The 63564-nt window shown below is 38.1% G+C and overlaps 1 protein-coding gene across 3 annotated transcripts; it reads left to right on the top strand.

Annotated features, from left to right (window-relative positions):
- Positions 1 to 6906: 6906 nt before the first annotated feature.
- On the top strand, positions 6907 to 37383 carry SERPINB7 (serpin family B member 7). Of its 3 annotated transcripts, none has more exons than XM_032151676.2 (8): positions 6907 to 7194; positions 13854 to 14039; positions 23879 to 23929; positions 25162 to 25278; positions 28249 to 28366; positions 30602 to 30744; positions 32882 to 33028; positions 36249 to 37383. In XM_032151676.2, exons 2-8 carry the CDS (start codon positions 13872 to 13874, stop codon positions 36645 to 36647), a joined length of 1143 nt encoding a protein of 380 aa, XP_032007567.1. In that variant the 5' UTR covers positions 6907 to 7194; positions 13854 to 13871; the 3' UTR covers positions 36648 to 37383. The 3 variants fall into 3 exon arrangements, with proteins under 3 accessions (XP_032007567.1, XP_032007569.1, XP_032007568.1); XM_032151677.2 differs by lacking the exon at positions 6907 to 7194 and adding an exon at positions 9261 to 9305; XM_032151678.2 differs by lacking the exon at positions 23879 to 23929.
- Positions 37384 to 63564: the final 26181 nt, after the last annotated feature.

The following is a 63564-nucleotide window of genomic DNA, read 5'->3' as shown; positions in this document are numbered from 1 at the left end:
AGTTGCTGATGTGAGTGAAAGTTTGGGGATGGGAAGAAATATTTTAAAAGAATGTAGGAAGGACTTTTGATGCTGGCATGCTTTGTGAAATCCTCAGGGAGGTCTCTTTAAGGAAGCCTAAGTGGATGAAATGGGATTTGTGTTTTCTTTGAATATGGTTTCCTGCGTAGACTGGTTCCTGGTGGTTCCCAGTTTTTATTCTCAGTTTTTACTTTTATTTTATATCTTATTTATAATGAAATTGATAGAATTTTAAATGAAATGACCACAATAAGATAAACTCTTAATAGTTTCCTAATCTTACTAGACTTCCCATTAGTTTATACTTATTTCATGTGTTCTTATGTGTTTCGCATACAAAGAACATATTGTTTTTTTCTTAAAGACAGAATTGATACATGCTATTGCAACCTCTGCCCATAAATTAAAGGCATCCTTCTAAGGGTTCGCATGGGTTGGAAATTTATTACTCCAAAAATAGGAAACTACTCTGAGTTGAAAGCGTTTACTTTTGTTTTTGATAAGGTTATATATGGGATTCTCTGTTTCTCATAGACCCTTATGAGAACAGATGGACTGTGATTTTTTTAAGCAGGTTTTGTGGGGGTATTTATGAATAAGTCAAGATAGTAGCCATATTGTCTTCTGACTTCTAAGGATAAGTTTAAAAGGATGTAGTGGGAGACAAGCCCAGAAATGATCAGGAAGGCTCCATGGTTCAAAAAGAAAAAAAAATCATAGGCACCCTAGGATCTATTTCAACTGCTTCTTTTTTTTTTTAACTTTTATTTTAAGTTCAGGAGTACATGTGCAGGTTTGTTATATAGGTAAACTGCATGTCGGCAGGGACGTTGTATAGAGATTATTTCCTCTCTCAGGTAATAAGCATATACTTGAGGGTGGAGGGTAGGAGAAGGGAGAGGATTAACTGCTTCTTATTTAAGAAAGACACAACACAAACTTTCTGAGCCCTACTTTTCTCATGTTGTAAAATGGGAGACTTCAACTTAAATAATGTCTAAAGTTTCCTTTAGCTTAGTATCTATCTATTAATAAAAGAAAAATTGGATATATATTTACTTTCAAGGCCACTGAATTTGCATATTTAATTAAAATTAAAGTGAGGATTTAAGCATCACTCTGCACATGGAAGAATATAGGTAGAGGTTTTAAAGCTCCCATTTACAAACACAACAATAATTTTAAAGGATAAGAAAATAGAGGCTTGTAGGAAAATTAAATGCATCATTTATATTTAACTTTGCCACTAAAACTGGTCAAGGTAAAGCTTAATAAATTTAAAGATTTAGAATATTTACTTTTTCATGACAAATAATGACATTCAAAATGTGATGATAAAATAATTTAGGAGATGAAATGGGACCAATTATTGCATTTCTTTGGGAAGCTGAAATCCTGAGGTAGAAAGTGAACTTTAATTTGCCTCTAAAACTAGATTTGGATTTTGTTTTGGAAACTCTCTGTGTTTGTTCATGAATCTCATAGAATTAAAAAGTTCAAATAGAAAAGGTAGCACTGATAACAATAGTGATTCTTCAAGACTTGATTCTTCAAGAATTTATCATTTATTATTCTGTTGGTTGGGGCTATGATAACGTGATGAAATGATTTAGCACAAATAAGTGGAAACCAACAAGGTCTCCAGCAGTTGGAATTCTGATCAGAGAGATTATAGGAAGTTCCACTGATTGCATTCATTTAAATGCATAAGGAGAATATTATATCATGTTATTTATTGCCAAGTGAAAGCTGAGATTATTCATTTCAAAAGTAAAAGAGAATCAGAAGAAGGAGGAGGAATTATAGCAAGAAGAGAAGAGAGGGTAAATATTTACATGTAAACAAGAGACATAGAGTAACTGAATTCCTTTATGTCCTGCCCACAGTAAAATGACAAAGAATACATCAAGAAGTAAAAATAGATCTAACATGCAATCACTTAGAATGAATTCATATGATAGAATCTGCAATTAAGCCATGGAACTTGCTACTACAAGATTTTATTCAAATAAATAGATAGATTACAAAGGTTAGATTTGGAAAACAGAGTTTATATAAAAATTTCAATGTCTGGAATTTGGACCAACAAAGAACATATCAAGCAAACAAATAAAGCACAAATGACATCAGCTTCCAGGGAATAGGTTTATATATTTTAGGATGTGCAAAGAATATCCCTAATTTGGAACATTAAGTATACCCAAGTCATTTCCATTTTCTGGGCACTACACTAAATCTAGCACCCCTTACCATGCCCTCGCCATTAGTGTTCGGTCACCAAAGAATTCTTGAATCTTCAGCCTAACTACAGAGCTCTATGTAACCGGAGTTCACAGCCTTCACTACTGACACCTTGTGTAATCCTGAATTAATCCCTAGTAGTTTCCTTAAACCCCTCTCATGTGGAAGCTCTTCATTTCCCATGTGCCCCTTAATTTAGGCCAGGAAGAGAAAATGACTTTTCTTCTGGCTCTTTGCCATCATTTTTAAGGCATTTTTCTATTGTTTTCTTTTACTATTTTTCCTCCTTTGAAGCCCTACACATCTACATCTGCTCCTTCTTTCCAAGCTTGGTCATGACTACCTGCCAAGCTCCAAGCTCTTCCTTCAGAACCCTCCAGGATTTCGACATCTGTACCTCAGTTTTTTCTACCAGCTTGTCCCTGGCCTGAATGCTCACACTGGATACCATCTACTGTCTAGCCATTTAACTGGTTCTGCATTCCATTTTGTTGGGCACCCCTGGACATTGTTACCTTTTGAAAATGGTCCACTTTTGAAATTCTGAGCACTTTACCTGCAATCACAGCCCTTGTGTACTCCACCCTCCCATTAAACATGTTTAATAACACTTTGTCTTCCAGTGTAATGATGTCTATAATCTTAAAGTCCATCAAGCCTTCTTAGTTTCTTTTATATTCAGCCTATAAAGGCTCACCATGTTCACCAGTTACAAGAGTTTGGGGGTAGGAACCTGATGTATTGATGTCCATGGTCCTGAAACAATCTCTGGAAGATTGTGAGGAGGGTCCTGCCCACCTCTTTATTATGCACTGTCCAAGCTGGTCTTCATGGTCTACTATTTCAACTGCACTCTCGTTAACACTAAATTCTAGCCCACCACATCTGCATTCATAATTTACAAGCTAACCATTGATTTTCTCTACCTTGCTCTTGGACTTCCAATTACGACCATAGAAAAATCACATCACCTCTACAAATATTGAATTTCTCGCCGCAGCTGGTTGTCTGGCCTTTCCAAGTCTCTATAGAAGTCTGGATTATTGTTATGCCTATCCTTTAAGTGTGGGAATTTCCCAAGGGATCTTCCCAATGTTTTTCCTTCTTTTTGCTTTGGACTCTGTCTGGAAGTCACATCAAAGGTTTTAGCTGCTATCTAGATGTCAGAGACCCCAAATAAGCATCTTTATCACCAGCCACTTCTTTTATATACAGACTTAAGTATTCAACTACTTTTTCCAAATGGATGCTCTATGAGTATTTCAATTTCACTGTATTCAAAACCAGACTTGTTATTTCCTCTTTCCCCATCATTCAGCCTCCTCCTGCTGAATTCTCTGTCTCTTAATGACATCATTATCAGACAGCTGAGCCTAAAGTGTCCCCACCACTCCACGCCAGATTATTAGGTATTTGCTAACTGTTCTCAGAACACATCATGTACACTAATTCCATGGGCGTTTGCTCATGCTGCTCTCTCTCCCCGGGATGCTTCTCATCTTCATTTTCCCTGATCCAGATCAAATGCTAGCTTATTTGCGAGGCCTAATTAAGACTCCCACTTCCAATTATTTCTTCCTGAACACTTCCATTTGCTTGCCTTTCTGTCCTATCACTTGTTTCATTTTACCTTAGCACATTTCATTAATTCAATAACATTTATCAAGCCCCAAGTATCTTAACAGACCCTATAATATACAATGGGAAAGAAATAGGAATAAGTCCTGGTTTTTGGCCTGAAGGAGTTTGTATCTCCTAGTATCTAGAATATAGCCTTACAATTGTGGGCACACATGTATTGAATTTGAGTTAATTTAAGAAAAAAATCTTGAAAAAATGGTAAAAATTGTTTAGGTAGCTGGAGAACTACCATGAATAAAACCTTTTTGAGATTGGAAGTTGTGACGTCAAATCTATGTGGAAAAAACACCACTTTTCTTTTAGATTTAGCATGAGAATGACTTGTGAAAAGGCAGTGCTTTCCCCTAATTATAATAATTATTTATTATTTTTAGAAAGATGGGGTCTGGCTGTGTTGCTCAGGTTGGTCATCCCCTAATTACTTAAAAATTACTCCCTAGTTTTATAGGACACCCAAATTTTGGAGAAGAGAATAACTTTGGCTCCAGATAAGACCACTTTGTTTTATTTTCAAGGCTTTTGATGGGAAAGGTGGACATTAAATTTATTTTATATTATGCCTTTAGAGAGAAGGAATGGCTAGTGGTTCATTTGGAAAAAATGAGGGGAGAAATACTTCGGATAAAGCCTTCAAATAAAAATTTACAGATAGAATATTTAGTGGTGATAGTAGAAAGGATTGAAATGAATTTGGGTGATATGATGGTTTGGTAGCCTCACAAAGTGTCTCCTTACACTTGTTCATTTTAATTGAGTCAAGGAACCTACGAAAAGAATGCATGAGTAATGATGGATATGGTGAGTGAATGAGGAAACATAAGAGTCTCTGTTATTCAACTGGTCCCAAGGATAAGCATCTGCCACTAGAACTGATTAGATGCCAAGCAATAGAAGATGCACGGACAATTAGCATCCCTGCTAAGTGCCTGGTAGCAAAGTATCATAAGAGTGAGGAAGGGCTCTTCTTCTCATTTCTTCATGGGACCAAGTGATGATGCCGACCCTGTGGCTTGGTGTCTATGAGGGCACAGGGAAATAATATTCTTGGCAGAGACACTGGTGCTCTCTGAAGACTGAGAACATTGATGAGGGCCCAGAGCAGGAGAAGAGAAGCACAGAAGACCCGTGTGGTGGCTGCAGCTGAGGAGCAAATCTGTTTCCTTGGGAACCCTTAAACTTCTTAGCAATTTTCAGCCCTGGATAAGTGAGGACAAGAGATAGTAAATGTAGGTTATTACAGTTCATGTTTCCTCATCTATATGCATGAACTGGCAAGGCCAATGGAAATTTGGATTATCATTGTATGGCAAGGGAGAATAATTAATGTAACACGCCAGTCCACATGACTGCTTTCTTCTCAGACTTATGTCACTTTGGGATTGGTTAATTGTAAACCAACTGTTGCAAGCACAGTAGTGGGAGGGATGTCTGAGTTAATGTGAAGAAGAAAACAATGGTGAGTAGAGCCTTAATTATGGATGACTCTTGGTAATTCCAAGAAGATTATCCAGTATGTGTGTCACTTGAGTCCCTTGCCTTTTACCTATTGACCATTTCACCACTTGAAAGTACTTTATATCCTCAGTAGGTAAGAAATAGAAAGGATGTGGGATTCAAAATATTCAGCCTATGAACACCGCAATTAGAATATGGAGAACAGGGAATCCATTTGTAGGCTTATTTTTTTTTTTCATATTAACAACCTTCTCCTTCAGAAAGTTCGCCACAACTGCTAAATCAAAATTAAATTTCAGGGATTATCTGCAACTTTACTTTTCTCTATGATTATACTACTCATAAACAATCATGGAGGTGAGCAATAACTACTCTATTTGATTTTGGATAAGTTAACAGGACCCCCTTCTTCCTGGAAAAGAGGCAAAATTGCAGAAAATTGAGAGGCAAGCAACTGTAAGATGATGGTACCTTCTAATTCCAATAGCTTTTTACAATAGAGAACCCAGTTACTTGGATAAATGTTGGCTGTATTTTTGAAAACACTCAGGCAGAAGGACCAGGCTTGCAGTCACTTCCGTGCATAGTAGGTGATGGTAGGTGCAACATACAGCTCAACCTCATGATGCTAGGGCCAGAAACTGAAATGTGTTGTTGCCCCAGTGTGGCATGTTCTGATGGCAAAGGTGTAGGCAACCAACTGGGCCCAACCTGCCTTTCCCTACACCTCGCCACTTTTCAAAGTGCAAACCCACTTTAACAAAGTCTAGCCTGTATTATAGGAGGAAGGATCTGGGTGGTGCAGACGTGGCTTTCCATTGCCAGATCAGAAGGGTGGAGGAGAGGCTGGCAGGATGACAAGAATGAATGAACACACCAAGTTTCAGCTCCTATCTAAAGCTGCTCAATTCAGGTAAGCATTTAGAGAAGCCAGGTGCAATAACTGACAGGGCAAATGTTTCTCTGGAAAATTCCAAGCCAGAGAAAACTGGGAAAAAGAGGGAAGGATGGAAAGCAGTACAAAGAGAAGCCAGCTAAAAAGGTTAGAGGTCCAGATGAAAATCTAAGATTGGAGAATGATAAAAAACATTGTGTGAGATTCTATTTTAGGTCATTATGCCAGGGAAATTTACACAGGATAGGGTTGAAAGAAATTAGGCTATGAGTGGCAAGTTGCAATAAAATGGCACCCTAAACTCACAAAGTCACTGTTGTCACTGCTATCTTGCCTTAGTTGATATGATGTCTAGTTAGTCTATTTGCACATTTCTCACAGAAGAGTATGTTTTGACCCAGGCTGACAAATACTGTTGATTCTGAAACTTGTTTTTATGGTTACATTGAAACCATTGTCATTATAAGAAACAGAGATGGGAATATTGCCTCCTCAAATCTGATTCACATACAAACTGAATGAACTACATAACAACCACCTTAGTCAGATACTATTTTGAAACCTGGTTCAAAACCTAAATGCTTATAAGATTCTTGAGAGACAGTGCTGCCCTCTGAGTCATAGGGAAGCCATCCCAGAAGCCAGGTCTATTCATCAATAAGCTGCTGCCTGTGCAGGGTGCAGGCTGCACCTTTGGACAGCCTTTAAAACTGAATTCTCAGAATTTTAGAACAAATTTTTGTCTAGAAATGTCATTAGGTAGTGGTAAAACAGGCTCCCTTCGAAGCTCTCCTTCATCACCTTCCTAAGTGCATGGGGGAAAATACCTAGGGCTCAACAGCCTTGAGAAGTGTGGAAACATTTTCTTTGTGAGTGAGAACCGATCACCTAGAGAAAGGAGATCAGATTCCCATCACTGCTTCTGGGTATCAGATGCTAGCGTGAGTACAATGTTGATTTGCATATCCAATTACTGATTTACATTATTGCTCTTATCTTCTGTTGTAGGCAAGAGGTAAGTTCACTAACGAATCTCAAGGAAGACGTAAATGGCCAGTGATCATGCTCAGAGGCCTGAAATCTCTCCAGGTCGCTTCCTTGGAGGGATGCTTTTCTGGTGGGGCAGCTTGTATCACCATACACAAATGTGCTTGGGTTTGGATTCTGCTGGAGAGAACACTGTGACCCGTGGTCTCTTCCTTGGGCTATGTCAGTCAGTCTTGGACTTATTTTGCATCCTATTCTTTACCTCACTGATGCCTGTGTATCCTCGGCTTGGTGTCTCAGCCCATTGTCCATCAAAACCTGCTATCAGGAATAGATCAATTATCAGTTATACACAATATGCCATGGCCCTATCTCGGAGGCATTTGGTCATTTGGCTTCATGTTTTTTTTTGTTGTTGTTGTTGTTGTTGAGTTTTAAAATAATGAAATACAATGTGGCTACATAAAGATGAATTCAATAGATGCATACAATTTAATAATAGAACATCGCCAGAACCTCTAAAACCTCCCTCCCCATTCTTTTACCAACAGAACCTCCCCTCCCACTAGGGTTAACTAAAGCAGTTATACCCTTGGCTTAGTCTATCCACCCATGGAAGCATCCACAAAAAAACAGTTTTGTCTGGTTTGATCTTTTCATGAAGGGCATCTTACTGTGTGTATTCTTTCGTGCCTGATTTATTTGCCTTCTAAACCTTACTTCTATCAGTGGCGTGGGAGCTAATGGCTACTGCCGTGGTGATTTCAGACAGCCTTGAGAAGATGAGGGTAGAGTTTTGTGGTCAGAAACCTTCTTGTGTGCCTTAAGATAGTGCGAATTGAAAGACCATGTCCTGGTGTGAAGCATAGTTTTTGGGTGTACTAGATAAACCAAGGTCTGTGAGAAGCTCTGGTAGACAAAGGGAAGAAGTGGGTCCCAATGGACGTCTAACGAGGACTGGAGGGTTTAAATCATTATGACTATGATAATTTTATTCACAGTTGATCTATAAAGTGTACTATGATATACTTTTCACAATGTAGGCTTTCTCTGGAGTTAATAATTATCAAATTTGCTCACTTTTTGGATATTTGTTTGGTTTCTAAGTTCGTATCACTAATGTATTTCTTTTCTGATGGGGGTAGATATCCCTCTCCATGTGTTCAATGTGTTCTAATGCATCTCTCTCTCTGATAGCATATTCACCTTAGAGAGCTACAAACAGTCAGCATACTCAATTTTAGCATTAATCATACAATGAAAATAAAGGCAGTATGGGCAAACACTTGTGGGAAATAATGTGTAAGATAAAGTCAGAAATACTGTGTAAAGTACAACCGTACTTCTCCTGAGAGGGACAGCTCACCTACCTCCCTTAAATACAGTGTTCCCCAAATACAGCATAAATGCCATGCTGGTGATTATACACATACATAGCAACACACACATATATATGTGTGCATGTACTAATGAAAATGTAATTGGTGTGAATTTTTATTTTATGGATGAGAAAAGGCCCACTCTACTCTACAGCACTTTGCTTTCTTCACCTCTCTGGGACTGCAGAGCCACTCCTCTATGACAGTTGAATTTATAGATGTCAGAATATGAATTATTTCAGGTGGGGCTCAGTCTTGTTCATCAAATACCAAACTTGGAGCAGGGAGGAATCAAATAAACAACAACAAAAATCAGTAATTGAATTTCCACATGTAAGAAGTGCCAGTTGTGCCTTAATGTAGGGATATCTAAATTTACTACATAAAAATACTAGTGATATTAAATATCAAATGAAATAACATTTCACGCTAAAATTTGATTCATTAAAAATATCTATTTGACTACTTTGAATTAGAGCTGTAGCTAATATTCTACAGACTTCTTTTAAATTGCCCTATAAAGCACCTGAACATATTCATTTTAACGACATTATTTAAAACCATCATGGCCGTCATAAAAAAAAGTAGGGAGTGTCTGAGTCAGAGGCTTTATATTTCAGAGTAATGCAAGGAACTCTTCCAGACTCACCCAACCAGCGGCCAACTTCCTCTATGAAGATAGTAAGGTAAATATTTCTGAAGTCCATAATTTAAAGTCTGGCCAGATCCTTTGAAAAAAGACACACACACACACACACACACACACACACACACACACAGAGAGAGAGAAAGAGAGAGAGAGAAAGAAAGAGAGAGAGAGAGAGAAATAAATCTTGGTTACTTTGTGTCTGAGACATTAAACTCATCAAACAATATCCAGATCGGATATTGGTCCTCTTGTCTGCTTCTCCACCTTACAGCTTGGCTATGACTGATTTAAGTGGTGTCATGGGAGAATGGCATGGGAATCGGATGCCAGCTGAAAAATTTATATTCCATCTTTGAAGAGATAAGTGGGGATTATGTGCAAATCTAGCTTCTATATTTCCTGTTTCTTATTTAAGGCATTATAGGTTGGAATATACTAAATTTTGAGATTAGAATTGAACTCTTTTAAGTGCATAATATACTAATTTGATTAGAGGTTTATCAAAATTTGAAACTACGTTTTTAAAAGAAATACAAAGATTTTAAAATATTTCTCCCAGTACTATCTGTATAGCATTGTGTTTGACTTACTGATAAGAATAAAAATTAATCACATTCAAGGGATTATTCATTTCTTTCCTATATGTATATCCTAATTCAGTAAATACAAAAGCTTTTGTTAAAAATAATGTATCATGAACTATAATTAATTTTCCATGTACAGGCAAAAGTATCCTAAGACTAGATAATACTTTTATCAAGCATTTAAGGCACATAATTCATCAGTTAGGTGTAATAAGTTTAGGTCCATAAAATAGTATCATAACTTTATGTTTTATTGAATGTGTTTTGTGCCTGAATTTTCTTATGCTTTATTTAAAAACTACTTTTTGCTTTTTATTAAACTTTAAAAAGAAGCTATAGTGAGAAAATATCTATTTTTATTGTTGTTTTGATACAAATAATATATTGGCTAAAGGATGAAAGGGATAAAATAGTTCTCAGATTAAAATAGACCATAAGGAATCAAATAGGCTTCAGGCTGCCATGGTCTTTTAGACCCTCAAGTCTGAAGTTTGGGATGTAAAAACATCCATGAGCACTTGCTAATTTTTGTTAACTTAAAATTATAAATTAATTGCATGCTTGTTTGTTAAGCTAAAATATTTATGCAAGAAACATAAGAATATAATATATTTTTAGCAAAATGAAAAATCAGAATATAAAGCCACGTTCTTTTATGATTTGAAAAGAACTTTCCTGCATTGCCATGTCCAGACAATGAAATACTGGGTGGTGTCACACTGACATCTTCTTTAGGTAGCTTTAATGTGGTTGTTTTCCTTCAATTTCCTTAGTTATTTAACTGGCACTCAAGTCAATTGGTAGCTGTTGGTGGCTTGCCTGAACTTAGTTTATTTTTGTTAATGTTTTATCTATTTAAGTTGCTTTGAAAGTATTTATAGGTGAAAGGAAAAATCACGTTTTGGTCTCATGCTAATTTTTATTTATGTGTCACCTGATGAAAACTTGGGGGGTGTAAAACAATCAGTTCAGCCTTAAATATAATTGTTTATTTGCCAATGAGAATCAGACTTTATATCAGAAAAGGAGAAACAAATCTTACTTTTATTCCTGGAACTTAAACAGTGCACCTGCATAGAGAAAGATAATAAAAATAATTATGTGAAATGGAACATACTTTTTGGTATTTATTTTAAACATACATGAACATGTCTGTACAAGAATGTTAAAGTAAATACTATTTAGTATCACCTATCATTTTAAGAGTTATGACTTGAGAATTTATAATTATCTAGGAATGTCTTGGCTCATGTTTCTCTGTCGTGATTTTTTTTTTCTAGTATGGTTTCTCTGCCATAAAACTTACCTAAGCTAAACATTTATGTACTCTGTATCCTGAATGAATACATTCTTGTGTAGCTTCTCTTTTCTCCAATAAGATTATAGTTTCATCAATAATTTACCATGGAAATAGGATGCATGAAAGTTTAGAAAATGAAAATTCGTGATTAGTGCTTAGAAAGTAATTAAAGAATACTATTCAAAAATATAAAAATGTTTTTTTTTGCCCCAAAGGATAAAATATTTAGGCATAATTTGTAAAACAACAAGAAGAATTGGAACTTGAACAAAGAGAAATATACCTTAAAGTATATTTTTGCACTTTGGGAAATGATAGCTTCCAGACCCCCATTGGCCCGTGCAAGCAGGTTTCTAAACAGGGTCATTTAAAAATCTTTCAGGTCTTATTTTAAAAGCTCTAGCTCACATTTTATGAAAACATTAAAATACACCCAATCTTCTATTAAATATAATTTTCACCGTAAATCCTTTGAAAGGATTAATATGACTTTGCTTTCAAAGTGACTTTCCTGAGAGAAATTCATTTCATTTCCTACTGTCTGATTTTCAGCAACCAGCATGAAGCCTTGGAAATTCTTTAGGATGGAGAGAATCTAGCACACAATTTCCTTCTAAAATTAATGAAATTCTTATGACTACTAAATTAAATGGAAAAATCAACATAGATTTCATTTTCATATATTTAATTGTAAACTTGTTAATTTTGATCTTATTTTTTCATATTTTAGAAGGAATACTTATTTTTAGGTCTAAAATATAATTTGAATCCCTTAAACATTTGAGGGCCTTTGGCACTGCTAATATCACTCACTGTATAAAGCTGCCCTTTTCCTGCCAACTTGCATCCTGTATACCCAGCCCTAACTTTCATTGTTTCTCGTCTCCTTTGTTGCAAAGAGTTTTTCCTGTAGCTTTAATCACAATTGCCACAACTTTTTACCCGGGATTACTTGGATTAGATATAAAATCAACATACATTTTTTTCTGGGTAACTTTTGAAAGAACACAGGTGTTCTTTCTTAGAGTAAACATATGTGTGGTGTGAATTATTTTCTCACCTTATGTGCCTAGGATGTAACTGAGGAGTATGACTTATAATGAATTCTATATAGCTGAATTTGACCCTGAAAAACAGCATCATGTAGGGTGTCATGCCTCAGTGGTGTTCTCTGTGCTTGGAATTCCAAAGTGCAGAGTGTGGGTCCCTCAGGGACATTCTTTCTGGAAATGTTTGCTGTCTTTTAGGACAGAACAGGCTATTACCACTTCACAGAGAATAGTAAATGCAGCAGCTTCAATTCATTGAATGTCTACTCTGGATCATGCATTATACTAGAAAAGTTTTTTTTTTTTAATTTTTTAACTCAAACTCCCATTTGACATAATAAAATTAAAAAAACTTATTTTAATTTCATTTGCAATTTTAAAAGGCCTTAAGTATTTGCAACTGAGACAAAGCCAACACAATGGCAATTTTAGAATGTTCTTCTTTCAGACTGCATGGCTCTCCCTCCTTGTGACCCCCTTCCTCACCCACAACATGCCAGTCCCCAGATGCCTATGTGTGCTCTTCTTATGGGGCAAAAGGTACAAGGAAGCATGATTTTCTGTTGAGAATTGCTATGCTAGATCCTGTACATAGATCATTTCACTGAACAAGATGAAACTTAGAAGTTGAGAGAAATTAAAGACTTGACCCAGTTCACACAACTATTAGCAATAAGGTTGAGACTTGGATGAAGTCTCCTAAGGGTTTTTGACTCCTGGCGTCTGCAACACCTGGCACCTGCCACACTATCAGATGTAATATCATTGGACATTCATGAGGAATAATTTGGAGAATTCATGTAAGTTCATTTAGTCTGAGACAACCCCAACCTTGATTTTGAGATCAATTTGAGTTGTGGAGAAATTCTGCAAAAAAAAAAATTACCCAAGTGGATCTCTGAAGAATTCCATGGTGGTGGCAGCCCTCTGTATTTCAGAAACAACATCATGAATTTGAAGATAATCTCCAATTTGTTACTGCACCCTGGGTTCTCTAGGAAGAAACAGGCCTGTGTATTGAAAAGTCTTGTACATGTTCTTGATACATACTCTGATAACCACATTTTGCATTCCAAAAAAATCAGAAAATGGTTTTAAACAAATTAATACACTTATGGGACCAATGATGCATAATACTTAAAATTAAGACAGTTTTGAAAAAAATAGAATGTATGATTGTTCTAAGAATTTACAGAGGCCTTAATGGAAAGAATGGGTTAAAAATGATGTGTTAAACCTCAAAAATTTAACATTGTATTGAATTACAGATGGTTTAGAAAGCAAAGGCTGTAGTGCCTCAAATAGGCTGTCTAATACTGTAATATTTACTTTCGCTCTATTTCAGTTCAGAAATCTGGGGTGATTTGAGAAATAGCGAGCCCCATGAATGTGTCTGCTTGGGGGTTGGAAACAGGCCACTCACAGGCCACTGAGGACAGAAATGTCCACCAATGAGAAGAAATAGTTTTAGGGTATTAGTGACAAGGATACCGGGCCAAGGGAACTTTTCCCTTTTTGTTAGAGTTATTTGATGATTACCTCCAAGGCTGAAAAAAATGAAGCTTTAAATTATAAAAAATAAATAAATCTAAAAATATAATATTCCTAGAAAATGTACCAGGAACTAATTTCATTTCCTCATTGTCCTCTAGGCTGCACTCCATTTCGCAATGGCCTCCCTTGCTGCAGCAAATGCAGAGTTTTGCTTCAACCTGTTCAGAGAGATGGATGACAATCAAGGAAATGGAAATGTGTTCTTTTCCTCTCTGAGCCTCTTTGCTGCCCTGGCCCTGGTCCGCTTGGGCGCTCAAGGTGACTCTCTCTCTCAGATTGATAAGGTCAGTCTCAGCTTTTGCAGTTAATCATCGGGACAAATTGTTTTTCCCACGAGAACATTTCGTTGCAATGGTCCCCATGTTAATGGAGGTCATCATGAGGCGCGAGGTGTCACATCTTCACACATCTCCACGGGGCCTTGGGTGTAAAGAAAGCACACAGCTTGCAGTACTTGTTTTTGAGCCAAGAGGCAGCAGAAATATTCCAAGCACTGCAGCTTTGATGTTTTCCCTTAGTGCAGTGGTTCTCAAAGTGTGTTTCCCAGACCAGGATCATCAGCACCGCCTGGAGAACTTGTTAGAAATGCAAATGCTGGGCCGGGCGCGGTGGCTCATGCTTGTAATCCCAGCACTTTGGGAGGCCGAGGCGGGTGGATCACGAGGTCAGGAGATCGAGACCACGCTGAAACCCCGTCTCTACTAAAGGGCTGAGGCAGGAGAAGCAACCGGAGAGGAGATTGACTGAGATTGCCCACCTCACCAGGCGACAACTGGAGGCTCTCTGCTGGCCAGGTGCAGTGGCTCACGCCTGTAATCCCAGCACTTTGGGAGGCTGAGGCGGGAGGATCACGAGGTCAGGAGATTGAGACCATCCTGGCTAACACGGTGAAACCCCGTCTCTACTAAAAATACAAAAAAACTAGCTGGGCGTGGTGGCGGGCGCCTATAGTCCCAGCTACTCGGGAGGCTGAGGCAGGAGAATGGCGTGAACCTGGGAGGTGGAGCTTGCAGTGAGCCGAGATAGCACCACTGCACTCCAGCCTGGGCGACAGAGTGAGACTCCATCTCAGAAAACAAACGAACAAACAAAACAAAACAAAACAAAAAAAAGAAAGAAATGCAAATGCTTGTGCTCTACCCCAGAAGTACTGAATCAGGAACTATGGGTGTGGGGCCCAGCACCCTGGGTTTTAATGAGCTCTCCAGGTGCACATGAAAGGTTGAGAACCACTACCTGAGTAGATACAGTTGAGATAGGAGAGTTAGAAGGAGATTCCAATGACATCCCAGTTTAAGCACTGGTTACCTGGGCACAAAAACATCATAGTACATTCCAGATAATAGCAGCCTACCTGAATAATCCTCACATTGTCATCATCACCACCTTCACGGCCACCTTCAAGGAGTGCTTATTAACACACCCTTGCACACAGCTCTGGGCGCACTTTATAGGGAAGTGGAATGGTCAAGGTTTCCCTCCCTTCTCAGAAAATTGCCACTGAAACTCAGTAGCTCAACAGCAAGTGAGATGCCAGGTCCAGGCTGCATGCAGAGGCCTTGATGTCGTCCCTTTCTGCCCCCACCTCCCTGTGCCCACCTCTTGCCCCACTATTCCTCCCATTATTTTAGTTCAGAAGGGCTTGCCAGAGGAATCTGGTGCCTGTTGTAACCTGTCATACCTCAGTTCATATGGAAAACCATTTGCGGAGATAATTTAAGCTAGAATAATTCCTTCCTTTATCTGAATAGCTCAGTAAATATTAATTGCTAGAGAACAACTACAGAGTCTTAGACTGCCGTTTTTTTCAAGCACTAGAGCGGTTTACAACCTAGTACATAGGATACCACACTTTAATGAGATGATAGTAGCAACTATCTGCTGAGAACTTTATCAGTGTTCAGGATCTGGGATAAGCCCTAAGAATATGAGCTTATTTGATATTCACGTTGACACACTGAAGTGGGAATATTATCCTGATTTTATGGAGCGGTGACCTTACCATGTGCTGGTAGATGGCAGACCTGAGATTCAAACTCAGGACGATCTTCTACAACTAGTCTTCTCAACTTTGGCACGACTGACATTTTAGCTGGATAAATCTTTGTTGGGAGGGGCTGTCCTATGCATCATTTAGCAGCATCCCTGGCCTCTCATCAACAACTACTAGCAGCACACCCCTCTCCCATCATGACAACAAAAAACATTTCCAAGTATTTCCAAAGAATACCCTCAAAAGCAAAACCAGTCTCCAGTTGAGAAATGCTCTGAAGCCACCAAACTGAAATATAGCTCAAAGTACATCATTATGAACTTCAGTATTTTAAAGTCAGTATTTTGATAAATAAATATAAAGCCCTTGAAAAACATTCAACAGATAAAAATGTATTCATTCATAAAAATGCATAATGTTTCAGAACCAAGTGAGATGACTTGGTATCAGGGAAACACAGCCTTGGTTCGGGAGTTAGAAGATTGGGTCCAAGTTCTGACCTTGGGAAAATCATTTCATCTCTGTGGGCACTAGTGTCCTCACTTGTGCATGGAGGATGTTGATTTGATGATAAAATGAATAAAGAAAAAAACCTTACACTGTCATTGTGTTAGACAATGATATGCAGGCGCCATGCCTATGACTTGTCACTGTTCATTGTGTTAGACAGTGATATGCAGGCGCCATGCCTATGACTAGAGCTTGATTTTAATGCAACAGAAGACACAGCTCTTACCTACTGTGTGCTTCTATGTCAGGAGCAATCTTTCAGCTCCTGTCTGGTACACCTTCTGAGGTCTCCTTGCCCCGCACCTCATGCCTGGTGGGCCAGGGTCAACAGCTCATGAGTCATGGTGAACTGAGAGAGCTGCTGTTCTGCTGGAGTTTGCTCTGTACTCTTTACTGCCTCATCAGTTACTCTCATGTGTGACTTTTTATAACTCTTACTATTATGATCTTGCATGAAAAAATATGTAAGAGGAGAAAAGGCAACTACAGACACAAAAACATTCATCTAATTTATCTGCACACGTTTTAATCCTCTGTAAATGTCTTCTAGGAAATTAATTCTCAGCTTCTCCCCTGCTTCAGTTGGTTTCTCATTACAACACTCGACCCTCGACACCATGAATCACACATTTCTATTTTAAATGAATCCAGGCTCAATTTATGGCTTCCATTTGTGTGTCTCTTTTAAGCATTCCCATGGATCTGTGTTTCTTTTTCTTTTTGATGCTCAAAGTGTCATAGCTTGGCCAGTAGATATCTCTTTAACCCAATCTTTTTAAACAATTCTTCCCAATAACTTTAAAATATTTTTGCTTTCTGACAAGACGTTCTGGGCTTGTCTTGAGTTACCTTAGCTTGAGTTATATGGGCTTGTCTTGAGTTGTCTTAGCTCCAGAAGGAGCTCAGCTATTCCTCATGAAACTGTGGCTCATTTACTCTATTAAATATATATTATAGAGTAAATATATATGTTTCCTTGATTAAGTCAAGAATCAGTGTGCTTGAGGTTCAATGCAGTTGAAGTGCCATGAAGGCTGCTCACCATTTGAGTGAAAGAGCTGGAAAAGCATATTTACTGAGAAAGTCATGGGTTCAGACTCATGGTTTTTTTTGTTGTTGTTTTTTGTTTTTTTTGTTGTTGTTTTTTGTGTGTTCTTTTTTTCATTTAGATCTAATAATGCTGTTCTTTCTTACAGTGTTTGAATATAAAAGTATTAAAAAGTGATTTTCCTATTTTGTAAGCTACTTACTCATCTCTTCTCTGACAAGACATTTCCATTGAAATGCATTATACACACACACACACACACACACACACACACACACATCCACACGTTTCCTTTGAAATGCATTATTTTATATATTATATATAGTTTGGATTACGCATGTTTGGATTACATATGTATGACAGCCATGTGTTTGGACTTTTTTCTCTCTTGCAAGATGTTTCCATTGAAATACATTATGAAATATATACATATACACACACATATATATATATTTTTCTAAAGTCGTGTTTGGATTACAATATTATTTAAAAGTTGTACAAATTTGAATTTTCTAAAATGCAACTGAGTTTTACAAAAAGCATTTAAAAATAATCATTATAATATATTACATATTCTACCACTCTCTAAGAAGAAATAATAGTTTTATAATTTGGCATGAATATATGGGTAGAAGCCCAAGGATGATTCATAGTATCCTTTTTTTTAAAAAAAAAATCCTTAATCCAAATGTCCTGAAATTGCTTAGACTGTATAGACCCATGATTTTCCTCATTGCCATCATCTGAATTCATTAACCAGTTATCAGAAAAAAAAATTCTGATTTCCCTACATAAGCACATGAGGGAACATGAAAGTATAGCACACTTTGTATTTCAGATAGAAACACCAAAGAATTTGATAAGAAAAGTAAGAAGAGGAAGAATTGTGATAAACAAGCCCTTTGAAGTTTCATCTAATATTTATCACACATAAATATTTACTGCAGGTTGAATATTCCTTACCTAAAATGCCTAGGACCAAGTGTTTTGATTTTTGATTTTTTTCCCATTTGGGATTTTTTTTAGATTTCAGCATATTTGTTTATACATGAGATGGGATAGTACCCAGGTATAAACATGAAATTTATTTGTGTTTCATATACAACCTATACATATGGCATGAAGGTAATTTTATACAACATTTAAAATTTTTTTTTTAATGAAATGAAGTTTTGACCGTGACACATCACATGAGGTCACGTGTGGAATTTTCCACGTGTGTCATGTTGATTCTCAAAAATTTCAGAATTTGGAGCATTTTGGATTTTGGTTTAGGATGCTCCTCCTGTAGCATCATTATGCATCTTTAGTCATGGTAGTTTTACTGTTGAATCTACAATTTCTTGGATTTTTGTAAAGATAAAAACAGATACGTATCATTTCAATATTTGACCCAGTTTATTAAGATTCAATTAGGAATATCAGAAAATCAACCAAATTCATATCAAAAGAGAGTAGTATCAGTAATGATCAAAGAATGATGTTATTTAAACTTATTAAAACTTTATTCAAAAAGTTAAGGAGCATGATTTCTGGATAGTCATATAATTTTAAAATTATTGCCTGGGTGCCACAAGCATTATCTCAGAGAAGATATTAGTATGTTTGAATCACTTTAACATGGTATTTTATATTTTTCTTCCATGCATGTATTCCTAAATAATTCTTTCCAGTGGTAGCTTTAGGACTATTAAAAAAAAAAAAAAAAAGAACTTCAGGGAGTTGTTAAAAAGTTACAGTCTGTCTTAAGAGAAATTTTGGCCAATGGGAAGGGGAGATTTTTTTCTCTGCAAGGCTTCACATGAATTACTAGGTTCTTTTTACAAGGTACAGTCACAGGCCATATAATGACATTTTGGTCTATGATGGACCACATATATGAGGGCATTACCATCAAATTATAATGAAACTGAGATATTACTATTGTCTAGTGATGTTGCAGCCATCATAATATCATCGCGAAATGCGTTACTCACGTGTCTGTAGTGATGCTGGCATAAGCCAACCTACTGGATTGCCAGTTGTGTAAAAGCCCAACACATACAATGATGTACAGTACCTAATGCTTGATAATGGTGACTATTACTGATTTATGCATTTACAATACTATACTTTTAGTAGTTATTTTAAAGTGTACTCCTTCTACTTATGAAAAATAAAAGTTAGCTGTGAAACAGCCTCAGACAGACCCTTCAGGAGTGATTCCAGAAGGAGGCATTGTTATCATAGGAGATGATGGTGCCATGCATGTTAATGCTCCGAAGACCTTTCAGTGGGACAAGATGTGAAGGAAAAAGACAGTGATATTGACAATCCTGACTCTGTGTAGGCCTAGGCTAAAGTGTTTATGTCTTACTTATTCACAGAAAAGTTTAAAAAGTTAAAAAATTAAATAAATACAGCTCACAGGATAAGAATATAAAGAAAAAATATAACTGTACAGTTGTATGATGTCTTTGTGTTTTAAGCCTAGTGTTGTTACAAAAGAATCAAAATGTTTTTTTAAAATAAGAAGTTTATAAAGTAAAAAAGTTAAAGTAAGCTGAAGTTAACATTATTGAAGACAAAAATATTCTTTATAAATGTAGTGTAGCCTAAGTGTACAGTGCTTGTGAAGTCTACAGCGGTATACGGTAACATCCTAGGCCTTCACATTCACTCATTACTCACTTGCTAACTCATCCAGTGCCACTTCCTGTCTTGCAAGTGCCATTCATGGGAAGTGCCTAGACTGTTTTACCAGTTTTCATCTTTTATACAGTTTTTTACTATACCTTTTCTATTCTTAGATGTATTTAATACACAGATATTTACCATTGTGTTACAACTACCTACAGTATTCAGTACAGTAACATGCTATACAGGTTTGTATTTGGGAGCAATAGGCTATACCATGTAGCCAAGTTGTATGGTAGGCCATACCATCTAGGTTTGTGTAAGTACACACTGTAACATTCACACAATGACAAAATCACCTAACGATACATTTCTCAGAAAGAATCTGCATAAAGTGATGTATGATTGTAATAAGTAGAAGGTTTAAAACTTTGACTAGCAGACATCAGTCAAATTATATTTTATAACATATTTATATAAATGTACATAGCCATTTGTATTTTGCTCAAGACATTATATCATAATCAAATATGACTTCCAATATGTTCTCAGCCTTTACTGGTTAAACTTTCCTCCTTGAACTGTTTCAAAGATTAGAGAGCTGGTCCCATCAACTCCTGACCCCTCATTTTAGGAAAGAAGGATACAAAGGGACAACCTAAGTGAAAGCTGGCCACTGCTCATCTCTCTCTCCATCTTATACTGAGATGATGGACAGTAATGACTTCCATTTGAAACTTTTCATTTTGGGAGCCCTGAGAGACAAACTTCATCTATTTTCTGACATAGGATGAAACAATTATAATGATATAGTCCAAAGTATAAAGACACATGCTTTTATTTCCTTTCTTATAGTAGTCCAAATAAATAATTCCATGGAGTGGAAGGTCCCTGTTGAACCTTCCTTTCCTAGTGACAAGTGACCAACCCCACTGTTCACCACTCACTGTTCACCAATGTAGTCACAGCTGCAATAAAATTGACTAAAAAACGGAGGCAGGATTGTTTAAGGATACAGAGTACCCAGCATATTCTCTCTCTGAATTCTTTCTCTCAATTGAGAAGAGATAACTGCCAATTTTTTTTTTTTTTTTTTTTTTTGAGATGGAATCTTGCACTGTCCCCCAGGCTGGAGTGCAGTGGCTTGATCTCGGCTCACTGCAAGCTCCACCTCCTGGGTTCATGCCATTCTCCTGCCTCAGCCTCCGAGTAGCTGGGACAACAGGCGCCCGCCACCATGCCCAACTGCCATATTTTTTAAGGCATTGAAAATCCACGTTGGCCAAGAGCAGAGATGTTGCAAAGATGCAAGATTCTCAAAATATAGTGAAAGGTTGAAGATTAAAAGACTTCTTATGTTTTCATCATCTTTTCTTCATCATAACTGCATAAATGTTCTTGTAGACTTATATGACAGGTCTTTCAGTACCATATGCTCACAGTGACAGTTTATCTAAAGACTAAGAAAGCTCTTCTATAAATCAAATGCTGATGTTCCCATGGGCTGTTGAACCAGAATTGTTCAAGGGTCTCTGTCACACAGTCACTGCAGGTTCTAGTTAAAAATTTTGGATTTTGAATTTTTCCATAGGTGAAAACATGCCATGCATATTCACTATTGAAATAAAAATCACTTGTAAATAATTAGGTGATCAAAACTACAACTTAATAACAGCAATGACTTCTTGAACTTTGTTGTAAGTATGGACATTTCTAAACTGAAAAATATTAAGCTCTCCAGTTTTATTATATTATGAATTTAACAAATTTTTCCTTAAACTAAGCCCACTTAATATAAAAATCTCCAAATTCAACACATTTTAAATTTTATAAACCTCTGTAAAATAATTTTGAATTAAAGGAGCAGAGGTGGCAAGTGCTGAAAAGTTCTCTTCCTTTGTCAGAAACCACCACGGTGAGGTTGATGACAGCAATGATGGTGGGATTAGTTAAAAACAGTCAGCTTTGGGGAGGAAGGATTTAATAACTGTTATTCTGTATATACACTGCTATGAGAAAAACCCTCTATCAGACTAATATGGTCAAAATTATGCCTGATACACAAAATATAGTTTTTAAATTTGGTTGGTACAAATGACTACCTTAACTAAATTTGTATAGTGCCTCCTTTGTGTGAGACAATGTGTAGTTATAAACAATAAGACAGAAATATAAGGGATAATATTGAATATTAGAGATAATACAAATTCTAATTATGAGTTTGTATTCTTAATAAGCTGAAAGTTAGGGGAAGCACTCCATGTTGAAAACTCTGTAAAACATGGGTTAGGGAGGGAAGGGGAGAAAGAAAGAGTTTTAAGTGTTCGTATGGATTTGACCCAGCCATCCCATTACTGGGTATATACCCAAAGCATTATAAATCATTCTACTATAAAGACACATGCACACGTATGCTTATTGCAGTGCCATTCACAATAGCAAAGACTTGGAATGAACCCAAATGCCCAGCAATGATAGACTGGATAAAGAAAATGTGGCACATATACACCATGGAATACTATGCAGCCATAAAAAAGGATGAGTTCATGTCCTTTGCAGGGACATGGATGAAGCTGGAAACCATCATTCTCAGCAAACTAACACAGGAACAGAAAACCAAACACTGCATATTCTCACTCGTAAGTGGGAGTTGAACAATGAGAACATATGGACCCAGGGAGGGGTACATCATACACTGGGGCCTGTCGGTGGGTTGGGGGGGCTAGGGAAGGGATAGCATTAGGAGAAATACCTAATGTAGATGATGGGTTGATGGGTGCAGCAAACCACCACAGCACGTGTATACCTATCTAAAAAACCTGCACGTTCTGCACATGTATCCCAGAACTTAAAGAATAATAAAAATAAATAAATATTTTTTTAAATGGTGATGACATAGAGTTTTAGAGCCTATTTAAGTAAAACAGTGCTTTTTTACATAAAATGACATTTCAAGAAATTTAGGAATAATCATTGGTTGGAAATGTTGATAGGTTCCATGATTCCAAAATTACAAAAAATAAGAGGAGAATCTGGTAAGTAAAACTTAATAAATACTAAATTAACACATGAATTGATGACCTAATTTGTATTTGCCCAAATGTTAAAATTATAGCTGCCCGGTCACTTCAGAAAGTGGCTTATTCATTCCATAAATCACAAAATAGTCCACAGGTATTTTTATTTTTATTTTTTTTGAGACAGAGTCTTGCTCTGCTGCCCAGGCTGGAGTGCAGTGGTACTATCTCAGCTCACTGCAAGCTCTGCCTCCCGGGTTCAAGCCATTCTCCTGTCTCAGCCTCCCGACTAGCTGGTACTACAGGTGACTGCCACCACACCCAGCTAATTTTTTGTATTTTTAGTAGAGACGGGGTTTCACCATGTTAGCCAGGATGGTCTCAATCTCCTGACCTTGTGATCTGCCCGCCTTGGCCTCCCAAAGTGCTGAGATTACAGGCGTGAGCCACCCAGCCAGTCCACAGGTATTCTGAGTTACACCATTGTATAGTGAAGACGGTGGTCACATTTCACTGACTATATTGAAAACTGTAGAGTTCTGCTGCTGAAATATGATTTTCATTCAGTGTCAGACTGGGAGAGCTGTGCACTGCGGCATTAATATCCCTGTGTGGACTGACTACCAGACAAGCATGATTTAATTGGAAGTGATATCACGATAGCATTTATGTAAATTGACACAAATTCCAAAATCCTAGGAAACCTAAGGGAAAATCAAGTTGTGGTAAAGAAAGAAAATGCAATAAAAATTAAAACCAAGGATGCCTGTTGATGTACATTCAGAGTCACGGGGAGAATCTGCTGTAAGACACTAATGAACTTGGAATGGCAATTAGACACATTTATTGGGAAAGAATATTTTTATTTTTAAAACCTCTTGCAAACTGTTCTCGTAACCTCTGATTCTAATGATTGCTTTCCTTGTGCCCTGTTTACAGTTGCTTCATGTTAACACTGCCTCAGGATATGGAAACTCTTCTAACAGTCAGGTAAAGACAATATGTTCTTATATACCCAAAGGACTATAAATCATGCTGCTATAAAGACACATGCACACATATGTTTATTGCGGCACTATTCACAATAGCAAAGAGTTGGAACCAACCCAAATATCCAACAACGATAGACTGGATTAAGAAAATGTGGCACATATACACCATGGAATACTATGCAGCCATAGAAAATGATGAGTTCATGTTCTTTGTAGGGACATGGATGAAGCTCGAAACCATCATTCTCAGTAAACTATCGCAAGGACAAAAAAAAAAAACAAAACACCGCATGTTCTCACTCATAGGTGGGAACTGAACAATGAGAACTCATGGACACAGGAAGGGGAACATCACACTCTGGGGACTGTTGTGGGGTGGGGGGAGGAGGGAGGGACAGCGTTAGGAGATATACCTAATGCTAAATGACGAGTTAATGGGTGCAGCAAAACAACATGGCACATGGATACATATGTAACAAACCTGCACATTGTGCACATGTACCCTAAAACCTAAAGTATAATAATAAAAAAAAAAAGAAAAAGAGAAGGTGAGCCAGGTGTGGGGGCTCACGCCTGTAATACCAGAACTTTGGAAGGCTGAGGCCGGTGGATCACTGGAGCCCAGGAATTCGAGACCAGCCTGGGCAACATGGAAAGCCCCATCTCTGCAAAATATACGAAAATTAGCTTATAGTCCTAGCTACTTGGGGGGCTATGGTGGGAGGTTAGCTTGAGCCAAAGAGTTGGAGGTTGGAGAATGTGGAACTATCTTTTCAAAGCAAAGAAACATGCTTTATTCAGATTTCCAGATTGTAAATTTTTCAAGTAAAATTTTTGATAATTTACTTGTTATTTATTACTTTAGTAATATTTTATTTGCATATTGGCCATATTTGGGCAAGAAAGGATGAAGTTAAATGTTTTGCCTTTTTCTTTGTATATTCATAGAAAACTTACATTGGTAAAATTAATTAATATATATGTTATGCAAAATCATTATCTTCTGTTAACAATTTTAAGTCCAAGTATTTAGTAAATTATTTCATTTGATCACAGACACTATTTTGAGAAAGGGTAAGACATAGATGCATGTGGCCTTGTTTGCTGTTTTTATAGTATTTAAAAAAATTCTTTTATGGTATAATTTGCCTGTTTTATTTTATGTGTAAGTGAGATTATGCATATCTTTTCAGTCCAAAAATAAATTTTTATACATCTTTTTAATAACAGCCAGGGCTCCAGTCTCAACTGAAAAGAGTTCTTTCTGATATAAATGCATCCCACAAGGACTATGATTTCAGCATTGTGAATGGTCTTTTTGCTGAAAAAGTGTATGGCTTTCATAAGGTAAGTGAAACTGCCTTTGTTAGAAGGACCTGAATCTTGTTAAATCCATTATCTGAACAAGGGCTTGTGTCTTTCTACTGAGCAATACAAAGATGGTTTTGTTTCTCATTGCTACTTATTATGTTCTCAGATGTCTTGAAGATATCATCACCATTTCCAAAGTTCAACTTTTTACCCAATTAATCCACATATTCAGGTTCATTAGACTGATAGGCTTCAAAACAGGAGAGAACGTGTCTATTGGTAGGGATGCTGAGCTATAAATGGAATGGAGGAGCAGTCAGCCCATTTAGGGGTGTCCATGGCAGGCAACACATTCTGGGCTCAAGCAATAATCCCACCTCAGCTTCCTGAGTAGCTGTGACCACAGATGCATGCCACTATGCCCAGCTAATTTTTTTGTTGTTGAGAAAGGGTCTCTCCATGTTGCCCAGGTTGGTCTTGAACCCCTGGGCTCAAGTGATCCTCTTGCTTCAGCCTCCCGAATTGCTGGAACTACAGGCATGAGCCATCTTGCCTGGCCAAATTTTATTTTTTATGTCACTTAAGTTTTACATATTTTTTTTAAGGACATAGACAAGTCTTAGAAGGAGATCAACATGACATACTAGTTGGACTTTTTAAAAAAGTATAAATGCTTAGTGGCTTCTAGCTCTTCTATAGCTTCTCTCTCTCTCTCTCTTACTTTTAGACAGAGTCTAGCTCTGTTGCCCAGGATGGAGTGCATTGGTGCAATCTTGGCTCACTGCAACCTCTGTGTCTCGGGTTCAAGTGATTCTCCTGCCTCGGCTTCCCAAGTAGCTGGGATTACAGGCATGTGCCACCACGTCCTGTGAATTTTTTTTTTTTTTTTTTTTTTTTGTATTTTTAGTAGAGACGGGGATTTGCTATGTTGGCCAGGCTGGTCTCAAACTATTGACCTCAGGTGATATGCCCACATCAGCCGCCCAAAGTGCTGGGATTACGGGCATGAGCCACTACATCTGGCCTGAGTTTCTTGGAAGTGGTAGAGAATAGCAACATCTATGTAACTATCCTGCCCCTCCCCACTGCTATCTTTATTCCTTGCTGACATCTTGCATGTATCAACCTCTTGCATGTATCAACCTTTCTAGGCCATGGACTACTTAAAATTACTCTTTGTACGGTGGCTCACGCCTGTAATCCCAGCACTTTGGGAGGCCAAGGCGGGCAGATCACGAGGTCAGGAGATTGAGACCATCCTGGCTAACACGGTGAAACCCCGTCTCTACTAAAAATACAAAAAATTAGCCGGGTGCGGTGGCAGGCGCCTGTAGTCCCAGCTACTCGGGAGGCTGAGGCAGGAGAATGGCGTGAACCCAGGAGGTGGAGCTTGCAGTGAGCCAAGATAGCTCCACTGCACTCTGGCCTGAGCGAAAGAGCGAGACTCCATCTCAAAACAAAACAAACAAAAAAAAAACTGCTCTTTGTGTCAAAGTGGATGGATGAATGGATGTGTGGATGGAAGAATGAATTAATCAGTAGATGAAAAGAGCTGTATCCAAGGAAATCACACACAAAGCTTGCGTTAGAGAGCTAGTCTTATCCTGCAGATAGACAAAGGACAACTAGTGAATCTTCATTATTAGGATGAAAATCCCGTAAACTTTAACAGAAAATCCACTAACAATACATGGTTTGTAATACATCTTTCTCTTCTAATTCTGAACATCTTTCCACGAAAATATATATGTGTATATTCATCGAATTACTAATGTGTTGATAAATTAGATCATTATGACTTTTTTTTATTAGGAACAGCAAGTATTTCTTAGGCAACTATTATGTCCAAGGCAATGTGCTAGGTACTGGGAATAAAATAATCAGCAAGGCATATATAGTCTTGACTTCACAGAATTTGCTGTTTTGTGAAGGACTCAGACAATCTCAAAGGTAAAAATGATGCATTATGATAACAGCTGTTAAGAAAAGAAATCAAGATAAACAGACTGTTAGAAAATGTAGGTGGGACCGGGCGTGGTGGCTCATGCCTGTAATCCCAGCACTTTGGGAGGCTGAGGCGGAAGGATCACCTGAGGTAAGGAGTTCAAAACCAGCCTGACCAACATGGTGAAACCCCATCTCTACTAAAAATACAAAAATTAGCCTGGCGTGGTGGAAGTCACCTGTAATCCCAGCTACTCGGGAAGCTGAGGGAGGAGAATCACTTGAACCCAGGAGGCGGAGGTTGCAGTGAGCCGAGATCGTGGCATTGCACTCCAGCCTGCAAGGGGACAAGAGTGAGACATTGTCTCAAAAAAAGAATTAAAAAAAAAAAAAAGAAAAGAAAATGTAGGTGGAACCTAGAGAAGATATCTGTCAAGGAGAGACAGCCATACTTGGAACTAGAAAATGGGTAAGACATAATCATGAGCTATATGGGCCATTTCAGGCAGAAGGAATGTTGTTCAAACACCTCTAGTGAGAGAGGACACATGGCATTTTTGAGCAACTCTCAGGAATGTGGTATGGTGGGAGAGCAGAGTAAGGAGAAAGTGGCTATGACGTAAGCAGGGTGGGGATCAGCAGAGCCTTGTCGGCAAGGTTCAAGGGCTTGGGCTTTGTCTTGAGTGCAATAATGTAGCCTTGAAAAATTTGCAGCAGGAAGGGATGACACAGGCAAGGGAGAGTGGTTAGGAGGCTATTGAGTTATTTAATATGAAAACGCAGTGGTAAAAGGGTGGGCTTTATCCATTCTCTATTAGTCTCCTCAAATCCATTTCAGATAAACTTAAGTTTAAACAGAGTATTTGCCGTACAAATTCAACTTCAAATACACCAGATCCCCTTCCAGTTCCATTTGCATATATCCCTATATTTACATACTCATCTTTGAGACAGAGTTGAACCGTTGAATAAAGCAGTGGAAATAAAAAGTTCAAAAATACATTTCTTATATACTTAGTTGGTGATGATTTGTAAATACAAGAACTATATTCTTCTTTGTAGGACTACATTGAGTGTGCCAGAAAATTATACGATGCCAAAGTGGAGCGAGTTGACTTTACAAATCATTTAGAAGACACTAGACATAAAATTAATAAGTGGGTTGAAAATGAAACACATGGTGAGTATTGAAATACCTTATTTTTCTACAAGATTTGTCAGTTCTATATGTGAATACTGAGAACAAAAGCTAGGAGTCTTTTGTACATACAAGGAACAGCTCCTCCTAGTTCAAAGTAATGATTGCTGCTACTTAAAATTGCTTTAGTATTTGTCTGCAATGTGGTTTTGAATAATCTTAATAATTTGAATGCTTTGTACTTTTCAGAAGTTCAGTCTTTTACATTATCCCATTTCATTGGCAAAACCCTGCAGGACAAACATATTATTGTGACCACTTCATAAAAGAATAACAAGCTGAGTTAATTTGATAAATTAACCTCAATATCTCACCCTAGTTAGTGAACAAAAACTAAGAGTTATTATTTTCTTGTTTCTTGTTATTACTTTCAATGACCACATTATTATTTTCAATGACCACAGCATAACATTTCATTTAATAATCGATCTGTTTTTTAAAGATAGGGCTGATTTTCATACTTTATAATTGCTTTATGGACTGAATCTTATTAAAGTTATAACATTCTACTGTCAAAGAAATATATTTTCATGATATTGCTTTTCCCAAGGATGTATAGTATATCTCTCATTTTAAAATGTTCTTTATTTACCAAAATAATTTATGTAACAAAGGTAGTACCTTCCAGAAAAAGTACAGCTCTTTATTGGTAAGTCTCTGTCACAACTAAAAACTGAATTCCAGCTAATGTTCTGGTTTAGTGAAAAGCAAATAAAGAAATTTATTAATCCTTGCTTTGTTCATCAACCAATTCCAAAGCTAGTAATTGTTTCATTACCTAAGGGTTGGCCTTGATTTGTACTCTAAACATTGTACCTGTATTTACTGAGCCTAGCTGTGGCTCAGAAATATAGATAAATATATCTTGCACTTTTAAATGCAAACTTTCAGCAGCATACACTTAGTCCTGGGACTAAGAATGCGGTGTATAAATTTTCTTTTTATTCATTCATTCCTCATTATATTCATAGTGGGTTACTTTGATGTTTAGCCATCACATTTTTCATATATAGCACTTATAAATCAAGAGAAACTATGTAATTATTACTTTTCTAAAATCTAGGTGAGATTCTATTTAATATTTAATATAAGGGTATCAAATTGCTAACAACTTTTTCTATTTAGACTAGTTATTTATTTCTCTGCCTTCCTTTCTCATGCAAATCTATGCATAATTACTCTAATTTTTCATAGGCATATGTACTCAATATTTATTTGAGGAAACACTTAAAAATGTTGCTAATATTCTAAACAACCCTACCCAGGTCTTGAAGCCCACATCCTCTACACAATACCAGAGCCATCCTTTTGAAAGGCGAATCAGATCCATCATGACCATGACCTTTCTTGTCTTTCAATGAATCCTGAGCAATTATTTTCCATCACCTTCAAAATAATCCAACATTCTTACCAGACATTCAAGCCTCTTCATTATCAGGCCCTTGCTTCCAATCTTGCCAACCTTATTCTCCCCGACAAATACACCTTGCTCTTCCAGGCTCTGTGCCTTTGAATAAATAGTCTCTGCTTTATGGAAGCTCTTCCTGCTCCCCACTGTTCTTCAGCTAAAGCAGACAGCCACAGAAAAAGTTGGGTGACTTTAATCTGCACTCCCACAGTGCACTGAGATCAGACCTCTATGTTACTGGTGGGTTAAAACTGCTCTTTGGATGTTGACTTTTCTGTGCTGGACTGGGAGCTCAATGATGGCACAGGCTATGTCTTTCACATTTGTAATTCAAATATGCAGAATAGTGCATAGCATCCAGCAAAAATTTTATTAATGTGGAATGAAGGAGGGCATTACCCTTTCAATGGATTGAAGTACTGTAGTCACAAAAGGTGGCCTAGTCAATGCAGTAAAGGCACTTTGATACCTATGAGCAGGGACCCTGGGGTTGTCTTCCTGGGTTGGAATCCTATTGCTATCATTTTCTGGTTGTGTGTCTTGATCTCTTTGTGCCTTAGCTTCCTCAACAGGAAATGGGAACAATAATAGTGCCTACCTCACAGGGATTATGTGAGGATTAAACCAAAGATTGCATCTAAAAGGCTTAGAAAGTGCTGGACACATTAATTGCTCATAGGTTATTCTTAATATTCTTATTGGTGTTATTCTGTGTTAAGAAAAAAACTTCATACCAATTAATGGTCTTTTAAATCATTTTTAAAATTATATTAAAATAAACCTTTTTCCCTCAATTTTTTTTTCAAAAGGCAAAATCAAGAACGTGATTGGTGAAGGTGGCATAAGCTCATCTGCTGTAATGGTGCTGGTGAATGCTGTGTACTTCAAAGGCAAGTGGCAATCAGCCTTCACCAAGAGCGAAACCATAAATTGCCATTTCAAATCTCCCAAGGTATGTTGTCAATCTCCTATTTAATTTGGAACTTTTCCCCAGTAGTATTCCTTTGCAGGACTGTGATAGTTACATAGTAAACTCTAGGTTCACTGTTTTTAACCCATTTCTTCTTTTGCATTACCAATACTATATGGTCAGTTGCTTTATAAAGCAAACTTGCTATTTTCCCTGTCATGCAGGCTATGAAACACCACCAAAGGTGTCTTGTAAATTGGCATTCTTTAAAATGCATTCAAAATTGAAAGAAGTGGTATGAATGTATCTTAAGATATTATAATTGGAGGCCTATAAGAACAAATATGACCAAAGTGTATTTTTCATTTTTCATTATTTTTACCATGAGGTCTATATTTAAAATCATTTACCATCAATGATTTTCCTGAGTCACAGCAGGGAATGTGTTTTCTTTTGCAAGGAGAAAAGTTATATTTAGTAAAGTTAAGCATTTCCAAGTACAAGCCATATGTATTTCTTCACTTAGTTCTGTTTTTGATCTAAAACATCTTGTTACCAACCTTTATAAAACATATATTCTTGGGTTTTAAAATCAATTTGTACACAGTAATCTTAGTACAGCAGAAACAACAAAGCTCTTGCAGTCAGGAATGTTGTATTGGGGCCCCTGCCTTGCTTCACAGAAGCTGCATTCCTGTTTCCTGTGTTATTCTTTTTCTCCTAATTTCTTTTTATTTTAAAAAGCATTACTGTATCATAATATTGTTTTAAACACTCTTCCTGCTAGTCCACACACCCTATGTAATGTAGCTATAACAGACAGCTTGTAATGTAATATGCTATGGAATCTAGATCTCTGATATCAATGTTAGTTCTATCATATTAAAAATTGGTAACATAATCTCTCCAGCAGAACCCAGATGTGTGATTCTTTCCCTGCCCCAGTGAGACATCCTGTCTATCACATCCCAGTCCCCATGTGTGTCAGGCTCAATTCTGCGGACCTGTCTCACTGAGCGGGTAGATTTCATGTGTGTTCTTTCTGAGGATTGGACTCTAAGCCAAAAAAGGCAACCTTTCCAGAGAAAGAAGGACCTTTGGTTCAAGGACAGAGAATTATCTGTCATCTGTCCTCCTCATGTAGGATGTTTTTTCCTAAAAGGGGATATTACAGAAATGCTGACAAGTTTGCAGATCATAATATCACTAGGAGAAACTTTATTGTACCTCAATGGTGTCTCTAAATCTATAAATGATAGTCTCAAGATAAGAGCTACTTATTTTTTTGCCCTAGTGAATTTGAGGGACATTATCAAATACCTTGCAGGAATTTTTATTTTTCCAAGACCTCATGCTTAAATAGTGTATTTTTTTTTTTTTTGAGACAGGGTCTCACTCTGTTGCCCAGGCTGGAGTGCAGTGGTGAAATCACTGCCCACTCTAGCCTTGACCTCTTGGGCTCAGGTGGTCCTCCCACCTCAGCCTCCCAAGTAGCTGGGACTACAGGCATGTTCCACTACACCCAGCTGTTTTTTTTTATTATTTTATTTTTAGTAGAGATGCGGTCTCACCATGTTGCTCAGCCTGGTCTTGAGCTCCTGGGCTCAAGCAGTCGTCTTGCCTGGACCTCCCAAAGTGCTGGGATTACATGCATGAGCCACTGTACCTGGTCTTAAATTGTGTAATTTTGTTAGTACTAGTCTGTATTTTACTTCTGAGAAGACAAAAAAAAAAACCTATAGCATTCATTTTTCATTTTAATGTTATTTAGTAAATTTTCATTACTTATTATAGAGACTTTTCAGTTAAAATACTAAGTACAAGGCAATGTTCCAAGTGCCGGCTGTATTAATTCACATAATCCTCACAACAGTCTTGTACAGCAGGGATTATAGTCATTCCCATTCTATAGATGGGGAAATGGAGGAACAGAGAGTCACAGTAACTCACCCAAGGTCACACAGTTAGGAAATTTTAAACTCAAGGAATCAAACTTGAAGTCTTGGCTTTACCACTAAGATTTGCACCAATGCAACTGCTATTGGTAACATGTCAGGAAAAAATCTGCAGGATCAACTGAGCAAAAATTTATTGACCAAGTACAATATTCTTATATGTATTTGGTTAATAAGTAAAATGAGGTGGGATTATAAATAATTTTTTGTGACTTGACTTTCAGTGCTCTGGGAAGGCAGTGGCCATGATGCATCAGGAGCGGAAGTTCAATTTGTCTGTTATTAACGACCCATCAATGAAGATTCTTGAGCTCAGATACAATGGCGGCATAAACATGTACGTTCTGCTGCCTGAGAGTGACCTCTCTGAAGTAAGTTACGACTGTCATTTTCACTACTGGGAAATAAGACTTTTAGGATACTGTTGATTCAGTTTTCATTGATAAACTGTAAGATTTCAGGGTATTGAGATATTAGAGACTTACCTACTTATTAATTTATTTGACAAATATTTAAGGAGTACCTAGTATGAGCCAGACACCCTTATAGTTGCTGAGATTGACTTAACTCAGTTTAGCATAATTTTAGTTGAGTAGTGATCAAGTTGGAACGCTTTCAAATGTCAGCTATGGAATTAAAAACACATGAGTTTAGGTCTTTTTGGTGTTTGGCCATGAATACAGTCTTCTATGTGTTATTGAAATTTTGCTAGACTGAGCATCTTTAGGCAGGTATGATATGATAGAGTCCTGAGCCTTTTAGAATTAAAATGTATGATCTCACTGTAATTGGACAAGAGGGTCTCCCTGCCTGCTGCACAGACAAAATCAATTCACTGAGGGCACAGCATTGTAGTAAAGAGAGTTTAATTGATGCAAGGCCGACAATGCCACATGGGAGATGAGGTCACTAGTACTCAAATCAATCTCCCTGAAGGTTCAGAGGTTAGGAGTTTTCAAGGATAGTTTAGTGGGCAGGGGTCTAGGAAATGAGTGCTGTTGACTGGGTGGGGATGCAGTCACAAGCGTGTGTAAAACTGTCCTCATGCACTGAGTCCACCTGTGGACTCTGTGGGGGCCACAGGACCGGTTTAGTCATGAGTCATGAGTCCAAGTGGAGTTAGTATCAGAAATGTAAAAGTCTGAAAAGACATCTCAAAAGGCCAGTCTTAGGTTCTACAATAGGGATATTATCTATAAGAGTCATTGAGGGAGTTACAAATTTTATGGCCTCCATAACAATGATTTGTTAATGTTTACTACGCCTACACTGTGGTGGAATTCAGGCCTCTTTCATAATCATAATCATGTGGTCTTTCATTAGTTTTACAAAGGTGGTTTAGTTTTGGGAAGGGCTATTATGATCCTTGCCTTACATTTAAACTATAAACTAAATTTCTTCCAAAGTTATCTTAGCCTATGCCAAATAATGACCAACAACAGCTTGGAGGTTAGCAGCAAGATGGAGTCAACTATGTCATATCTCCTACTGTTATAATTTTGCAAAGTCAGTTTCATCACTCCATGCTGCTGTGTCTCAAGTGAAAAGCAGAGTTTAGGGACTGCCCTGTGACTGATGTGGCAGGAAAAATGGACCAACAGTGCAATGGGAAGACGGTGGGGGCCATGCAAGCCAGACACCACCACTGAATCTCAGAGCCTGATCTTTTTTCAGCCCTTTTTCTGCTTTTCCTCCTCCTGAACTTGGCTCTTTGAGTTTGATCTGCAATCTCAGAGGACTGGACTCATCTTCCTTCTCTATTCTCTCATTAAAAAGGAATAACAGGTGCCATTTATTGAGCACCTACTACATCCCAGGCTATGTGCTCTGAGCTTCATTTATATTATCTTGTTGGATGTTTATAGCAAGCACGTGAGATAGGAAAGGGAGGCTGAAGAATTTAATCAATTTTTCTGGTAGATGCATATGTATAGATATGCATATTTGTGTGTATGTATGTGCACACACATATATGTATGTCAGCTACACTGAAAAGTTACAATACACTTAAAAGTATTTGTTTTGTTTTGACTTGGAAAATAATGAATATTTGCTGTGGAGTAACAGAACAGTGGACTGAATATAAAGAAACAGACATGCCTACCATCCAAGGGGCATTACTATGATTTAAAAACATGACTTTAAAGCTTTGAAATGACACTTTCTACATAGACAAAGATTACGGAATTTTAGCAATAACTTTCTTTCATTACGTTTTCATCTTAATTATTTTGACATGAGAAGCAAGAGAAATGTCATAAAATTGGTACTATTAAATATAAAATATGACCATATAAAATATTGGTCTTCATATTAAATCTATAATTCACTTGATAATCTTCATAACAATCAGATTTTAGCATACAGCAATTAGTTTAACTTGAAATAATCTGCAGCAGAAAAAGTAGCCCTGATAAAGCAAGCTAACAATATAGTTTTGTTCTTGCACTTACTGTCTGAATTTTCCTTTTCCATAATAGATTTCCTAATAATGTTTGAATCTGACTATTATAAACCTACATACTATACAATCTTAAAAACCTGCATAATCCTTCACAACCAGATAACGATGAGGAAGTTAGATCTCGGTGCACTAAATGAAAAAAAAATTCCAACAGGGTAAAAATATATTACAGATCAACCACAAAACTGAATAATTAAAACAAAAAATTCAAATTAGACTAAATTTGATTGTACAAATTTAGGTCCTTGATAAGAATACAAGTTAAATTTAATATCAGTAAAAAGTTGTTTAGGATTGAAGTTGAGCCTGAATTTGAGAAGAAATGTCTTTATGTAAGATTTCTAAACAATGTTTATGAAAAATCTTCTTATTCTAAATTGAGAATTTATGATCAATTCTCAGTATTCAAGAGCTGGTGAATTGGCTTTGTGAATTGTTTGTGGGCAGCGATGCTGCTGGAGAGAGAGATAAGGACTCTTCTAGCTGTGTAACTAAGGTTGCTTGCTTTGCATTCAGGCATATCAAACTACATCCTCCTGCACTTCAGTTGCCTCATCTGTTGAGAACAAGAAATTGATTTGAATTCAAGCCTCCCAGACAGTATGGGTAACTGTACTGGGAGATATTGGTCACCCAAACCTTCAAGGCTGGAGCTCTGGGCTCCTTGCCTCAGGCCACATGGGGTTTCTTTGGTTTACTCCAGTAAGCTGTGCAAACATTATTTTATCTGTCTTTCATGATAAGGAGATGGCTAGGAAATATTGATTTAAATGACCACTGGGCTCCTTTCTCCCTCTGATGGTCTCAAATTCCCAGGTTCCTTCACCTGTCTGTTGCTCCACTTTGGCTGTATCTGCTCATGGGTGAGCAGAGAGCGGAATTGCCCTAAGGTGCAAATAAATCGTGCCTTCTCAAAGTAGAGCAGATTAAACATGGGATTTGTTAAAAAGTACTTGAGCTATTCATTTTGTTCATGTTCTGTTTCAAGACTTCCCAAGACACATTCATGTACTTGAACACAAATATCCAGGAAGCAATAATTATAGAAAACTATGTATCTTTGTAGCTATTGTTTCATCTATCACTTAACCATATGATTCTAAATTATCTCTGAATTATTTTTACAGATTGAGAACAAACTGACCTTTCAGAATCTAATGGAATGGACCAATCCAAGGCGAATGACCTCTAAGTATGTTGAGGTATTTTTTCCTCAGTTCAAGATAGAGAAGAATTATGAAATGAAACAATATTTGAGAGCCCTAGGGCTGAAAGATATCTTTGATGAATCCAAAGCAGATCTCTCTGGGATTGCTTCGGGGGGTCGTCTGTATATATCAAGAATGATGCACAAATCTTACATAGAGGTCACTGAGGAGGGCACCGAGGCTACTGCTGCCACAGGAAGTAATATTGTAGAAAAGCAACTCCCTGAGTCCATGCTGTTTAGAGCTGACCACCCATTCCTATTTGTCATCAGGAAGGATGACATCATCTTATTCAGTGGCAAAGTTTCTTGCCCTTGAAAATCCAATTGGTTTCTATTACAGCAGTCCCCACAACATCAAAGAACCACCACAAGTCAATAGATTTGAGTTTAATTGGAAAAATGTGGTGTTTCCTTTGAGTTTATTTCTTCCTAACATTGGTCAGCAGATGACATTGGTGACTTGACCCTTCCTAGACACCTGGTTGATTGTCCTGATCCCTGCTCTTAGCATTCCACCACCATGTGCCTCACCCATTTCTAATTTCATTGTCTTTCTTCCCACATTCATTTCTATCATTCTCCCCCATGACCCATCTGGAAATTATGGAGAGTGCTTAACTGGTAAGGAGAATGTAGAAGTAGCCCTAGGGATCCCTTTTGAAACTCTACAGTTATCACAGATATTCTAGCTTCATTGTAAACAATCTAGGAAATAAGCCCAGCTGCTTTCTAGAAATAAGTGTGAAGGATAAGTTTTCTTTGTTGACCTATGAAGATATTAGAGTTTACCTTCATATGTTTGATTTTAAATCAGTGTATAATCTAGGTGGTAAAAAATATGAAATTGGGATTGGGGACCAACCAAAATATTTCATTAATGCTTTCAATTGACAAATTTTGGCCTTTCTTTGATAAGACAGTATGTACATAGTTTTTTCAAATATTAAAAATCTTTTAGCTGTTGGCAGTTGTCATTTACAGAATCATATTTCATATGCTGTGTAGTTTATCAGTTTTTTTCTCTATTTATCAGAATAAAGAAATACAACATACCTGTACAGTGTGATTGTTTTCCTCTGACCAATTGTAGGACAACTAGGGCTTTCTTTGTTTTCTAGGCAAAGCAAGCAAGCAAGAATTCTTTTATAATATGTTTGATTTGATTCAATGTGGCTCATTTATTACACATAAAATTGCTTATACAGATATATAGACTGATGAACTAATTTTAAATAGTAGGATTTAAATTCATGAGGGAAATGATTTGTGTGTATGAATATTTATAATAAGCCATCTGTAATTTTATAAACAGAAGAAAAATAAATTGAGAATCAGTAGATCATGCTGAACTTACTTATGAGTTTGTAAACAATGAGTCCATTGAATTATATTTTCATCAACAAAGACTTTTACCTGAATAGGAACTGTATAAATCAGTGATAGCCTATTGCATGGTTCTGCAGTGCTTAATACCAGAGCTGGCAGATACCTAATTTTCAACAAATATTGTGGAATCTAAAAATATGATATAAATGAGTAAATATGACATGACTTGAAATATGTAGAAAATCTCTTGACCAAAATAATTTAACCACTAACCTGCAGCACCCGAACTATTACACCTTTCAGGGACGTTTATGGAGAGTGAATTTAAGTGGCATGTTTTGAGAGAGGAATTGATTTTTCCGATTACCATTCCCATCTACTACCGTTCAAAGCATGACCTCAGGAAATAGGCGATGGGAACATGCATTCGGATGGTGGCCATATTGTGTTGGGGGTTAGGTATCGACATACGGACTTGGGGAGACCATAAACATTCACACCATAGCACTATAGACAAACTAAATACAAACTTTCTCTGCAATTTTGGTTGGTTGGTCCTGCCCATATGTCCACCTCATGTTTAAGGGTCCCAACTTATTCAGAGAATGGCTATATTGCGTAGTCATGATCTAGGCTTTAGTTTAGTGGAACTTTCATAAGCTTAAAACAGCTTCTGAAACTGTGGTGCCTGTGGAATCATCGATCTTTTCTGTTGAATGTTGTCAAACATCAGGTTCAACGGCAGCAAAGGTAACATCTGTTCAGCTTCTCTCTTACCATTGAAGTTCATGCTTCCTGGGACAGGATTCATGTCTGATTTGTTTTTGTATCTTCACAATCCCAAAGCAATACTTGACATATGGTAGGCACTCAATATCTTTAGAATAAATATAGTCATTCATTTCAAGAACATGATTTGAGATGGAAAGAAGAGCATAGGGACCACTTTAGTATAAGGCCATGTCACTGACCTTGTAATGGATTCCTTTTTATACAAAGATGACTTTTCGTCTTTCAGGTTCATAATTCTTTAATCTGTTTATTAATCACAGTTATTTGCAGGGTTCTTCTCCTCTTTTTCAAAATTCTTTCTATATATAATTCCATCCAGTCACATGGCTTCAATAAGTGCTGGTGACAACTATCTATATGCTTAACTTCATCCTGATTCACAATTGCCTCCTGATAAATCCACCCGAATGTCCTAGGGTGAAACTAAGCACATCTAAGAGGAAACACATACCCCTTTCCTTGAGTTTGTTACCCAGTCTTCGGTGCTCATTGTGGTTCATTGTCTAAAACTCAAACACGAAACATCAAGATGATCCTTGTATCTTCCTTCTTTTTCACAGCAGAACTGTTTATTGGTGTTACCATGAAAATGACTCTTGAATATATCCCCTTTTCTTCTTTTTCATCAACACTGACCTTGCTTAGGCTGCACTTCTTCTCTGGATTGGTCTCGTATCTCTTCTACCTGTCTCTTGTGACTCTTACTTTTCTCTCACTTTTAAAGTTGTGAAGATATTCTATGTTTTCATCTATAAATGCCAGTTTTCTACCTAAAACACAGATCAGATCAAGTTCATATTCTTATAAAACACTGACAGCTCTTCACTCCCTCAGGATAGAGTCTAAACTTTCTAGTACGACGTTCAAAGCCTTCCCACAAGGTTACTCTACCTTCCTTTTCCTATTTGTTTTGCCACTCTCTGCCAAAGACTCTAACCTGAGGTAACTTGTACTATTTGGAAACCAAATCCACTACTCTCACATTGCTTAGCTTGTCCCATCTGACTGGGATGCTCTATCTTTGTTTGATAAGACTCATTTAATCATTCAAGAAACTGGTCATGTTTATGTTCTCTGTGTAGCTTTCCACTCAGCTGGACTCAAAGAACATATTGTGCATCCTTGTATGAGAGCTGTGTTCACATTTCTTGCTATGTGTTGTTTGTGTGTGTGCATGTCTATATGTGTATGTATGTGCATGTATGTTGTGTGGTGTCTCACTAGCTATCAAACTCTTTAAGGACAGAAAATGGCATATGGTAGGTATCCCTTTCTCATTTTAAATGAAAAAACTCCCTTAGAGTCCTAAGAAAGGAACAAAATCAGAGTACAAGTGCAGCTATATCCAGCCCTAATTCCCACCTCTACCAGGGGCTCCTGAGAACTTTCTGTGTTCTGCTAGTCATATGCCAAAGCCCATATGAAGGCACAATAACGATCTCTAAGGTGGAGGAAGAAGCACTACTGGATCTTATGTTATTAGAAGGGGAGGAGGAAGTGTGTTTCATTCATCTCTCAATGCCCAGGCAAAGCATTACTGTCATCATCTTCACCATCATTTTCTTCATTGCCATTCCTGCTTCATCACTTACAAAACACTTTCCCAGGCTTCATCTCAATTGTCAGTACAGTTGTGTGAGGTGGGAGTTACTATGATTGTTATTGTTATTCCTATTTCATAAGAAAAATAATGTTCAGCGAGGAGAGGCAATTTCCCAGGATCATGTGTGCTGTTTCCATCATTCTGTTGTGGACTTCATTACAAATCTCACTTGTGCCTTAGCTGCGCTCAGAGTCCTCTCATTTCATGCCCCAGAATGTCACATGGCTCACTTCTTCCCTGGCATTCCTACTGACTGATCAAGCATCGCTGATGACCTCAGATTTTCCTGGAACACCACACCTCTTACAAACTTGGACAAGTCCATAATGGCTATGTGTTCTCATGTTTGGGTAGTTTAGACATTTAGGTGATTTCCCTTGGCTTAATATTATTTATAATAATCTTCCTGAGAGTTTCTATAACAGGAATAATACTGTAAACTCTCCAAATAATAAACTCTTAAGTATAAATTCACTGAGAGAAGAGACAGCTTCTGCTCCCTTTGTAATCTCTGGCACATTGTGGACAACTTCACTGACTGGTTGATGCTACTTATCCAGGGAAAGGCAGTATATGTATCTTTAATCATTTGGACATTTCTTGACACTAATGCTTCATTTCTATTCCTGCAGACAAAACTAGAATATGTGAAAACCCATGGCTAGAATAGTATTTATAAACCTAAACCTCCTGTTAGATATCAGCAGCACCTTCAAAAGAGAAAGCCATGGAAGTCTTACCTAACAAAATAGGTAACAGCCTGGTTAACAAAGCTTAATTGCGTAGTTGGACATTCCTTGATACTCTTTGTTCCTTGCCTATAGCATTGTGAACCAAAACAAGAATACCACTGTCCTTGAAATATAAGAACACTTTAATGAAACTAAAGTGACTAAACCTTTACAAATAGTTTGACTCTTAATGAATGATGTATAATTTAAACAAAGCAAAATAACATAACTCTATATTATCAGTTCATTGAGAAGAAAGAATAAGTGATCAGAATGGAAAGGGAAGTGTGGATGGAACAGAGATTCTTTCTAGTTATTTTAAAAACAATCTATTTTGCATTATACCATTCTCCCACCCCATGGTTGTGCCTCTTCAGACAATACTCTTCAGTGTGACTAAGAGTCTTAGTCTTAGGCTAGAAGGAGTGGTCACAATTTCCACAGGCATAGCAGGGAAATAAATGTGATGAGTGAGGGCAGATGAGCTATGGACGTGTGAAGCAAGGGTTTCTACACTATTCCTGAAGTTTGGGAAGACTTCCTGGAGGAAGGGATGCTGTGGCTCAGATGTGGAACAATCAGTAGGAGTAGGAGGAATGGGAGGAGAAGGAGAGAGGTTTCCAGTGGATGCAACAGCATGATCCAGGGCCCACAGTGAGAGACCACAGGCTCCTCGGACTCCTGCAAGGATGTAGAGGGCATAAGCGCAGTGAAAGGTGGGTTGGGGAGGGGCAGCAAGCAGGCCACAGAGGGCCTTGGACAGTAGGATGAAGAGTTTGCTGTGGTTCTAAGATGACTGCAAAGGCATTGAAGGCCTCCAAGGAGAGGAGTGAACCTCTCTGGTTTGAATTTCTGAAGGATTGTGTTTGCTGATTTGTGGGCATGGGGCTAGAGTGTTACGAGACTTGACAGGGAGAACTGGACAGTGGTCCAGGTGAGAAGTGATGATGCCCTAACCTAGAAGATGGGTCTTGGGAATGCACATAGTGAATGAAGGTGACAGATTTGGAGGCAGCCTGACTCGTCAGGACTCTATGAATGACTGAATGAATGTGGGAGTAAAAGGGGAGGACTTCTCAAGATTCAACTTCACAATCTTTAAACAACCGTAACATCACCAGCCAAAGTAGAGGGGAGGGGATGACAGAAGAAGGCGAGAAGCTAGATGGCAGGGGCATCCCTGTAAGGCCACTGGAGCTGTCACTGTAGCGGTTCTTTACTTTTGAACTAAGCACCCCTTTTGAAAATCAGATTTAGGGGTATCCAAAAATGCATACAGAAATAATTTATGTATATAATCTTAAGAAGTTCAAAGAGCTCCTGAATCCCATTGATAGATTCCCTAGGTTACAAATCCCTGTCACTTACACCTAAATGAGGGCATACCAGATGGAAGCCATCCATTGTAGCACAAAGAAAGCCAAGTGTAAGAACCATGGACCACTAGACAGACGCAGTTTCTATGGGACTAGGGCTCTAGGATGATCTGTGCCTTTAAACATCCTGTACAATAGGCCGGGATGCACCACCTCACTCCTAACTATTAATTAGAGTCTTTATAGACAATAGACTTTATAGGCAAGAGAAACTGGTAAATGTTTCATTAAAGATAATAGCATAGATGTCATTGACCACACCCAGCCACCTCTTTGCAAATAACCTCTGGTTCTGTGACTAGACATTTAGTGAATATTAACCTTTTAAAAAGTATCTGTTCCTTGGGTCTATCAGAGAACAGTATCTCTAGATTCATCAGGATCTTTGAGAAGTTGAGAGCATTTATTCTTTCATTACGAATTCCTTTTTTTCCCCCTCTTCCTCCTTGAATCCAAATCCTCCTTAAGACTGTAGATGAGAGAAGTCAGGTTCTTCAAACTGCTGGACTGATTCAAGTGTGTTTCTTTGAGCCTAGAGAAGATTTTAATAGTTGTTTTATAGTTCACCTCTCTCCAGAGCAAGATGAATACTGTCCCCTTCTCTCACTCAAGTGTTTCCACACAAGTCCTTAGCTCCTCAACGAGTGATCCCATGCCTCCTGTCTCTGTTTTAAATAGCTCCTTTGCTGGAAGTGGGTACTGGTATTCGGAGTGTTTCAGTGAGGTAAGTTGGCTCTCTGAAAGAGCTAGGTCTTCTTGAGAATATAGACCATGCATCCTGGATGTATCTCACTAACGTCATAAATGATTAGGTAGTTTCATTTTTTTTCCTTCCCCTTTTGAAAATTTCAGAAACAAGCAGAACCATTAGGCATTTTTCTACTGGCTTCTGTGCCATTTCTTTTCACACTCCTTAGGGTAAAGCCAAACACTGCTTAATTGTCTGAGAAGGAAGGCGTTTGTCAATTCTGTTTTCTGAAAACCATGACTTAAGCTTTTACTCTTGTGTGTACAATAATTTTGTAATATTTACTATCAAGTTACATAAAGTTTTATAAAGGAAACTATTGGGTTAGTTTCCTTTGTAACTATGCTTGGTGCCTATTTTTACATTATTTATACAAATCAGGCTCATTTTATGAAAATGCAAAAGATCTAAATCTTGCCTTTTCTCTTTACTTTTTATTTCCATGAATCTTTTTCTTCCATTAATTAACCTCTTCTTCCTCTGTAGATGTCCATAGTTTGGACTCCCTTTTAAAAAGTAGAAGCTTTTCTTTCTGTGTATGTTTACACATGCACAATTTGATTAAAAGGAGTTAATATGAGTGCCTGGCTTTGATTTTAATTACACCCAATTAGTGTTAGCTAATAATTTGCTGGGGATATTCTTTATGAGAAAGTAAAAAATATGTATCTTTAATTTTAGAGAAAAATATGTTCAGGATATAGTTGTTTAATTTACAGGGGTCAAATGAAAGACAAAACTTCTTAAGGAATACAGATGAAATGAAACAACTCAATCAAGATGCCTAATATCAATATACAGACAGGATATTCTGTTGGTTAATTGGACACAAACACACAAAATTACCCCTTATAGAAGTTACTGCTATGCACTGAACAGTTTGAGAAGACTAACCTTTTTTTTTTCTTTTTTTGGTTTTTTATTAAGACAGAGTCTTGCTCTGTCACCCAGGCTGGAATGCAGTGGCACAATGTCAGCTCACTGCAACCTCTGCCTCTCTGGTTCAAGTGATTCTCCTGCCTCAGCTGGGATTACAGGCATGTGCCTCCACACCCAGCTAATTTTTGTATTTTTATTAGAGATGGGGTTTCACCATGCTGGCCAGGCTAGTCTTGAACTCCTGACCTCAGTTGATCCACCCACTCCCAAAATGCTGGGATTACAGATGTGAGCCACCGCACCGGCCATCCTTTCTATCTATGCACTATGTTAAAGGACTTACCTAGCGCTTAATTCTTTTGAAAAATGACGTTGTTCATGGTTTCTCATGCTTATAATCCCAGCACTTTGGGAGGCCAAGCAGGAGGATTGCTTGAGCCCAGGAGTTGGAGACTAACCTGGGCAACATAGAGAGACCTCGTCTTGACAAAAAAAAAAAAAAAAAAATTTGAAAAATGCTCTGAGTATGGTGGCATATGTCTGTAGTCCCAGCTACACAGGAGGCTGAGGAGGGACGATTGCTTTCAGGAACTCAAGGCTGCAGTGAGCTATGATTATGCCATTGTACTCCAGCCTGAGTGACAGAGCAAGATACCATCTTTAAATAAATAAATAATAATAATAAGTGAAAAAACATGAGGTAATTGGGCCATATCAGCGTTTTGTAATGTTGGGATGGAACCTATCTGTAGGTTGTAAAAACAATTTAGAGAATTGCCACCAGTGTTTTAAAAATATAAAAGAATACAGTAGAAAAGGAAATATCAGAATGCATTATTAGTAGTAGTTAGCAGAAGTTTTTTTGTGAAACACTTGAATATGTATTCTGGATCACTGTTGGAATTTCTTAGTTGGAATCGCAAATCCCTGAAGAGATGCTTTCTAAGGCCTTTAGTTCTAATATTCGAAGACACAATATCAGTCTCTGAGTTGGGGCTACAGCTGATTTGTAGTTTGCTTTAAGTGGGAATCCTGCCTACATTTGTTGTGAGATATGTTTGAAACCCTTATGCAACAAAGATTTCAGGGAAAGCAATTTGTTACCAGTTCCCAAGACAAAGTGCTTCCTCTCTGGCTTTTAAACACCAGTAATTTATTGTCATAGTCAGAGGGTGTACATAATGTAATATGTGTGTGTATGTGTGTATCACATTTAATTTTTAACACCTAATATATTTTATAATTATAAAATAACATTTGATTTGTTGTGTAAAATGCATGACATTAGATGTTTCATTAATATTTTTCTACATCTTTTGGGCCGCTGTTTTGACCCAGGGAAACTGTGTGTCTCACAATGTATGCGTCAGCTAGCTCGTGCTCTACCCTGTTGTATAAACACTTTAAATCGCTTCACAATGCAAGGAAAAAAGACTTGTGGAACCAAATTCTAAGAAGACAAGGGAGGAGCCAGCTGAGTGCTGGTGTAGCTGTGTATTTCAGACTCAACTCTGGGCTCACCAAGCAGAACTTGGGCCAACTTGAAGATGAAGTAAAAATGTGGACACTAAATTGTACTTTCTTTGAGGTGATTTTTGTAACTGGTGATGATTTTATACAGGATAAAATATTTAGTTGTAATCAAAGGAAAAGGGCAACGTGCGGCACCTGGTGTGGGGAGCTATAGGTGTGGAGAGGGAGATACAAATTTATAAGAATGCTGCGTACTTCACTTTCAAGCTACTTCACTGGTTGTACTTCACTTTCAAGTACTTCACTTTCAATGAGCTTGTTGATGTCATGGTTTCCAATATTGTAGAGAGCTGTTCCTGCTGCCAATCTTCATTTTCAGGTTAAGGTGAGGATTTAAAGGATCATAGAACTAAGACTGAATGAATAATTTTGTAAATGTCTACGAATACCCAAAGAAGAAATTGTACCATGCAGTACCAAAATTTAGATTCTCTTTTTTTCTCTTCAAGTTTTATTTTAGATTCAGAGGGTATGTGTAACAGGTTTATTGCATGGATATATTGCATGATGCTGAGGTTTGGGGTATGGATCCCATCACTCAGGTAGTGAGTATAGTGCTCACTAGGTCGTTTTTCAACTCATTCTCCCCTTCTCCCCACTACCCCCAGAAGTCCCCAATATCTATTGTTCCCATCTATGTCCAAGTGTACTCAATGTTTAGTGCCTACTTATAAGTGAGAAAATATGACATTTAGTTTTCTGTTTCTGGGTTAACTTACTTAGGATAATGGCCTCCAGCTGAATCCATGTTGCTGCAAAGGACATGATTTTGTTTTTTCTGTGGCTGTGTAGGATTCCATGGTGTATATATACCATGGAATCTTTATCCAGTCCTCTGTTGCTGGTCATCTTGTTTAATTCCATGTTTTTGCTTTTGTGAATGGCACTGTGATGGACATTTGAGTGCGTGTGTCTTTTTGGTAGAACGATTTATTTTCCTTTGCATATATATCCAATAATGGGATGGCTGGGTAATGGTAGCTCTGTTTTAAGCTCTTTGAGAAATCTCCAACATGCTTTCTACAGTGGCTGAACTAATTTACATTCTCACCAACAGGGTATAAGTGTTTCCTTTTCTCTGCAGCCTCATCAGCATCTGTTATTTTTTGACTTTTTTGACAATAGCCATTGACTGGTGTGAGATGGTATCTCATTGTGGTTTTGATTTGCATTTCTGATGATTTGTGAGGATTAACATTTTTTTCATATGTTTGTTGGCCATTTGTCTTCTTTTGTAAACTCTGTTATGTCTTTTGTCCACTTTTAATAGATTTATCTGTTTTTGCTGTAATTCTGTTTATGTGATGAGTCATATTTATTGATTTGTGTATGCAGAACCAGCTTTGCATCCCAGGAATAAAGCCTACTTGATTGTGGTGTATTAACTTCTTGATGTTTTGCTGGATTTGGGTTGCTAATGTTTCGTTGAGGATTTTTGTGTCTATGTTCAGCAGAGATATTAAACTGAAGTTTTCTTTTTTCATTGTGTCTCTGCCAGGTTTTGCTACCAGGATGATGCTATCTTCATTGGATGAGTTATGGAGGAGCCCCTCCCCCTCAATTTTTGGGAATAGTTTCAGTAAAATTGGTACCAGTTATTCTTTGTACATCTGGTAGAATTTGGTTGTGAATCTATCTGGTCCAGGACTATCTTAGTTGGTAGTTTTTTATTACTGATTCAATTTCAGAACTTGTTATTTGTCTGTTCAAGTTTTCACTTTCTTTCTGATTCAATCTTGAAAGGTTGTGTGTTTCCAGGAATTTATTGGTTTCCTCTAGATTTTCTAATTTGTGCACATAGACTCATTCACAATAGCCCCCGAGGATCTTCTGTATTTCTGTAGGATCAGTTGTAATGTCATCTTTGTCATTTCTGGTTGTACTTACTTCAGTCTTCATTGTGTTAATCTGGCTAGTTGTCTAGCAATCTTATTTATTCTTTCAAAAAACCAACTCTTGGTTTTATTGATCTTCTGTATGGATTTTTGCATCTCAATTTCATTCAGTTCCTCTATAATTTTAGATATTTCTTTTCTTTGGCTAGTTTTGGGGGATGTTTTCTCTTTTTTTTTCCTCTTTGTCCTCTAGGTGCAATTTTAGTTTGTTAGTTTGAGATCTTTCTAACTTCTTGATGTAGGCATTTTAGCGCTATAAACTTTCCTATTAACACTGCTTTAGCTGCATTCCAAGGATGTTGGTAAGTTGTGCCTCTATTTTCATTAATTTCAAACAATTTTTTATTTGTGCCTTAAAAGAGTTATTCAGAAGCAAGTTGTTTAATTTTCATATATATGTGTATGTTTGAAAGATCTTCTTGATATTGATTTCTATTTTTAATGCACTGTGGTCTGAGATTGTGCTTGTTATAATTTCAATTTTTTGAATTTATTGAGACTTGCTTTATGATCAAGTATGTAGTTGATCTTAGAATATGTTCTGTGTGCAGATGAGAAGAATGTGTAGTTTGTGGTTGATCAGTGGAGCATTCTGTGCATGTCTATTAGGTCCAATTGGTTGAGTGTTGAGTTCAAGTACAGAATTTCGTTGTTAGTTTTCTGTGTCAATGATTGGTCTAACAGAGTCAATGGGATGTTGAAGTCTCCCAACATTATTGTGTGGCTGTCTAAATCTTTTCATAGGTCATGAAGGACTTGTTCTAGATCTGGGTGCTTCAATATTGGGTGAATATATATTTAGGATAGCTAAGTCTTCTTGTTGACTTGAACCCTTTATCATTATGTAATGCCCTTCTTTGTCCTTCTGGAATGTTGTTGATTTAAAATCTGCTTTATCTGATATAAGAGTAGTGACTCCTGCTCCTTTTTTTTTGTTTTCTGTTTGCATGGTAGATCTTTCCTCATCCCCTTACTCTGAGCTTTTGGGTGTCCTTACATGTAAGATGGGTTTCTTGAAGTCAGCAGACCCTTTGGTATTGCCTTTTTATCCAGTCACCATTCTACGCCTTTTAAGTGCAGCATTTGGACCATTTATATTCAGGGTTAATATTGATTTGTGAGAGTTTTATTTTGTTATTTTGTTTATATCAGGTTGCTTTGTAGACTTGATTGTGTAGTTGCTTTATAGTGTCTCTGGGCTGTGTGTTTATGGTAGCAGGTGTAATTCTTTCATTTCTATGTTAAGTACTCTCTTAGGACCTCTTGTAAGGCTGGTCTAGTTGTAATGAATTCCCTCAGCATTTGCTTGTCTGCAAAGGATTCTATTTCTCCTTCACTTAGGAAGTTTAGTTTGGTGGGATACGAAATTCTTGGTTGGAATTTCTTTTCTTTTCTTTTTCTTTTTTTCTTTTTTCTTTTTCTTTTCTTTTCTTTTTTTTTTTTTTTTAAGGAAAGAGTCTTGCTCTGTCACCCAGGCTGGAGTGCAGTGGTGTGATCTCAGCTCACTGCAAGCTCTGCCTCCCAGGTTCACACCATTCTCCTGCCTCAGCCTCCCGAGTAGCTGGGACTACAGGTGCCCACCACCACACCTGGCTAATTTTTTGTATTTTTTTTTTTTAGTAGAGACAGGGTTTCACTGTGTTGGCCAGGATAGTCTCAATCTCCTGACCTTGTGATCCACCTGCCTCAGCCTCCCAAAGTGCTGGAATTACAGGTGTGAGCCACCGCGCCCAGCCTTGGAATTTCTTTTCTTTAGGAATGGTGAAAATAGGCCCCCAATCTCTTCTGACTTGTTAAGGTTTCTGCTAAGAGTTCTGCTGCTAGCTTGATAGGGTTGTTTTTATACCTGACCTGCCCCTTCTCTCTAGCTGCCTTTAAGATTTTTTTCTTTCATGTTTTCCTTGGTGAATCTGCTGACTATGTGCCTCAGAGATGGTGGTCTTGTATAGTATCTCACCAAGGTTCTCTGTATTTCTTGAATTTGTATATCAACCTAACAAGATTGGGGAAATTTTTGTGGACTATATGTTCAAATATGTTTTCCAAGTTGCTTACCCTCTCCCCTCTTTCAGGAATGCCAATGAGTCATAAATTCTATCTCTTTACAAAATCCCATATTTCTTGGAGGTTTTATTCATTTTTTAAATTATTTTTCTTTATTTTTGTTAGGCTCTATTGATTCAAAGAACTAGTCCTTGAGCTCTGAGATTCTTTTCTTGGCATGGTCTATTCTATTCTGCTGTTAACACTTCATATTATGAAATTCTTGTTGTGAATTGTCCAGTTCTAGAAGTTCAGTTTGGTTCTTTCTTAAAATGTCTATTTTTGTCTTTCAGCTCTTGGATTGTTTTACTGGATTCTTTGGATTCCTTGGTTTCGGTTTCAACTTTTTCCTGAAGCTCAATGAACTGCCTTGCCAGTATATTCTAAATTCTATGTCTGTCATTTCAGTCATTCCAATCCGCCTGAGAACCATTGTTGGGAAGCTAGTGGAATCATTTGTAGATAAGGGGATAGTTTGGATTTTTGAGTTGTAGAGATCTTGGACTGATTCTTTTTCATCTGAAAGGGCTGGTGTTTCTTTAACTATGGCATAAGTTGAGTATAGTCAATTGGTTTTATCTCTGGATGCTTTCAGAGGGCTAAGTCTCTGTACAAGATCTTTATTTGTGGTTGGATTCTTGCCCTGAGTGTCATAGGAATGTTTATTGGAAGAATAATATTTTATGTGATTTGGGCTGTGATCAAGTGGATGTTGCTTAAGAATAATGGCTAGCAGATAGGCCCTTACTCAGCTGCATGGCTATTTTGTATTTCCACACGTCTGTAGCCATGCTCTGGGGTAGGGATGCAGAGAGATGATCCCCTCACTAGGTTCACTCCTGGGCCTCAGGAGAGCCCCCTCCAAACACTGGTATTGTGTCTGTGTTTCTTTTATTGGGTTAACAGGGCTGTGGGGCTCCCTCAGGTAGATGCCATGGCTAGGAGACAGGCCAGACCCTTCCTGGTCTGGTCTTATGTAGGCAGGCACATCCTGTTCCCATGCCAGCCTGCAAACGCATGAGTCTCACCCCTCTCAGTGTTCTGAGAGTGGGGATGTCCTCCTCCAGTTGAGTGTTAGCTATAGATCTCTGCTTGGCACTCCTGAGCTGTACACTGCAGCCCTGGAGTGCCAGGACTGGACTGAAGCTCTGTCTTCTGGACCCTGGGAGTCAGGCAACAGTTACGCTGGGGGATGTGAAGTGCTCCCTGGCCACAGGGAAGTACTCAGGTGGAGTCACTGGTAAAGCACTCATACTGAGCACTGGAGGCTGTGTTGTGCACTGGCGTCTGTGAGAGTGGCCAGGCAGCGTCCCTGGGAGGGCCTGTCAGGCATGAGAGCCTGCAGAACAGAAGCACCTCAGTCCTGCTGGGAAACTGGCCCCACTGTCTCTCGGCCCTGCAGTCTGCTGGGGCTAGAGCTACTCAGAGAGAGATGGGGTGCCCTTGGGGATGGGGACCTCTGACAGCATGCTGCTACAGCTGCAACATGTGCAAAAGTCCCTGGATTCTGCCCAGGTTGGAGCTGGGTCTCTGCCTACTCTCCAGGGAGATCCTCCTGCCAGCTGAAATGTTTATGAGGGGCGTGAGATCTCTTGTAGCTAAGATCCCAGAGGTCTTTGGCAACAGTGGGATGCCCCTCCATCCCTACACTCATCCCTTCCCTAGAAACTGCTCAGGCCTAGAAATTAGCCCTAGCATTCAGCAACCCCATGCAGGGTTCCTAGCTTCCTCCTCTTCAGGCTTGGTGTCTGCATCTTTTCTCTATCAACTGTTGGTGTTGCCACTTCAGAGGTCTCCTCAAAGTATGTCGGTTCACTGACTATTTTGTTCCCTCTTAGTGAGGTCAATGTTCCCTGGCTGCGTTTAGCTGGCCATTTTGTCTCTATCTGTCAAATTAGAGGGAAAGGTACTGGAAAATTAGAGGAAAATTAGCTCTTAATTCTGAATTTGGTGTTTTCTAGATTTGTGGACTTGAGCAAGTCAGGGAGCTCTCCCTTCAGTTTCTCCATTTGTAGGATTTTGGGGCGGATACTTTTCTTTTCAAATCCATGACTCCCAATTCAGCTGGGAGCCTGAATTGGGTCCCTTTGAATGCTTGGGGCCCCTGGGGAATCAGGGTCGGGGGCTCTGGGGAAGGTCTGAGGGTGTCTTTGTCCTGTCCTTTCCTGTTTTCTTGAAGTTCGAAATTTTTTTTAAACTACAGTGTAAAATATAAATCTATATTTCTTAGAAGGGAGAAGGAAGACAACATTATTGAGTGACTTTTCTCTTTAGAGGCTTTCTATTCATTGCCACATTTAACAAGCATTGTAAAAGTGTAAGGTATCTTCTATTATCCCTAGTTTATGTATACAGATGGAGAAAAGTTAAATAAGTTGCTACATACATAGCAAAAGACAGGTTTTGTATTAGAGCTCAAATTTGTCTGATTTAAGCTTTCCATTATAAGGACCCATGATTGGGCATTTCAACTGGTCGTCCCTACAGCAGAGCAAACATGCTTCTTAGATTCTGTGGGTCTAATTATAATGATCCATATGACTTAGCAGGGCACAGGTTTCTCAAACAGTTGAGTGAGGAGGAAAAACCAATAAGTCAGTATCTTGCAAGCTCTTAGAAACAGGGCCATGCCTTTACCTTTATTTCTATTTTCTTGTGACTTGAACCCCATCTGACCCCCACTTTTTCCCCTCTCCCATTTCTTCCCAGTTGTGTGACATTCTAGTCCTGGGACAACTAGGCAACAGAGATACATGGTGTCATAGAGGCTTTTATTTCTGTGTTGATGTGATGAGAGTGTTAGCTTTCCAAACAAGTGGTAAAATTTCTGGTCTCTGTGAAATGTCAACCAGCCAGCCAGTCAAATTATTTAAGCTGACTCTTGTCTGTATAGGAATTCTTAAGGCAGTTTTATTGAAATCACATACCTAGGCTGAGAGAGTTGCTGCAGGGCCTCCGGATGCTGGCAAGACACAACGTAAACTAAATCTTTCAGAAGAAAGGATTATGACTTTCCCATTAATATTCTCATCCAAACCCAGCAACCACAAGTTTTCCTTTTCAAGTTTTTTTTAAAGGAATCTTTTCATAATGAGTGTCTTCCCCTTTTTAAAACCTGCAGGACGAACAAGGCATTTTTCTCAGTTTTCCTCAGACTTTTTGACTTTGCTTGACTGAGGTGCTCCATTTTCATCAACAGCAGAGGGCAGAATCACTTTAATTCTGATACTCTAGGAGCTCTCTGGAGCATCTGTGATGCGATATAAGACAACAGTACAGCCACCAAAAGACTTGCTACCTGCTGTATCCAAAGACCTGACCAGGTGTCTCAAGCAGGGCCAGGAATAGGGTGAGGCAAAGGAGGCTGCTATGGTGCAAAACCTAAGGAGACACTGACTCTCAGGTTCCAGCCCTGTACTCATATGGCCTTGAGTGTTAGTGCCTCCTTAAATGTTATACAAAATATGGCTCATTCTTAAAGAGAAGCTCACTCTCAGCATCTCAGGGTCCTGCAAGGACAGAGTCCACACAGTAGAGCGAGGACACCCTAGGGTCTCCCTTCATCCTAGTCCCAGCACTAATCCCAAGAGGCCATAGACCCCACCATGGTTTTTTAACACAGCAGCCGCAGGCAAGGAAGGGAGATGCAGAACACAGTGCATGGGTTCCCATTACCTGATTCCACCTGCAACTGACTTCCGTGCAGGTGCCAGGCAGCAGCAGCAATGCTGAACTTCCCGAGTTGTTCTCTAGCCTTATTCCTCCAGACAGTGCCCAGTGCAAGGGAGGATTTAGTAAATGGAGGAAGGAAGGCAGGAATGAAGGAATGTTCTTCCTGGAATTCTCTTACATGGTTTTATGTTAGCTCCTTTGAAGAGACTCAGAGTTCCAAAACCCTATTGTGGCTGTGAGCAACCACTTGAGAAGGCATTAAGCCCAGGTGAGCTCTGCCAGTTCCAAAAACCTTAGAACAGGAAACTTGTCTCTCAGTAAATATTTGAAGATGACTCCAAAGAAGAAAGTAGAATATTCATTCTATAGGATGATAATACACTTAGTTATGTTTTTCCCCACCTTAAAATACAGATAAAATAGTATACTCCTTTATTTATGCTGATGGCACTGCCAACCCACTGTGAAAGGATGTGCACTTTGAGATGTTTTTCCAACGGGAAATGGGGATGGGAATTGGCTTTGGCTGGTGCATACTTACCCTGTCCTTCAGCCCCTTTTGTGTACTTCTACAAGATGCAGTGAGGTCATATGCCTATTGGGATCAAAATTATAACGTTGGTTGTCTTTTTTGTTATTACCCTGACAAAGGGAACTAAACTAAGCTAACAATAACAACAGCAATAGTAACAAAATGGCCATACTTGACCACCATTTGCAGGCACTGTCCTGGGAACCCCATAAACATCACATGATTTAATCATTGCTTTAAGGAAGCTGTTATTTAAGCACTTTTCCAGAAAAGGAAGTAGAAGCCAAAAGATCTTAGGTAACTGGCCATAAAATTAGAATATGGCAGAGTAGGAAATGCATTTGGTTATAAAATCTGCATTATTTTTGCTTCCCCAAAGCCCCTCTCTGAGCATTTATGTTGACAAAATAAAAGTAAGTCTTGCCCTAATTTGAAATAAACTGTTAAATAGTGGTGTTTCAATTTATATTTTTGTTGTTGTTGTGGATGTTTGCCTTTGTATTCCAGATGCAGGTAGAGAAAGAGGCTCTTTCAGTGCAGCAAATGCACAATTCTGCTTTGATGCCTTTAAAGAAATTAGCTATGGCCACACAACAGAGGATCTCTTCTTTTGTCCCTTGACTCTCCTGTCTCCCCTGGCTGTGGGGCTCTTTGGAGCCAGAGGCAACAGTGCATCTCACATGGAGAAGGTGCATCACAACACACGTTCAGTCATGTCTAGAAGACAATCAGGTTACAATTTCAAACACTGTCATGGTATGGAGATTTTATAGATGCTGGACTCTGTAAACACAAGAGAAGGTCCACTTTCACCTAAAGTTTCCTAGGAAATTGCCTCCTTCGAAAAAGGGTGTAAAAGGTAAGAACGTCCATAGGCCAGGTGCAGTGGGTCATGCCTGTAATCCCAGCACTTTGGGAGGCCGAGGTGGGTGGATCATGAGGTCAGGAGATCGAGACCATCCTGGCTAACACGGTGAAACCCTGTCTCTACTAAAAATACAAAAAAATTGATTTCCAAGTGGCTATCCTAGCTACATATGCAATAAAAAGCAGATTTTGATTTATAAAATATTTATTTTGTTGTTGAACCTTTCTTTAAAATTTTCCACTGTCTTTTAGCCTGTATAAAAATAGAAATTCTATTTTAGCAATACAGTTGTGCAATTAAAAAATGCTATGAAATATAGACCTTGAAAGTGTTTAAAATAAGTCTTGGTTAAGACCACTTAAACTACTATCAAGCCACTTACTTCTTGCTAACTGGAATGAGGTCAGGCAATAGGAAATAACAACAAGAGACAACTGAGGAACTAACAGGCAGATCACTTTTTTAAAATTATACTTTAAGTTCTGGGATACTTGTGCAGAACGTGCAGGTTTGCTACCTAGGTATACATGTGCCATGGTGGTTTGCTGCACCAGGCAGGTCACTTCTAAAATGAGTCTGATCTCCCTACAAAGCCAAGCTGAACTGGTGAACGAAATGCACAGTCAAGGTGGAAGGTTCCAGGCTTACTGCTCTTCTACTTATAGCATCCTCAGCCTTTCCAACTTTTTTAAGTGTCCAAAAATGTCCCAAATATCCGGCCACAACCAAAATAAGACATGTTATTTAACAAGAAAGAATGGATCTGTGTATAATAACTAAGCCACTGTGCTATCAAACGCATTTATTCCAGCCCACCAAGGAATGCTTGAAATTGCAGGTAAATTTAACATTTGTTCTTGTCAACTGTAAGAATAGACTTTATATTTCTGAATAAATATTTTTCGTATAAAATAAGTAGTAAATTACTTTAAGGAGAAACATAAACCTCTGGCCAAACACATTAGTCACATCTGGAAGTATGTAGCAATGCTTTTACAAAGAATATTACCATCACATTCACATTTTGAGGTTATAAAATGAACAATAAATTATATAGATGTTATGGCTGTGATTTTTGAAAATACAGATTCTAGGGCCACCTTCCTGGGGATTCTGATTTGCATGATGAGCTTGAGTATACATATTTCCAAAGAGCCCCTTTAGGTCCTTCCAAGGATCAGCCCGGTTGGGGAATCACAGTATGTAGAAAATGGGGTATTTTAGCAGGATTCATAAAGAGATGCTTAAAGGGGTAAGCATACCCCACAGCAAATAGATTTGCTAGAGAAAGCAGCTAACAAAACAGAATATTTTATTTCACAGAAAAATCTCATCCATTTGGCTTATATACACAATGCAGGTGTATATACCCGTTAACTAGCATTTCAAAGAGAAAAACATAAAGTATCATTATGATCATAACAAAATTTCCTTAAAGTAGTCCAATTATGAGAACTCACCTAGTGCTTTGTCACATTCTTAGCTATTTTGTAACTCCAGAAATTACCAGAATCAGCTCAATGCTGCTGACTAGTTAAGATTAGTCAGATTTTACTTGAGCTGGAGAGACTTCTAAATTATGTTCTTGAAAGGACCTATTTGTCCTTTAAAAATGGTTATCCTGATAAGATCTTATGGTGTGGGCATTTCCCAGCCCTTTGAAGTGAATTAACTGCATCTAGAAGTCAAAAAAGTACACCTGAATGAAATTAATATATTGGGGAACTTGAATACTTTGGACTTTAGTAGCAGCTTTGTTTAGGTTCCTCCCCTCTTCATATCATCACAATAACGTTCAATCATAGATATTTCTAAAGATGGATGGCTGGTTTTCTTTTGCCATCAACTGTAGGCAATTTTGGAGGATGAAAATAAACATAAATTTTCTATGTCTTAAATAGCAACAGAAAAAGAGATTGGCTTTATTATTTCACTGTTTTTACTTTTGCAGTCTCAGAGCACACCTGTAGAGATGATAGATGCTCCATTTAGCTTTAAAAGGAGGCTCCATTAAGGACCCTCCTTTACAAGTCCTTGAGATGCCCAACATGGAGGATCACCTGAGTGTGGTCATTGTCCTACCCAGCAGGGACATCCACCTGGAACAGATAAACCACTGAGCCTCCGCAGCTACAGTTACAGCTCTGTGCTTGAGAATGACACATGCAGAAAGTTTGAGGTTAAAGTAACCACGTACACTCCTACTTCCTGTGGTGTCCTGTACATTTAAAAAAATAAGCAGAACCCCCAAATAAAGTAAATGCCCACATATTTGAACTTGTTGTTTGTACTTTTTACAGTTTAGGTGTTCAAAACATAGTCATGTGCTTTTCTCTTTTGGTCCTCACAGGTTTTTGTTGTTGTTCTACACGCATTTTTGATGTATTACATATTGGCATCTCCTTCGGACCTGTTGGCAACCAACTGAATCTATTTCCATCAACACTCAAGGCTGCAACATGCAGATGCAATGCTCATCTTTGCTCCTTTCTTGCTTCTCTGACACTTTCCTCTGAGTCTCATGTAGCCCCAGCTGTGCCACATTGTGTGTTCTTGCATTGGGAAGTGGTGACCTAGACCAACCTAACCATTCCTCAGCAGCTTTCTTTAAATCCCTGCCTTCCTTTCATTTATTCTGCTTTTTGTGCTTCTCTTGGGTTCTGCATTTCTCACACCTGTTTCTCTCCTGCTAAGAACATCTCATTCTTCCCTCCACCCTCTCTCCATCTTTGGTGGCAAGATCCTCGCTGATCCTGCAAGGCAGGCTGGGCTGGCACTGCTAGCTCATTTGGCAGAGAAAGAAACCTGGAGACCAGGCGACTCTATGATTTGCTAAAGTTTTCATAGCAAGTTAGTGTCTGTGACATCTTAAGAGGCCTGTTTCTGGCTTCTCAGCCCACTCTGGGCTTGGTGTTAAAACATCTGCTCAGAATCACTAAGACCATGGCTGAAAAATCAAAATCTCAGCTCTTATAACATATTTATATATGAGTAAATAAACAAATGTAGAAATAATGTCATTGCTATATGCTATGAAAATAAAAGATGGACATGGGATAGTGACAGGGTTGGAAAGCATCTATTTTACATGGGACGATCAGGGAAAACCTCTTTTACAAAGTGATATTTGAGTTATTATTGGTAATTAATGATTATTAATGTTAGATATGTTATTACTATTGAAGGCTTCTTTCCCATGGTTATTATAGGAACACTAAATTTGTTGGTGGCAAAATTGGAATCTGAGCACAATTTTGCCACAAACTCATATTACCTACATAATTATATTCTCAACACTCTGGGTGTACTTTAATATCCTTGGGTTGAGTCATGAAAATGGAACACTTTAGAGCAATGTTAAGATCTCCGAAAAGTAGGTAAATTCTCAAGTGTGAGTACAGTTTGTTACAATGATCTTAAAGAGGGAAGAGTAGGGCAGGGAGATGAGTATAGATCTTTATGGCCAACTAATTTTTTCCTGTTAGAATGCCTAACATTGATTCACCACTCTAAATGAAGACAGTCATCCCTGGTTTCTGAAATGAGTATGAGTTGCAGGTGGTTACTCACTGGTATACGGTGAATGTAAATTCCATGCAAATAGGTTTTTTTTTTTTTTGCTTGATGCTGCATTGGTTAATGTCTAAATGCCTATCTCCCAATTAATTCTATTCCCAAAAGAGTCTAAATGAGTCACCGCAAACATGAACCTCCTTCCAGTAAGGACAAACAGAATGAAGAAAAGCCAGAAAAGATAGCATGTGGAAAGTGGACGAGAAATAGGGCAATCTCTTTCCCAAGTGGCTGGCACGACAGGCATGCCACCATACCTGGATATTTTTGTATTTCTTTCGTAGAGACGGGGATTTGCCATGTTGCCCAGACGGGTCTCAAACCCCTGGGCTCAAATGATCCTCTGGCCTCAGCCTCCCAAAGTGCTTGGATTACATGCATAAGCCACCACACTTGATCTAAACTGTGCTTCTCAGCAGTGTTTTTCTTTCACCTGTCTCATGTAGGTATCCTTCCCATTTTTCCTTCGTTCAGTTTCCAGGGGTTAAAATTATAGCATACTAATGATTGCATTTATTTAAAAATTAAGATCAACACAATTTCTTAGGCAGTTTACAACTTACTCAGAACCTCATTTATAGGTTGTCAAAATTTAGAATGGCTTTTCCAATAAAACAATACTATTGTGTGATTAGATTACCAAGTTAGTTCACAAAAACTTGTTTACCTAAGCTAGCCCTCACAGGGTGTATGGTGTCTACCAGGCACTCTGCAAAGGATGTCACAGAAATGACCCAATTTAATTCTCACCCAAACCCTGAGAGGCACTAAATTTTTTTTTCATTTTAAAGATGGGAAACGGAGACTTAGGTTTATAATTTAACACACACGTGGAAAGGGTCAGACTGAATTTTGAAACTCAGAAGTTTGGATAAAAGACCTCCACTCTTGACCACAATCCTGCTCTGTTCTATTCACCAATTCCCCCATCTTCATTTTGAGGCCCAGAGCCAGGGCTCCTATGGCAGAAGATGAAACAGAAAAAAAAGGCAGGGGAGTGGTTGCCCTCGTTTTCCTTCTATAAGACTAGACACCATTTACAAATACATTTGTGAAACATTGTCAAGTTTACAAAGAAGTTCCATACTTGAAATCACTTAAGGGGCAAAATGTGTTTTTATTTTGTGCTCATTCTTTTTTTGCTTGTGCTCCTCTCCACTTCTCAATTCCTACCTTCTTATCATCCAGCTCTGTTTACCCTTTGCCTCCAGGTACTCCTGGTTCCTCTCAGGGGATCTCACTGAAAACATGATGGGAAAAGCGCTGGATTTAGTGTCTGCAGATCCAAGTTGAAATCCTGAATCAGTGCATTTGGTAATTGACAAACTTGGGCAAGGCAGTGACTTCCCAGAGGTGATTTTCCTCCTCCGCAAAACAGACATTCAACATTGCCTCCTTCACAAGTTTGTTAGGAGAATCAAAAGTTTCTTTCTCATTAAAGAAAACGCTGGCTAAGTTGTTAACTTTATAATTATACGCTGCCAAAATGCGCACCTGTTTAGGAGCACTGTGCAAGGAGTCCAGAGAATCTTCTTTGGGTCATCACTTCTTTTGCTGTGTCTCTCCTCTTTTTCCTCTTTGCTTTCTGTCTCTATGGGAAGAATTTTATTCCTGCGTCATGTTGTCTTCAGGCTTAATTATCTAATGACAATTACTTACTTACCCTTGGGATATCATCTTGCTTCATTCTGCATTTCTGATTTTATCTGATGGGAATGATTCAGAGAAATAGTTTTGAGTATTTGCCCCAGATTTTAAAAATTCGAATATGTCTCTCCTTTTAAGTGAGTTGCGGGGGCAGGGGGTGGTCACAGTTCAACGCACAGCTAGTTCAATCTCTTTGCTCCTATCGGAACCTTAAAGAAGTTTTTTTTTGGTTTTGTTTTTTTTTTTACCATTTGGCTTTAAATTTACTGCTACAGTAAATTTAATGTTAACCACTTCGTTTAATCCATTTCATTGGTCACTTTGGTCAGGTGAATCATTCTGATGATGCCTGTGCAATGCAATGAGATTGTTTGTCAATTTCCTCACCTCATATTTAGATTTTAATGGCTTTTGATGGGATATAGCAATTATATTTTGACATAACTAAACAATAATCTGTATCGTGTGACTACTTAGGAAGTATTGGTAATGTTGTACTATTAAACGTTTACTAGTTGCCTAGAGTATTTCTCACTGAGTAACTTTGCATGCCCCATGCTATATAAGTGACTTGGTAGACTCTAATAAAACAGTCCCAGAATTTGTTGTAAATTCCCCCTAGTGCTTAAGCTGATATCTGAGTCACCATAGTTTCCAAATTAAGTACTTCCAGAAGCAGCTAAAGAGATACAAGACGACAATTAATGCTGATCAAGCCAAGAAATCAAAAATAAAAAAATAAAAAAATAGGAGTGGGGAGCAAGGGGAAAGTATATAATACATTGAAATATTGCAACTTTTTGATTTTCTCATTTTAATGCTGATAAAATTTTTTCTTTCTTTTTCTTTTTTTTTTTTTTTTTAATGTACACCTATGTCCCTGGTCAAGTCTGTAGGAAAATAAGGAAAAAAGAAAAGTGTTATTGGGGGAAATGAGACTCATATAATTACAGAAACTACTTCCTGCAAAAATAAAATTCTGGGAGTCTAATGGTTAGTTCAAATGGAACACACAGAAACTGAGCACAAAGCCATTCTTTCTCTAATATAAACAAAACAAACAAGAAAAAGGAATAAACAGATTCCCAAGAACTGAATGATTTGAAAAATTAGATACGCCTCCTAAAGGCTCTTCATTGCCAGGGCGCCCTTCATGTTTCCACAGGGCGAAGCAGCCAGTTCTGCTAAAAGGAACATCGTTGTTCATAGGATGCCAGTCCTTTCAGCTCCCAACAAGTAGAATCGTAAAAGTTAATTGGCCATGACTTTTTATGTGGTGCCTTTGGTTCTAGTCACAGAAACATAAATGTTGTCAATAAGAAGAAGAGATGTTGAAATAATTTTAATACTTCATTCATAAATCAATTCCCTAAATGCATAGATTTGTCCCTGAATGAATCCACTGACTATCTTCTATCTGAATTCTACATGGGCTATGCCACCACTTAACTGATCAGCTGTCTTATTCCGTTAGTAAGTTTTTTGTCTTCTGAAATTCAAACCATTCTGACTTTGTTCCTGGACTTACTTGCTTTTCTTTCCTTTTTTTTTTTTTTTTTTTTTGAGACAGAGTCTCACTCTGTTGCCCAGGCTGGAGTGCAGTGGTGCAATCTTAGCTTATTGCAACCTCTGCCTCAAAGGTTCAAGTGATTCTTGTGACTCAGCCTCCCAAATAGCTGGAATTACAGATGCCTGCCACCACGCCTGGCTAGTTTTTGTATTTTTAATAGAGACAGTGCTTCACCATGTTGGCCAGGCTGGTCTTGAACTCCAGACCTCAGGTGATCCGCCCGCCTCGGCCTCCCAAAGTGCTGGGATTACAAGTGTGAGCCACCGCGCCCGGCCTTGGACTTGCTTTTCAATGGTAATTGGACAGCGTGGGTTGTAATTTTGTCTTTACATTCATTATTTTATTCCTCGAGTTCCTCTGCCTTCTCCTTCTAAACTCTGGTTCACTTCACCCCTCTCAGTACCTTTTCATACTCTTCATTTTTTATCCTCCTTCTGCCATCCTCCACTGTTCCATTTTCCTTTGCTTTGCCTTGTTTTTTTTTTTTTTTTTTTTTTTTTTCCTGCTTCTCCTTGGAGGGAAAAAAAAAATTGTTCGATGTCTACTTGAATATCACTAATTCCCTTATGGACCTATCTTCCAAACTGAAATTTTACTTTACATAAGAATAAGAAAATTTTCTTTCACTGTAACCTGGTAGAGTGTAACTTTAATCACAAAATCATTGCTGAGTATATAAGTAGTTTAACATCTTTGATTAATATATTTTGTTTTAAACAGCACGGGATCCATTTGCTAGAAGGAAATGCAATGTAATCAAAATTTAGACTGCAGTTTCTGTTTCCTGAAAACAGGCATAGATAAGAATGTTGCACACAGGACATGCCAAAAGTCACATAAGCTAACCACCACACGTGAATACACCAAATTCCTTAATTTCCAAAGACTAAAATTGTAAATAGAATTCTGTGAATTAAATTTGCCTAATGAGGGCAAGTAAAATAAAACAGAAGGAACGTATCCACCTATTAGAGAGAGAATCTGTAAAAGGCAAAAGAACAGACCCCCAAATCAACCATTAAAAAAGCAAAACAGAGAATTTAGAAAGCTAAATATTATTTAGTATTACTCCTAACAAGCACTGATTTTTTGAACATAAATGCTTCTTTAAAAACTAACAGTGGTGTGTGATAGATAGCATAGATTAAGGAAAAACGTCTTTATTTCAAATAAAAAAAGTATATTTTGGCCAGGTGCGGTGGCTCATGCCTGTAATCCCAAAACTTTGGGAGGCTGAGGCGGGCGAATAACGAGGTCGGGAGATCGAGACCATCCTGGCTGACATGGTGAAACCCTGCCTCTACTAAAAAATTAAAAAAATTAGCCGGGTGTGGTGGTGGGCGCCTGTATTCCCAGCTACTTGGGAGGTGGAGGCGGGAGAATGGCTTGAAGCCAGGAGGCGGAGCTTGCGGTGAGCCAAGATCACGCCACTGTACTCCAGCCTGGGCGACAGAGCAAGACTCCTTCTCAAAGAAAAAGAAGAAAAAAAGATACATTTCAAAAGAGTTTAAAATGTGTGCAAAATACACTGCCAGGCAAAAGCAGCTATGATGTTTTCAGTTCATGCCTGTGGTTCAAAGAAATTCCTTATGTTGCACTTGATAAAAATGCCTTATCAACATGACCCCTTTATAGGTGCCGCATCTTGTATGCACCCTACTCACTCTCTGAATGTATAACTGTACCTGGATCTGTACAATGACAGATAAAAGTATGAATGAAGTTTGTCAGGAAGTCAGTCAGTCACATTTGAGCATTCCTAGGGAACATGGCGCCACCCAAGGATCTCAGCCTTCAACATGGCACCAGGAGACTTCATCGCACAGGAAGGAAGGACTCAGCTCCCTCAAACAGCTGTTATTGCTGGGGTAACGCCCAGAGGCTGCCTGAGGGCAGTTCTGTGTGCAACTCTGTTCTGGCAGATGTAAGCTGAATCATTGTGAGTGTCTCAGTTTTAAGAAAACTTTGGCATAAGATGAAAGATAAAATTTGAGATGAAATATTTTATGAATTAATCTCTTTGATCTTGACATTTAAAGACTGAGAAGAAGGAACGAGGGGAGAACAGATGCCAACATAATAAACCAATCATTAAATTGAACCCTTAACACAAGCTATACCTGGTGCTATCAAAGACCAAGAGACTCCTGAAAGATCAAGAGTAAACCCTGGTAGTTAATTTTAGAGAATAATTAAAAGTTCGGAGCAGAAAATAATATATTTCTGTATGAGGGAATAATCAAATCTGAGAAATAAATAACAGTACATTGTCTAGAAACGAGTAGTCTATTGAGGATTGTTTTTAAAACAGAGTCATAAAAGCGATGGGCTTTTATTGCAACCTCACATTTATCCTAATGAAGCATAGAATTTTCTAGAAATCATCCCTCCATTCCTGTAACTGTGATATGGAATTGTAACAACCCATGCCACATATTCTACCAT

The sequence above is a fragment of the Hylobates moloch genome, unplaced genomic scaffold, assembly GCF_009828535.3.
Source record: "Hylobates moloch isolate HMO894 unplaced genomic scaffold, HMol_V3 SCAFFOLD_5, whole genome shotgun sequence".
Taxonomy (NCBI): domain Eukaryota; kingdom Metazoa; phylum Chordata; class Mammalia; order Primates; family Hylobatidae; genus Hylobates; species Hylobates moloch.
Note: the sequence above shows the minus strand (reverse complement) of the source record. Positions and strands in the feature narration are given on the sequence as shown.

Coding starts and splice junctions, on each gene's coding strand:
- SERPINB7 (XM_032151676.2), top strand. CDS start 13,872: ATGGCCTCCCTTGCTGCAGCAAATGCAGAGTTTTGCTTCAACCTGTTC. Junction 25,279..28,248: donor AAGTGTATGGCTTTCATAAG/GTAAGTGAAACT, acceptor TCTTCTTTGTAG/GACTACATTGAGTGTGCCAG. Junction 33,029..36,248: donor CTGAGAGTGACCTCTCTGAA/GTAAGTTACGAC, acceptor TTATTTTTACAG/ATTGAGAACAAACTGACCTT.